Below are 72,089 nucleotides of genomic sequence, written 5' to 3'. Positions count from 1 at the left end.
AATTTTCTTCTCTCTCTTGTGTTGTCTCGCAGTGTAAAAGGTTGGTTCTAAAGTAACACTTTGGGACTCCACAGGAAATGAATAAGACTTCAATACATTCTGTGTAACAGAGTTTTTCCTTGCTGTGCTTCACCAATCATGGCAGTAACTGTAAATCCCTGGGTTTGTGGAGAGAGCACAGTCCCAATGTTACAAGGTGATGAATTGCAACTATTGTTGAACTCCTTCTCATAGTCATGGCAGAGACATTGCTGTCGTGAAATCAGAACCATTGGCATCCACAGAGGACTTTTTAAGATTATTCCCAGAATCATTCCTTCATGGACAGAAAAGAAGGTGACTAGAAAATCTAGGATAAAAAACAAAACAAAACTGTTTAGAGCAGTGTTTAACATCTTAAAAAAGTACATTAGGTGATTCCTAACAATTTTTATGGACAGAAAAACCAAAAACAACAAAATAAATATTTCTAGTATGTCATCATCATGCCAAATATGTGAGTTGGTCTTTTCTGTTAGATGAGCACCATAACTTCAACAGCCAGATTGTAAATAGTCAAGTTATCATGAAGAAAGCATGAGTTAAAGGTAACACTAGATTTCAGTCCAGGAGAGCAGTACTGCAAAACCAAGGGGCAGAGATCTGGACCAAATGTGTGTACTTCACCTACTTAAACGACCAAATTTGAAAATATAGAAAGGAATAATTGAAAAAGGATTTGGTCCTTTGTCTTTTGGGATATTTGAAGTTTAAGTTATTTGCTGACTGTAATTTTAGAAGTAATCATGGTTCTCAATGTTTTATAAGTTGTTTGTTTGTTTGTTTGTTTGTTTGTTTTTTGATCCTGCCCCCAACTTCACTTCTGGACCAGAGATGAGTATCCAGGTCCAACCCCAACCCCATCCCTGGGCACCAGCCACTCCGGGAAGACCTGCCCAACTTGGCCACAGGCTCTGGCCACCGGGCGGGTAACCTTCTAGCCCCACCGGGAGGGATCCCCTTTTCCAAGCCCCCTGGCAGCCCCTGCAATCTCCGCGCCCTGCCACCACGCCCATCTGCCCAAGACCCCAGCCACTTCCTGAGACTAAGAGACTGGCCCCCAGCTCCCATCCTGCCCCTGACTTCCCTTCTGGACCAGAGAGTTGGACAAGAGAACTCCCTTTTGGACAAGAGAGAGAGACTTCCTGAATCTGTCAGCTCTTTCTGAAACAAGTACACTGATGAAACCAAGAAGGAACCACGAGGAGATGGGCAGACGTCAAGGCAGAAGTACATACAACAAAATGAAGAGCAATACAGCATCACCAGAACCTAGCCCCCCTCCAACATCTAGACCTGAACACCAAAAATTGGAAGAAGCAGAAGAAAGTAGCCTTAGGAGTAACTTCATGAAGAAGGTAGAGGCTTGTGTAGAGGAAAAGACAAGCAAATTGGAAGAAGGCTGTAAACAACTAGAGGAAAGGGCAAACAAATTAGAAGAAAACAATAAAGCCCTCCAAGAAAACAATAAACTCCTGGAAGAAAACAATAAAGTCCTGCAAGAAAACAATAAAGCAATGAAAGAAAATCATGAAAAAGTAATGAAACAAACAAAGGAAACAGTCCAAGAACTGAAAAGGGAAATTGAAAAAATAAAGAAGACACAAACAGAGGGAATGCTGGAAATAGAAAATCTGAGTAAAAGATCGGGAACTTCAGATGCAAGCATAACCAACAGAATACAAGAGATGGAAGAGAGGATTTCTGGCATTGAAGATACAGTAGAAGAAATAGTTTCATCAGTCGAAGGAAACACTAAAGCCAAAAAAGTCATGAACCAAAATGTCCAAGAAATTTGGGACACCATGAAAAGACCAAACCTACAAATTATAGGGATAGAAGAAGGTGAAGAATACCAACTCAAAGGCACAGAAAATATATTCAACAAAATTATAGAAGAAAACTTTCCCAACTTAAAGAAGGAAATGCCTATGAAGATACAAGAAGCCTATAGAAAACCAAACAGACTAGACCCCCCAAAAAAGTCCCCTCCACACATAATAATTAAACAACTAAATGTACAGAATAAAGAAAGAATATTAAGAGCAGCCAAGGAAAAAGGCCAAGTGACCTATAAAGATAAACCCATCAGAATAACACCCGACTTCTCAATGGAGACTTTGAAAGCCAGAAGGACCTGGACAGATGTAATGCAGACACTAAAAGACCATGGATGTCAGCCCAGACTAATATACCCAGCAAAACTTTCAATCATCATAGACGGAAGGAACAAGACATTCGAAGACAAAGCCAGATTTAAACAATACCTATCCACAAACCCAGCCCTACAGAAAGCACTAGAAGGAAAATTCCAACTGAGGGAAGTCAGATACACACTTGAAAACACAGGCAATAGATAAAGCCACAACAGTAAACCCCAAAGAAGAGAAGTACACACACACTACCACCAAAAATAACAGGGATGAAGAATCACTGGTCATTAATATCCCTTAATATCAACGGACTTAATTCATCTATAAAAAGACATAGACTTACAGAATGGATACGAAAGCAGGACCCATCTTTCTGCTGCATTCAAGAAACACATCTCAAACTGAAAGAGAGACACTACCTAAGAATAAAAGGCTGGGAAAAGACTTTTCAATCAAATGGTCTTAAGAAACAAGCAGGGGTAGCCATCCTGATATCCAACAAAATAGACTTCAAACTAAAATCAATCAAAAGAGATCAAGAAGGACATTACATCCTCATCACAGGAAAGATCGACCAAGATGAAGTTTCAATTCTGAACATATATGCCCCAAACACAAGGGCACCCACACATGTAAAAGAAACATTACTAAAGCTTAAACCACATATAAAACCCCACACATTAACAGTGGGAGATCTCAACAACCCACTTTCACCACTGGACAGATCTCCCAAATCAAACTTAACAGAGAAATAAAGGACTTAACTGATGTCATGACCCATAAAGGCATTTTTTAAAAAATCAGAATTGTTGAGATGGATTATGAAAATAGATAACCAAATTTCATGTTTTATACAGGAGAAAGCAGAATCAAAAAATCAATATCGGGCTTCAGTAAAGACTTATCATTTGAGAAGTGAGACTAGAATGTAAGTGTGATAAACCATTAGAGAAAATTGTCAGTCTTCATGGTAATCCTTACTCACATGTATTCTATCACTTTAGAATAATGTGATGAGGGTTGACATCAGGTATTAAAACAAATATGTCTAGGCTCAGCTCTGTTTTAAAAGACAAATATTTACAAGTTGAATTAAAAATAATTATCTATTGATAGGTGTTTGCAGTTCCAATAAAGCAAACTTACAAGAACTACAAGTCCAAACAACAGTTATCCAGCACTTATGCCTGAAAAAGAAAGACCTAGTGTTTGGTTGGAGATCCAGCTACAGAGCTGTTGGTGGAGAACTTGTAGCTGCAGAGTGGCCTAAACGCAAAGCACAGAAACACTGAGACAGAGATGAGGCAGGCAAGTTGGAGGAGGGGCATGTATATTAGTTATTCTTGTGTAAAGCTAACCCACACTTGTACACAAAATCCTAAATGATTTTATTAAATAAAAATGCAGATTCAGATATAGGGGTGAAATCCTAAGAGGTCCAGGACATAGGTAAAGCCAGAACTAATCTGACCTCACCATTGCTAGTGTTTCTGGCATTTGGCTTCCCATTTTTCTCGGCGTGTGGGTAGCTTCATTTCCTTTATTAAATGCCAATCTACTATTGAGAATCCAGACTCTGTTAGCCTAGTTGCTCCTCCAAGAATAACTGTCCCAGCTACTGTTCCACTGCACACCAGGAATCATCGGCCCACTGCCTGCTCAGCTGCCTTTGAAAGAAGGGGCAAGGACCTTTGCCTGATTGCAAAGCCACTTCAGCAATGGGGCCATGTTGTCCTGGCCTCAGAGGATACCTGTTGCAAAGCTGCAACCACACTTGTCTTGGCAATGATTGGCAGTCCTTTGTTTTGTGTCTTGCTTATCCATTTTGGACAACATACTGTCAACAGTTTATGCAAGGGCACTTCCTTAGCCAGTGGCTAACTTTTGCCACAATGAGAGTTACGTTCATATACATTTTCATGTTGAATTCTTTCACTGACTCGAGAAAACATTCAAAATTATCTGTATATATGCCTGATGGTACATAGCCTAATGACTGCATAAAGAAAGCTCCAAGAAGATTACCCACCACACAAATTAATTTCAGCTTCTATTTTCCACTAGTGCCTATGTAAGATAGGTGTTGGGGCATTCACCAGTGCTTGTATTGTAGAGAGCAGATCCCATTCCAATGTGTAGAATGACATGAAAGGAAGGACATATGGTTAACACTATCCCTGACGGCCCTCTTCTGTATCCCAGATAAGAAGTACAATATTCTGACTTCTCTGAACTTGTGCAATACCTAGCGGCTTTGATATCAGATTATCAACTGATAACAGATAGGATAGAATAACCTGCCTAAAAGACCCAACACAGAGAGGATCTTGAAGATTCTCTAAACAGGGCTGAATGCCTAGGGACTTAACAGATTGCAGCATCCTGGTTGGGAATTTTAAGAGCATTGGCTCTAATTTTGAAATTTCTTTCACAAGTGAAATACTTTCAACTGATGTCTCATATCACAATAAAATACTTTGTAATAGAGAAAATAGTCAGTCTGAAAGATTTTTTATGAATAATCACAAAAAGGGATGGATTGGGGGAAAGGCTTGGGGTGGAGGAGAGAGGACACGGGAATCCGGTGGTGATATATAAAATTAAATTAAATATAAAATAAAATATTTATTAAAAAAGAATAACCCCATATTGGAAATGCGTTGTCAGTTTTGCTGCAACCCCTTCAAGCAATTGCAGTCTTGACAGCTGAAAGGGAAAAGCACAGCTTTACCTGTACCATATTGTCCTCCACTAAGTTACTATTATGATGCCCAACTTGAACCATGGTGCCTGTTCCTACCACATATAACACCTGAAGTGGATCCTCATGCTATCCCTATAGGATTATTTGGTCCCTGGCCTAAAGGCATGGTGGGCTTTTTATTTATTTTTTTTTATTTTTTTTTCCGTGAATGACAGCCCACAGTAATATACCCAGCAAAACTTTGAATCATCATAGATAGAATGAACAAGACATTCCAAGAAAAAGCCAGATTCAAACAATACTTATCCACAAACCCAGCCCTACAAAAAGCACTAGAAGGAAAATTCCAACCTAAGGAAGTCAGATACACACTCGAAAACACAGGCAATAAAAAAACCAACAGCAGTAAACCCCAAAGAAGACAAGTACACACACACTACCACAAAATATAATAGGGATGAACAATCACTGGTCATAAATATCCCTTAATATCAACAGACTTAATTCACCTATAAAAAGACATAGACTTACAGAATGGATACAAAAGCAGGACCCATCTTTCTGCTGCATTCAAGAAACACATCTCAAACTGAAAGAGAGACACTACCTAAGAATAAAAGGCTGGGAAAAGACTTTCCAATCAAATGATCTTAAGAAACAAGCAGGTGTGGCCATCCTGATACTCAACAAAATAGACTTAAAACTAAAATCAATCAAGAGAAGGGCATTACATCCTCATAACAGGAATGCTCCACCAACATGAAGTTTCAATTCTGAACATTTATGCCCCAAACACAACGGCATACACATATGTAAAAGTAACATTACTAAAGTTTAAACCACATATAAAACCCGACACATTAATAGTGGGAGATCTCAACAACCAACTTTCACCCCTGGACAGATCTCCCAAATTGAAACTTAACAGAGAAATAAAGGACTTAACTGATGTCATGACCCAATTGGACCTAATAGATATCTACAGAACATTCCATCCTAACAAAAAAGAATATACCTTCTTCTCAGCACCCCATGGAACTTTCTCTAAAATTGACCACATACTTGGCCACAAAGCAAATCTCAACAGATACAAAAAAACAATAGGAATAACCTCCTGTGTTCTACCAGACCACCATGGTTTAAAGTTAGATTTCAACAACAACAAAAAATCCAGAAAACCAACAATCTCATGGAAACTTAATAATGCTCAACTGAATCACCAAAGGGTTAAGGAGGAAATAAAGAAAGATATTAAAGACTTCCTAGAGATCAATGAAAATGAAGACGCCACACACTCAAACTTTTGGGACACTATGAAAGCAGTGCCAAGAGGGAAATTCATAGCACTAAATGCCCACATAAAGAATTTGGAAAAATCTCACACTAGTGACTTAACAGCACACCTGAAAGCTCTAGAACAAGAAGAAGCAAAGTCTCCCAGGAAGAATAGATGCCAGGAAATTATCAAAGTGAGAGGTGAAATTAATAAAATAGAAACTAAGAGAGTAATACGAAAAATTAATGAAACAAAGAGTTGATTCTCTGTGAAAATCAAGAAGATAGACAAGCCCTTATCCAAACTAACCAAAATACAGAGAGAGAGAATCCAAATCAACAAAATCAGAAATGAAAAGGGGGATATAACAACAGACATTGAGGAAATACAGAGAATGATCAGGTCACATTTCAAAAACCTCTACTCCACAAAACTGGAAAACCTAAAAGAAATGGACAATTTTCTGGATAGGTACCACATACCTAAGTTAAATCCAGACCCGATAAACTATTGAAATACTCCAATAACCCCTAAGGAAATAGAAACAGTCATTAAAAGTCTCCCAATCAAAAAAAGCCCAGGACCAGATGGTTTCAGTGCAGAATTCTACCAGATCTTCAAAGAAGAGTTAATACCAATACTCTCTAAATTGTTCCACATAATAGAAACAGAAGGAACATTACCAAACTCCTTCTATGAGGCTACAATAACCCTGATTCCCAAACGAACCAAGGATACAACAAAGAAAGAGAACTACAGACTGATCTCCCTCATGAACATTGATGCAAAAATACTCAAAGAAATACTGGCAAACAGACTCCAAGAACACATTAGAACAATTATCTACCATGATCAAGTAGGCTTCATCCCAGGGATGAAAGGGTGGTTCAACATACAAAAGTCCGTCAATGTAATACACCATATAAACAAATTCAAAGAAAAAAACCACATGATCATCTCACTAGATGCAGAAAAGGCATTTGACAAAATCCAATACACCTTCATGATAAAAGTCGTGGAGCAATCAGGAATACAGGGAACATACCTAAACATAATAAAGGCAATTTACAGCAAGCCAACAGCCAACATCAAATTAAATGGAGAGAAACTCAAAGCAATTCCACTAAAATCAGGAATGAGGCAAGGCTATCCACTCTCCTCATACTTATCCAATATAGTTCTTGAAGTTCTAGCCAGAGCAATAAGACAACATAAGGAGATTAAGGGGATACAAACTGGAAAGGAAGAAGTCAAGCTTTCCCTATTTGCAGATGACATTATAGTATACTTAAGTGACCCCAAAGATTCCACCCAGGAACTGATAAAGCTTATAAACACCTTCAGCAACATAGCAGGATACAAGATCTACTCAAAAAAATCAGTAGCCCTCCTCTATACAATGGACAAAGAAGCTGAGAAGGAAATCAGAGATACATCACCCTTTACAATAGCCACAAATGACTTAAATACCTTGGGGTAACACTAACCAAGCAAGTGAAGGACCTATATGACAAGAACTTTAAGTCCCTGAAAAAAGAAATTGAAGAAGATGTCAGAAAATGGAAAGATCTCCCATGCTCATGGATAGGCAGGACCAACATATTAAAATGGCAATCTTACCAAAAACAATCTACAGATTCAATGCAATCCCCATCAAAATACCAACAAAATTCTTCACAGACCTGGAAAGAATAATACTCAACTTCATATGGAAAAACAAAAAACCCAGGATAGCCAAAAGAATCCTGCACAATAAAACAACTTCTGGAGGCATCACAATCCCTGACTTCAAACTCTACTATAGAGCTACAGTAATAAAAATAGCTTGGTATTGGCATAAAAACCGACATGTGGACCAATGGAATCGAATTGAAGACCCTGACATTAACCCACACACCAATGAACATACAATTTTTGACAAAGAAGCCAAACGTGTACAATGGAAAAAAGAAAGCATCTTCAACAAATGGTGCTGGCATAATTGGATATCAACATGTAGAAGGCTGCAAATAGATCCATATCTGTCACCATGCACAAAACTTAAGTCCAAGTGGATCAAAGACCTCAACATAAATCCAGCTACTCTGAACCTGCTAGAAGAGAAAGTAGGAAGTAGTCTTGAATGCATTGGCACAGGAGATCACTTCCTAAATATAACACCAGTAGCGCAGACACTGAGACAAACAATCAATCAATGGGACCTCTTGAAACTGAGAAGCTTTTGTAGAGCAAAGGATATGGTCAACAAGGCAAAGCAACAGCCTACAGAATGGGAACAGATCTTCACCAACCCCACATCTGACAGAGGACTGATATCCAGAATATGTGAGGAACTCAAGAAATTAGACATGAAAAAGACCAAGAGTCCAATTAAGAAATGGGCTATAGAACTAAACACAGAATTCTCAACAGAGGAAACTGTAATGGCTGAAAGACATTTAAGGAATTGCTCAACATCCCTAATCATCAGGGAAATGCAAATCAAAACAACTCTGAGATACCACCTTACGCCCTCAGAATGGCTAAGATCAAAAACACTGAAGACACTTTATGCTGGAGAGGATGTGGAACTCGGGGAACTCTCCTCCACTGTTGGTGGGAATGCAAGCTTGTACAACCACTTTGGAAATCAATATGGCGCTTTCTTAGAAAATTTTGGAATCAATCTCCCCCAAGATCCAGTTATATCACTCTTGGGCATATACTCAAGAAATGCTCAATCTTCGCCGGGCGTGGTGGCGCACGCCTTTAATCCCAGCACTCGGGAGGCAGAGGCAGGCGGATCTCTGTGAGTTCGAGGCCAGCCTGGGCTACCAAGTGAGCTCCAGGAAAGGCGCAAAGCTACACAGAGAATCCCTGTCTCGAAAAAACCAAAAAAAAAAAAAAAAAAAAAAAGAAAGAAATGCTCAATCTTACCACAAGAGCACTTGCTCAGCTATGTTCATACCAGCATTGTTTGTAATAGCCAAAACCGGCAAACATCCTAGATGCCCTTCAACTGAAGAATGGATAAATAAATTGTGGCACATATACACAATGGAATACTACTCAGCAGAGAAAAACAATGACAGCATGAGCTTTGCAGGCAAATGCATGGATCGAGAAAAAAATCATCCTGAGTGAGGTAACCCAGACTCAGAAAGACAAATATGGTATATATTCACTCATAGGAGGATAGTAGATGTGCAACAAGGATGACTGGACTGCTTCTCACATCACCAGTGAGGCTACCTCTAAAACAAGACCCCAAGAAAGATACGGGGATCACCCAATTAAGGAGAAATGGATGAGATCTACATGAACAGCCTGGACATGAGTGGGAGCAATGAACGGTGAGGGTCGAAGGAAAGAGAACAGGAAATCCCACCTGGATCAAGAACAGAGAGAGAACAAGAAATAGAAGACCATGGTAAATGAAGACCACATGAGAAAAGGAAGAAACAAAGTGCTAAAGAGGCCCACAGAAATCAACAAAGATACCCCCACAAAAGACTGCTGGCAATGGCCGAGAGACAGCCGGGGCTGACCTACTCTGGTGATGGGATGGTCAAACACCCTAATAGCTGTGCCAGAAACCCCATCCAAGGACTGAGGAATCTGGATGCAGACATCTACTGCTACGCCTCAGGTGGAGCGCTGGGAGTCTAATTAGCGAGAAAGAGGAGGGTTTATATGAGCGAGAATTGTTGAAACCAAGGTTGGATAAAGCACAGGGACAAATAGCCAAACTAATGGAAATACATGAACTATGAACCAAAGGCTGATGGGCCCCCAACTGGATCAGGCCCTCTGGATAGGTGAGACAGTTGATTGGCTTGATCTGTTTGGGAGGCATCTAGGCAGTGGTACCAGTTCCTGGGCTTGCTGCATGAGATAGCTGTTTGAAACCTGTGACTTATACAGGGACGCTTGGCTCTATCTGGGAGGAGGGAACTGGACCTGCCTGGACTGTGTCTATCAGGTTGATCTCAGTCCTCGGGGGTGGCCTTGATCTGGAGGTGGTAGGAATGGGGGGTCTACTGGGGGGAAGGGGAGGCGTGCAGAAAGTGGGAGAACAAAGGATCTGTGGCTGTTATGTAGAAGTGAATAGTATTGTACAATAAAAAAAGGAAGGCCACATCTCTTAATACTTCTGTCCTTTCAAATAGTGGCAATATTTTGTGATTCAAATATTTGAGCTTCTGGGGAATCCTTATTTAAAACGTCATATGCCATCTTCTGGCCCCTCAAGTATGTTCATGTTAGTATTGACACATGTTCTGGGTTTTTCTTAGCTACCCCATTAACTGAGAAGTAGTTAACCTTTTCATTACTCATCATCCACAATCTTTTTCGATAGACTGCCCTCTGAAAATGTTGAAAATAATGATGTTCCTTCATATACTACTGATGCATTTAAAAACTTTTGAACCAGCTTTAATGTTGCAAATAAAATTGGTATCTATCATAGTCCTTGAGGATAAATAAGAATTGAATGGGTTCATGGGTTTATTAATGTTAAATTATAATATTATTTATGTCAAATAATAACATTATATAAGAAGCAAGAATATACATAGCCTCTTACTCCTTCCAACTATTTTAGTCATACTTTATTTTCTTTACATTTTTTGAGAATGGATTAATAACAACCGGCTACTGCAGAATCATTAAGTGGTAATCAGGCTTCAGAAGGAGAGGTTATGTGCAAAGTTCCTGCTACACGGAAAATGTATGGCCCTGACTCTATGTTAATGGATGGGCAAAATTATGTCTATATTTTTTCCACAGAAAGTTTACTGGACATATTAGGTCTTAAGTGGCTTGTCTGGCACTCCCAGAGCCAGAGTGGGTAACAGCTGTGGAAACTCAATGCAATTTAAAGATGCAAATTAAACATTTGAATCTGAGGAATAAGCCAGGACAACAAATGATCCTGGTTTATATGGAAATGTCAATGTCCATCTTAGGAAGAGATTATATGCCTTAACACTGAGGGAATTTATTTACTTAAGGAGATAGTATCTTACTTCTACTCATTAACTTGACTATTTAAATATTCTGACATTATTCTTTTTCTGACCTGTTGATAGTGATGGAAACTACTGGTCCTGTGCAGCAAATTCCCTTTGTCTCAAACAGTATCATGGGAGGGTCTGTCAATTAGATTACTGGCCAAAGATACAGTGTTTCTTCACCAGTCTTCTATGTCTCAGGTTTGCCTCCCATTGTTCATTTTAACTCTATGGAGTAACATGAACTATTTGTATTGTTTGTCATTGGTGGGTCAGGATGGGTGTGCCCTTCACATTCAAGTGACCTGCAAGCTTCATGACTTTAAAGTACATGAGGAAGTGAAGGTATAGTTTCTGAAACATCATCAATTCATCTATCACTTGAGTTTTCCAGTTTCTAATTACCCAAAGTTTACCCCGTTGGATAAACTTCCCAGTAAACTATGGAAATCTAGCATATTGATTTTCAAATAGAATTCACACTTGGGTGGGGTGCTCCACTGTTGTGAAGAACTCTGTGCTTCTTAATGTTGATCTGTGGTGCTGTTTTACTTATCTTGGATGTACCCACCTGGTCTGGGTCATGATAACTTCCTAGGCTCCCATAAATGGCCATGTTCACTTATCATGTCTCCAGAAAGAAAGGTTCACCCTGCCCTTTGGCTATAAGTTACAATCTTAGACAAAGTAATTGACCATGGAATTTTTTGGAGATGAATAACAGCTTTGGTGTGGACATCCTTTTATGTTTGGACTCACTGCTTGTTTTAACTGTCCATACATGTTACTGGTTGATATGTAGAATGAGTAGGAAAATTTCTTTTTTTAAATTTTTATTTTTAAGAAATTTTCCATCAATTTAACATACAAGTACACAATCACCCTCCCCTCCTTCCTCTAGCCCTCCAACCTTCCTCCCAACACAGTCCCCACTCCCACTTCCTCCTATGCAATGTCGCCCATGAGGAATCAGCAAAGCCTGGTAGGTTCAGTTGAGGCAGGCCCAAGCCCCTGCCCGCCTGTACCCAGGCTGGGCAAGGTGTTGACCATAGGCACTGGGATCCAAAAAGCCTGCTCATGCACCAGGGATGAATCCTGACCCCACTGCCTGGGGGCCCCTAACCAATTCTAGCTAAATAACTATCTTGCCAACTCAGAGAGCCTACTTGAGTCCCATGGGGTCTCCACAGCTATTTGTCCCCCAGTTAATGACCCGACTGTGGGTCTCTGCATCAACTTCTATCAGTTAGTGGATGAATGCTCTATGATGACAGAGTATTCACTAACCTGATTACTGGAACAGGCCAGTTCACACACCCTCTGGACAATTGCTAGTAGTCTAAGTTGAGATTATCTTTATGGATTCCTGGGAATTTCCCTAGCACTCTGTTTCTCCCTGTTCTCATGATGTCTTTATTTACCATGGTATCTCTTTCCTTGCTCTCCCACTCTGTCTATGATCCAGCTCAAATCTCTGATTCCCTTATCTTCTCATTTACCATCCCTTGCTCTCCATACCCCTCCTGACCCCCACTTCACTCATGTAGATCTCATCTATTTCTTCTTTGCTGGGTGATCTATGTACCCTTCTCAGGATCCTCCTTATTAGCCAGCTGCTCTGGAGATTTTGATTGCAGTCTGGCTATCCTTAGCTTTATATGTAGCATAAAGCTATGAGTGAGTACATACCATACTTGTCCTTCTGAGTCTGGGTTACCTCACTCAGGATGATCTTCTCTAGTTCCATCCATCTGCATGCAAATATCATGATATTGCTTTTTATTGCTGAGTAGTACTCCATTGTATATATGTACCACATTTTCTTTATCCATTCTTTGACTAAGGGGCTTCTAGATTATTTCCAAGTTCTGACTATTATGAATAATGCTGTTATGAACATAGTTGAGCATGTGTCCTTGTGGTATGATTGAGTATTCCTTGGATATATGCCCTAGAGTGGTATAGCTAGTCTTAAGCTAGATTGATTCCCAATTTTCTGAGAAACCACCACACCGATTTCCAAAGTGGCTGTATAAGTTTGCACTTCCCAGTAAAATTGGTGGAGGGATCCCCTTGCTCCACAGAGTCTCCAACATAAGCTGTCTTCAGTGTTTTTTAACTTAGCCATTTTGACAGGTGTAAGATGATATCCCACAGTCATTTTGATTTGCATTTCCCTGATGACTAAGAATGTTGAGCAATTCCTTTAATGTCTTTCAGGCACTTGAGATTCTTCCGTTGAGAATTCTCTGATTAGCTCTGTAACCCATTTTTTTAATTGAATTGTTTGATATTTTGATGTCTAGTTTCTTGGATTCTTTATATAGTTTGGAGATCAGTCCTCTGTCAGATGTGGAGTTGGTAATGATCTTTTCTTTTTCTGTAGGATATCCTTTTGTCTTATTGAATGCTGTCCTTTGCCCTAAAAAAGTTTCTCAGTTTCAGGAGGTCCCATTTATTAACTGATGATCTCAGTGTCTGTCCTACTGGTATTATATTTAGGAAGTGGTCTCCTGTGTCAGTGCATTCAACACTACTTCCTACTTTCTCTTCTATCAAGTTCAGTGTAACTGGACTTAAGTTGAGGTCGTAGATCTACTTGGACTTAAGTTTTGTGCATGGCAACATATATGAATGTATTTGCAATCTTCTATAAGTTGACATCCAATTAGGCCACCACCATTTGTTGAAGATGCTTTTTTTCTCCCTTGTACAGTTTTGGCTCCTTTGTCAAAAATCAGGTTTTCATAGGTGTACAGATTAATGTCAGGGTCTTCAATTGAATTTCATTGGTATATATGTTGGTTTTTATGGAAGTACCAAGCTGCTTTTATTACTATAGATCTATAGTAGAGCTTGGGGTCAGAAATTGTGATGCTTCCAGAGGTTGTTTCATTGTACAGGATTCTTTTAGCTATCCTGGGTTTTTTTTGTTATGCCATATGATGGTGAGTAATATTCTTTCCAAATCTGAAGAATTGTGTTGGGATTTTGATGGGGATTGCATTGAATCTGTAGATTGTCTTTGATAGGATTGCCATTTTTATTATGACAGTCCTACCTATCCCTGAGTATGGGAGATATTTTCATTTTCTGTTATCTTCTTCAATTTCTTTCTCCAGAGTCTTAAAGTTCTTATCATTCAGGTGGTTCACTTGCTTAGTTAAAGTCACCCCAAATTATTTTATATTACTTGTGGCTGTTGTAAAAGGTGATGTTTCTCTGATTTCTTTCTAAGCCCATTTATCATTTGTAGATAGGAGGGCTACTGATTTTTTTTAGTTATTCTTGTATCCTGCCACATTAGTGAACAAGATTATCAGCTATAGGAGTTCCCTGGTAGAATTTTGGGGGTCACTTATGTATACTATCGTATCATCTCCAAATAGTGAAAATTTGACTTATTCCTTTCCAATTTCTATCCCCTTGTTCTCATTTTAGAACTTCAAGTACAATATTGTATAAATATGGGAAGAGTGGATAGCCGTATCTTGTTCCTGATTTTAGTGGAATCACCTTGAGTTTCTCTCCATTTAATTTGATGTTAGCTGTAAGCTTGCTGTAAATTGCCTTTGTTATGTTTAGGTATGTTCCTTGTATTCTTGATTTCTCTAGGACCTTTATCATGAAGGGTGTTGGATTTTTGTCAAAGGCTTTTTCAGTATCTAATGAGATGATCATGTGGTTTTTTTCTTTCTGTTTTTTTTTTTATATTTTGTATTACATTTTTGTATGTTAAACCATCCTTGCATCCCTGAGAAGTCTACTTTGTCATGGTGGATCATTTCTTTTATGTGTTCTTGGATTAGTTTTGCCAATATTTTATTGAGTATTTTTGCATCAGTGTTCATGAGGAAGTTTGTTCTGTAATTCTCTTTCTTTGTTACATCTTTGTGTGGTTTGGATATTAGGGTAACTTTAAAATCATAAAAAGGGGTTGGTAATTTTTCTTCTGTTTCTATTGTGTGGAACAATTTGAAGAGTATTGGAATTAGCTCTTCTTTGAAAATCTGGTAAAATTCTGTGCTGAAACCACCTGGTCCTGGGCTATTATTAGTTGAGAGACTTTTAATGACTGTTTCTATTTCTTTAGGGGTTATTGGTCTATTTAAATAGTTTATCTGGTCTTGATTTAACTTTGGTATATTGTACCTATCCAGAAAATGGTTCCATTTCTTTCAGATTTTCCAATTTTGTGGAGTACAGGTTTTTGAAGTATTATCTGATGATTCTCTGGATTTTTTCATTGTCTATTGTTATGTCTCCCTTTTCATTTCTGACTGTTAATTTAGATGTGCTCTCTCTCTCTCTCTCTCTCTCTCTCTGTTTTTTGGTTAATTTGGATAAGGGCTTGTATGTTTTGTTAGTTCTCTCAAAGAACCAACTCTTTGTTTCATTAATTCATTGTATTGTTCTTTCTTTCTGGAACCCATTGGCTATGGTAGGATGCCTTGCTCTGCCTTGGTACAGTGGGGAGGGGCTTGGTAATGCCTCAGCTGAATTTAGTAGGCTTTGGTGACTTCCCATGGGAGCCCTTTCCCTTTTGGAGGAGAAGATGAAGGATGGGTTGGGAGGGAATCTGGGAGGAGAGCAAGAGGTTGTATGGGTGTGTGATCTGTGACTGATATGTAGAATGAGTAGAAAATTTTCTTAAATTAAAAAATTATAAAAAGACATCTGTTTCATTATTTGTTAGCTGGTGGTTCAAAGTAAAGTCCAAATATACCTCTCTTTCTCTCTCTGTCTCTGTCTCTGTCTCTCTTTCACCTTCTCTCTGTCCCTCACTATCTTCCCCTGTTTCTAACTATCTCTAGATTTCTTTCCCTTAGACACCCTTACACACAGATGGACATTTGAACACATGCATGGGCACACATGTATGTACCAGGATTTACTGACCATCCCCCATGGGAGCCCTTATACTATTGCAGGAATTGATGAAAGATGGATTGGGAGGGAACCTGGGGGAGAGCAAGAGGAGGGATGGCAGTGTGATCTGTGATTGATACGTAGAATGAGTGGAAACATTACTTAAATAAAAATTATTTTTTTAAAAAAGTCTGTTTCATTATTTGTTAGCTTGCCTCTCTCTCTCTCTCTCTCTCTCTCTCTCTCTCTCTCTCTCTCTTTCTGTGTATGTGTGTCTGCCTTTTTCTCTCTCCCTCTCTCCCTCTCTCCCTGTCTCACACTATCTCTAGATTTATTTCTTTCTGTAATACACACTTACACACAGATGGACAGTTGAACACACACACTGGCATACATATACATACATTTAGCAACAGACATTGTACAAGGAGATAGCTAAATATCTTGGTGCTCATGTATATAAGGGTTCTCACCCTCACCATGAGAAAGAATTTCAGTATCATTCACTATGAAAAGATGTTGAGTTGAATTAACAATTAGGTCAAACACACCTCATTTTCATAGTGAGTATTAAGATCAAGGTGCTTCTGGGCATAGGTATAAACATAATTTTTGTCTTATAAAGTAAGTGTTTTCAACATGTCTATGCTAAAATGCATATCTATGCTAAAAATAGTAAACATGTTTGCCCTATGACCATGATTCATATTCTCCTTAGTGGGAGATGGTTTTGATTGCATTAAAATATGTACTCTATCACCTACACAGAAATCATGAACAATGGAACAGTGATGAGCCACATCCAGGTTTGTCAGGCTTTGTAATCTCTAGGTCTAGCCCTCTCAAAATTCTGGGCTCAGACTGAGTAAGACTTAAAGAATATGCAGGGAAGTTGTGGCTTCTCTTCCTATCACATGCCATTTGTATTTCCCTGTCTTTCTAGCCTCAACTAATCCAATGATATAATAGCTATACAGAATAAAGGAGTCACCACTCCTGAAGCCATCTAAGCTATCTGAAATTCATGGAAGTATATGAAAGGAATATGGTTGAAAGACATTTGGAAAAAGGTGTCAATGACCCATGTGGATACCTTGGGGAGATGTGAGCTTTAGATAAGACATCACTATTGCATCATGCAAACAGCAAGAATTATGAAATTACACGTGGAGCTTGATATGTGATTCAGACTCACTTCAGCATCATGGGAAAATCTTTATTTTTATTTAAGGACTTTAATGAAGGTACTCTGAGTCTAATCTAATAAACAGAGCAGAGAGAGAGAGAACTCATAGAACATTTCCAGTCATCCTACAAATCTACTTCAGATTCTATCTTTCACTAGTGACTATGTCAGATATGCAGTTGACAATAACAGATAAGATAGATAATGTTGCCCTAAAGGTCCCAAAGCAGACAGGACCATTCAGATGTCATAAGAATGGCTAAAGGGACCACCAAGGAGTTCAAATATTTCAGAATCCTCATTGGGAGTTTTAAGAGAATGCGTTTCAGTTTTGAAATGTCTTCCAAGTATGAAATATTATGAAATCATTTCTCATACAACAGGATCTACTCTATGAAAGCAAAACTTATCCAGTAGGGGTGAACTGAATTTTTGCTTGTTTAGTAAAAATACCATAGATACTTCAAATTTGGGCAACCTCCATAATTCTTCTTTTGCAAATTATATTTCATCTGCAAATTATTCAAAATATCAGAACTATAAAAATTTGAGTTGTAAAATATTTTATAAAGATATGTACCCTTTGCATTGGCTTTAATTTTATTCTGTACTGCATATAACAGCATTATTCAAACATAATCCTTATGTAAATGGTAAACTAAAGTCCAAAGTATTGGCTTTGTGTGGTGTGGTTGTATAATTATTGCTATGACCTAGACCTGTGCTCATGATATTTTTGTTGTGTCCCAGGAATATGCCTATGGAAATTAGTTAAACAAAAAGGATTTGATGAATCTGCAAGCTGCTTAGGCATATAAGTAAAAACCTAGAAGATGGTGATAGTGATTAGCATGTGATTGAAGATTTAGCCTTATAGACTGAGCCTCAACCTGTAGGATATGAACTTATCTTCCAGTAGAAAATGACAAGGTAGAAAAGAGCTAGAGAACATTAAAATAGTGATTTCCCATGAATGGCCAACTGCTCCCTGGTGAAGAGAATCTTCATAATTCTAGTGTCAAAAGTGATTTGGGAATTGCAGAAATCATCTTGCCAGGCAGTGGTGGCACATGCCTTTAATCTCAGGAGGCACTCGGGAGGCAGAGGCAGGCAGATCTCTATGAGTTCAAGGCCAGCCTGATCTCCAAATTGAGTTCCAGAAAAGTTGCAAAGCTACACAGAGAAACCCTATCTCGAAAAACCGAAGAGAGAGAGAGAGAGAGAGAGAGAGAGAGAGAGAGAGAGAGAGAGAGAGAGAGAATACATTCAGTTTGTTCACTGCTTGACATACAAGTGTGAAGATCTACATTCACATCCTCATTACCCGTATAAATTAAGTGAAACAGTACAATCCACAGGTCAGAAGACAAGAGGATTCTTGGAGCACACGTTGACCATCCAGGCTAACTGGTCTTTTGAGAGATGATCTGTGTGTTGAGTGGGAGACTGTTTATTTCTTGCACAGGAGAACAACCAAGAAAGACACCTGATGTTTATCTCTGGCCTCTGCACAGATTATCCTCTTCTGTGTATACTTGTATTCACAACTAGTCATAGAGCAGAGAGAGAGAGAGAGAGAGAGAGAGAGAGAGAGAGAGAGAGAGAGAGAGAAATGGAGAAATATCTTATATGATGTGAGAGTCTATTAGGGGAACTGAATCTGAAATTTCCCTCTGGATTCTCAGATCATGAACAACTATTAATATATAATATGTAAATATACTATTAGCATATATATATGTATCTAACACATTTGATAAATATTAAATATGTGATAATATATAGTACATTATTTCTTTCAGTGTGTACATACATCTGTACACAAAGATGGTCCATGATGTTCCTCTTCATGTGTGAAGTCTCCTTATAATCCCCTATCAAGAACAGGAAGATTCTTCTGATTCATCATTTTCTTTAAAGAATAAACTAATAGGACTAAGGAAAAGCCTATGGTCATTGAACTCGTCTGATGGGAATGCTAGCATCTGTTTTATTGTCACTTGAAATTGATTTTAAAATGGTGCTTGTAGACCAAGACCCACAACCTAATTTATAACCCCAGACTCGAGTCTGAGGATCTAATGGCCTCAACTGGAGCTTCTTTTCCCTCATCTCAAGGACTTTTGATAAATAACTTAAATTATAAAAGAATGGCTTAGAGACTTCAAAAGTAGTAGTTCATAGAAGAGGATGGTGTCAATTCATGATAACCCTTGTTGTTCAGACTCTGAATCTTTTGAATTCTTGGCCAGTAACTCTCAGATTAGAACCTCCTGTTTTCACTTTGAATCAGGGTTTTCTACACTGTCCCCAGGAAAACTTCCTAAAGTAATTGGGAGCTAAAGTAGATTAAAGAAATGGTCTCTGCAGGCAAAGTGTGAGTGCTTCTTCCCTCTGCCCTGCAATGAAGGAAAGATAGTGAGGGAGGACTGTGAGAATGAGGATGTTAGATCAAGTCTTCCATATGGGGCACTAAAATGTTGCCTGTAACCAAAGTGGTACTGTTTCAGGAGAATTGTCCATACAGCCAATCCACCATGCCAATAAAGCAACCTTGAATCAAAGAGTCAGCAATTGGATGCCTAGGTTAGACATAAAATTCTTAAAGGATTTTGTAGGGGCTAAGACAGGACAGGAAGAGAGGAGGAAGAGGAGTTCTAGGGATTTTCTACTGTGGGGGCATTCAGGAAAAGCATGGCAAGAGGGTCAGCCAATTGCTCTGCTTTCCTTGATTTTATCAAATCATTATCTCAAATTCTGACTCCCATGTTTTTATTAAACTAGAACAAAATAGATAATCGGTGCATCTGGCAGCCTCATGGCACTGAGTTTTTGTAACTGGCAAATATGTCCTATTATGAGATGGAAGATAGTCTAGTATATTTCAGTCTTTATGTAGAAAGTCAGAACCCACTGTCTATCTGGACACTGGATATGAAGAAAAAAAATCATCCCCACCCCAGTTGCCCAAGGTGTATGGGATGGATGCTCAGGGTTCTGGGTCCTATCACCCTGTCTCAACTATACACAAGTATGTATGCACATGCACACACACACACACACACACACACACACACACACACACAAACACACTTTACTCTGCACACTGTTATCTAAAGCTCTTCACAAACATATGAGGACATTAACTGTTACGTGAGAACCAGTGTCAATTTGAGAAACACAGCATGCTCTTCAACATGTTAGCTCTCCACACTCACTTGACACTTGCATCATCTGTGATACTGATACATTTTCTGAATCATTTTCAAAGTGACCATAAATGTTCCAAGATGAGAAACAAAGTTCTTTCTTCTGATCATTCTTCAGAAAGAAGTACACATGGGTTATGGATACCATCGCTTTCTGAACCCTGTTCACTTCCACAGGCGATGCTGGATGCCTGACACACAATGTGGGTAAGTTGCTTTAGGTCCTGTCTGTTTGATCCCATTTCCCTAAAAACTATGAGAAATCATCAAGTCAAATCCAATAACAATAGACGCATTCTATTTTTATTGATCAAAACACAGGCACACCATGTGGGGCTTGCAATGGTGAAGATCAACGAATAGAGAAGAAAAGAAAAGGTGGAAAGTTCCTCAGGCATGCACAACTTGGTTGCAGTAGATGGGATTCCTGACATCTTCACAATGGAGTGAGATCCGTAGGGGCTGTTGGATCCATCTGAGTTTTGGAGTTCTTCAAGAAACGTGTATAAGAATGGTAACACAGCACACTCTTGCTCACACCCTCAGACACTTTGATAGTTGACTGTCTCCACACTCTCCCCACACAAGAATATATGTTCACCTCCTGAACATGAACCATGAACAAAAACATTCCCAGATATCATAAAAAGGTGCTTGCAATCACAATGTTAGTCTTTCAGCAGAGGTTCTTTTGTGAACTACCAGCATACCTTCTGGTCATCCGGATGTTGACTGAAGGAGCAGTTGGACAGTTCAGACAGGAACTTACTGCATGGTTTGTGGTTTTGGCTCCAAAGTCCATATATATATATATATATATATATATATATATATATATATATATATATATATATATAAATTCTAGGTTCTTTAGAAGAAGAACAGGATTCATTACTGTACTGGGACTAAGTTTCCATGTGTGCAGTAGCTTTATGTTATGGATGGTATTTATTTGCTCAGGGTTTATGCCAGAATTCCTCAGCTGCTAGAACCATTACCCACACAGCATACAAGACACATCTTCCACAGAGATGTCTGCACACCTCACTTGCAACTGGTTTTCTGTGCAACTTAGACAAGGTGTGTTGTGCGGATGAGGAAGAAGAAGCCAGGGCAGATGAGAGAAACAGCCCATTCAGTGGAATCAGAAATTGAAAGCCCAACTAGCAGTACAGGTTAAGGACACTGGAAAAAGAAGAGGTAGGCATGACTAAGTCAGGGGATGGGGGCATGACTGCAGAGCATTGGCCTTTACTGGGCTATATTCTGTGAGGGAGATCCTGAGAGCTTTTCATGCTGTGATTTAACTAATGCCTTCAACCCAGAAAGTGCCCCTACAATGGTGTCCTTTCAGTATGAAGACTTCCAAGGTAAACACACTTAGAAACTTAAGTCAGTCCTTTGTGCATATACTCCTCTTCTAATAAACAAGGACACAGAACTGCATTAGTTTGATCATATATATCTCCATGTGAAACAGTTTCCATTTATGAATCACCATTTTACTGCACATTTCCAGACTGACCCTCACAGATTCTCTCAACATATCCTATACAAACAGAAGTCCATTTGCCCTCTGAATGCTTGACTAACCCTTGGTGATTATCAAATACATACGTGAATCTGAGTAAATTTGGGTTTTAAAGGACATTCGTCTAAGACAGATTCAGCCCAGGTACATGTTGTTCGTCTTAGTTCTACTTCACCATAGGTCATATAACGTATACCCTATATGAAAAAGAATAATTTTTATGTTTAGTCTAGTGTCCAAGTTTACAAGCATGCATTGAGTTTTCTTCTGGAGGCAACACGGCTTGCCATGGGGCCATGATTGAATTTATGAACTTACAGAATTACAGTCATGGTAGGTAGGATAAACCATTCCTTAACCTACAAACATGGATTTTCCCCGAGCAGTAACAAAAACTCTGGGATTCGGTATGGGGATATTAATCCTGGTAACCACAGTACAGAAAGCAGCAATTCTTGTTTAGTCTGGGAAGGCTGACTGTGAGCTAGTTACTCACCTTCACATCACTGACAGTCCCAGCATTTAACACAGGGATTCTCTGTTTTTCTCATCATGGAGTCTCCACACTTCAATTAACAGAAGAATTTGGGACGCTTTATGCAAGGCGACATTTCAGGCTAAATGAGTAAAGCCTTTTAAAGCCTCCTTCTAAGTGGTTGCTGATGTTCCTATATCTCAACAAATGTCACTAATCTGCTTAAGAAATTAACAAAAAGAATTTGCCATTTCAATTGCAAAAGGCAACTCAGAAGAAACTTATCCGGACACTGGGGAAAACAGAGTCTGAGTTACTAGACCTCCTCTCAAGGAACCAGGTGTGATCTCATGATTCCAGTGTTGCTCCTTTTTCTGTCTGTTAAGTGAGACTCACAGACACACTGACCAATAATCAACTTTGTTCTCCCTGTTTTGCCATAGTTAACAAATATCCAGTCTAGAACAAACTGTAGCAACCAAGACAGGTTGGATATGGTGTCAAGTAAAAGCCAGATGTGCTCTGTAGCAGGAGAAATGAGCTGACAGTCACTCATCTGCATTTTCATGGGATGGCACAAAGGAGATCCACATACCAGCTGACACTTCTGTTGTGACTGTGTCCATGTGTTCTGAGTACATACTTCCATTTAGTATTAATTCCAAGTTAACTCTGGTTTTGAAATACCTTGTCATTTAAGCATTGCCAACACATCTCATGGAAACTGATCTGTTAAGAACCTATCTCAAACTTTCTAACAGAGACTGCCTACAAGGCAGATATATCCCCACAGTGAGTAACTGCTTCCCTAGAATTTGGGTACAATGTATTTATCTCAGAGTTGAGACACTAGTTCCTAATTCCTGCTACAATATCATTTACAAGACACTGTGTAGAGTAGAAGAAGGATCCACAGGATGGTTTGTAGTCCTAATTTTTAAAACCATTAAGTGGAATTGCTTAATATCCTTCACCAGTCTTTCAGATGTCTCCATTCAATCCACACAGATAATCACCCTACTGAAAAGAGCACACATGTATTCTCTGAAATGTGACTTTATGCTCTTTCAGTATAAGACAGTGTATATTTACAGACTAGAAGACTAGAGCATGACAGCCTTATCTCATTATGGGGGACAATCATTGTATATTAGGATCATGGCTGACCATAACCGGGACAAAAGGTGGTTAGCCACACTGGGATAGACCCTTCCTCAATACCTATGTTAGATAAGTACCTCAAGGTCCACATACACAAATAAGCATCAGGGACAGGGACTAAAATCTATTCTTGATATATTCATCAGTGTGCATCAGCAAACTGTATGTAAAGGTAAGTATATCAGAATCTGTACACTGATTCTTGATTTTCCTGGAATGAATACTATCATATATAGAACAACATTTTCTGCCTGAACCATATGGAGTATTGTTTTTTAAAGGAAATTCAGAAAATTAGTATAGATAAACATAGAGACCCAAATACCCATGCACTAAGCAACAGCAAGAATAATACAGCAAACATAACCACATATAACACTACAGAGAAGGGTATAATATCCACAGGTTTGCTGTGAGATACTAAACCAGTGTCACTGGAAATCTACCATCACACAATAATCAGAATTTTAAGGAAGTCTGTCAAGAGTGCTCAGTAAATACAAATGTTTGCCATCTTTACTGAAGATTGGCAAGCAGGAATCTTTGAATTTGTCCCTACAATTCACATGATAGGAGTAAACATCTAAAGACTCTAAGGTTTCTACTAACCTCCACATATTTACCTGGCTAACTGATATCCAGACATACATACACACACACACACACACACATACACATACACACACACTATAAGAAATATCCATAAATGTAAAAAAATGTATAAAAGATGTTAAAGAGTACCAAAAAGATCCTTCCTGTATGATCATTAATTTTTCTTTGTTTTTCTTTCTGTATGATCATGAATTCATTGGTATACACTGGGTGTTTATGCCAGGGAGCTAACCCAAGAAAAACATAACTGTTTCCCTGAACTATATTGTTGGTTCCTTCTGACAGTGGGCACCTGGAAATAGAAATACAGGGAGAGTAGCAATTTCTATGCAAAACTCCCTGCCTAGTATTCTTGTTGAACCAATGGTGAGCATCCTTCAGGAGATCCTTGAAGACTTAGATATAAATACAAAAAAAAAACCCATGGACAAAGTTTGACATAGAAGTATGCATTCTACAAGATATAATCTGATGAGCCCTACCTTGGGCTATTGGTATTAATGAAAGAACGTTGTACATTGTACAATTGGTATGGTTGCAGCAAGACTGAACAGGCTGAGCGTAGGAAGAAGGGCAAGATTTCATATGGATAAGTCCATACTATCTCTTATGTTAGGACAAGTACTCACCTTAAGTCTGTCGCTCATTATTTTGCTGATGTATGTGCCATTGCTGCGGAGATTGTAAATAATGTTGATGATATCCAATGCAAATTGCTTAGGAATTTCTGGTAAAACATATGTGATTACTATATCAATGTAGTTTCTCTTTGCATGACTGGAGTCCAGGAGCAGGATCAAGGTGGCCTGTAGAATCAGTGAGCTCCACAGGGTTTTGCCCATGGTCTACTCAAATATGTAGCTGGAGCTTCAACAAAGCAGAGGATTCAAGGTTTTTTGGTAGCAAGTAGAGCCACACTGTATTATATCTTGACTGCCACGGTTAGCCACACCCTCCACATACACCCCTCTTTTCCTACCTCCTTATCTCTATCTTTGCCAGATCCTCCCCCTTTGGACACTCCTCATCTCAATCCTCCCTTTTGGGATTCAACCAATTCTCCTAGCCACTCAACACAGACTGTCCCAAATATCCAGTCGTTTCTCAGCTTTCCAGTTTAGGTTCACCCTGGTTTCTGTAATGGTAATATATGTGTCTGGCTATCAGACACTTGAATCTTCATTCTTTATTTCTTTAGAAATTTCTAACATAACTCTTGCATTACCTGTGTCTTAGAATTCATTGGTGTCCTTGAGTTCCTGGTTCAAGATCTGGAATCCCTCCTAGTCTCTTACATCAGAGTTTGGAGCAATCCTCATCTTTAACTTCCTTTGATACTTCTTTTCCAAACCTACAGAGTTAACCTCTACTTTGGAAAGGATATACTGTTTGTTTTTTCAAGACTCATAAGCACCATTCAGTCAACATACTCTCAGTAGTTATTCCTGAGCCAAATCCCACAGCCTACAGATAGATCACCTGTTACTGAACCTTGGGAAGGTCTGCAGAAATATTATATGAGACATTATACAACTAATACTTACCAGTAGACACCGCGTGTTCCAAAACACTGAACATTTTTATACTGCCCTTTTTGTATTAATGCTAATAATAATGTAATGTTAATATTTAATATCAACAGTGCCAAAACATTAGAGTTAGACTTGGATACAGTTCAATGCCTGTCCTAAAGGTCCAGGTACACCAAGTAATTTCCTTTTAATTATTTATTTATTTAATTTGAAAATCTTAATTTACTATAACCATAGTACTCCAAAATGTGCTTACCCAATGTTTTAGACCCTTGTCATACATAAAGTCACAGGGTCAAGAAGTCCTGGAATGAGTGCCTAAACCATAAGAGAAGATTTAAAAGTTACCTCTCTTAAATTTTTCTTTATTTTTTTTGTGAAAGAAACAAAAACCTGCCCAATGCATGAAGTAATATTATGTGAATTACACAAACAGAAGTATAAATTATAAAAGGAATTATGCAAAACAAATAACTTATAAAACATGGATAGCCATCATTTCTTCTTAAATTACATTCAGCCAATACCTTAAACTTCAAATATCACAAATGACAAAGGACCAAATCCTTTTGCAAATATTCCTTTCCACAGTTTCAAATTTGGTCTTTTAAGTTGGTGAAGGATCATATATTTGGTCCAGATCTCTGCCCCTTGTTTTTGTAGTACTGCTCTCCTGGATTCAAAGCCTCATGTTATCTTTAACTCATACTTCTTCATGAGAATTTGACTATTTTCCACCTGACTGGTGAAGTTATGATACTCATCTAACAGAAGAAGAGTGACTCACACATTTGGCATGATGATGACATACTGGAAATTTTTATTTTGTTGTTTCTGGGTTTTCTGTCCATAAAATTTGTTAGGAAGTACCTAATGTACATTCTTTAAGATGTTAAACACTGTTCTAAACTGTTTTATTTTGGTTTTTACTCTATATTTTCTAGTGACCCTCTTTTCTGTCCACGGAGGAATTTTTTTGGGAATAATCTTGAGAAGGCCTCTGTGGATGCCAATGGTTCTGAATTCAAGACAATAGTGTCTCTGTCATGACTATGAGAAGGAGTTCAACAACACTTGCAACCCATCACCTTGTAACACTGGGACTGTGCTCTCTCCACCAACCAGGGATTTGCAGTTACTGCCTTTATTGGTAAAGCACAGCAAGGGAAAACACTGTAACACAGAAGGTATTGAAGTCTTATCTATTTCCTGTGGAGTCTCAACATGTTACTTTACAAACAATCTTCTAGAATATGAGACAACCCAAGAGAGAGAAGGGAATTAAAATGGAAAGGAGCCAGGAACCAGAAGACTGCAATGTCTACCCTATCCACTAACAACAGAAACACACTTCCATTCAAGGAGTGAGTGAGAGCTGTTACAAAAGGTATTGTTTATGTGTCAAGTGTCTTGTAGAGTCAAAGTTGCAGCTCTGATGTCATCAGGAAACCAAGACAAATAATTTTCTTACACTACCCTTTTCTGAAACACATATACAGGATAAATGGTCAAGGTTTGTTCACTAGTTACCATACACAGTGAACTCTCATTCTTCATCTTCTCTTCAATTTCCCATTCCTGTCACCTTCCTGTCTAGTAGCTGGAGAGTTTTCTCTCCAGCTCCCACCAACCTCGCCAGTCCTGGAGCACACTTATAAAATAAATACACAGACACTTATATTATTTAAACTGATTGGCCTAATGGCTCAGGCTTCGAGGTATCTAGTTCTTCTATCTTAAATTAACCCATTTTTATTAATCTTTGCCACGTGTCTCATGGCTTACCGGTACCTCACATCTTGCTCATCATGGAGGCAGCTCACAGGTCTCACTCCCCCAGCCTTCCACTCCCCTGAATTCTCCTCTCTCCTTGTCCCACCTATACTTCCTGCCTTGCCACTGGCCAATCAGTGTTTATTTATACAGAGTGATATCCACAGCACTGTCCTAACTACATTTTCCTTTTAACAGTCATGGTGATTTGTATTATTTTTTTGGCCACTCATTTTACCTGGATTTTGTTTTTGTTACCACATTTTTAAATGTATCCACTGGATCCTAGTGGAGCTGAATGTTGGGTATACAATGGAAAACAATGCATATCCCTTTCTCAGAATCTACCAGAAGTCCTCAGTTCAGTGGGGAGGTGTAATGGCCCTCAAGCCTATCACTGATCCATGATTTCTGTTGACAAATGTCTTGTGTGGGCCTTGTACAGGCCATATCAGTTGCCTTGAGAACAATTTTGCAAAGCCCAAGTGATACCTGAAGGATAAAATGTAGCAGCTGTTTTTTTTTTTTTTTCATTTTTATGCCTTTCTGCTATTTCTCCTCCCATTTTCTGGTGTTCCCTGAGCCTTTTGTTTGGGTTAAAAACCATTTTGTTTATGGAATAACATTCATCTGTAATTTCTTTTAAATTCCTTGACTAGTCATTGGTTCATTGCCCTTCAGTTCTGTAACCCCTCCAGCACCCAAGAGAGGTTCATGTAATGGAACCACAACATTTCCTTTCAGAGAATCCTAACCTGACCTGAATTGCACTTACTCAAGGGATTTCTGAAACTGGAAAATCACACTCTCTAGTATCTGCTACGCTTTGTCTTTCAGACTTGAGATCAAGTACCACATCATATCATGATTATCCATTCTGTTGCAATCTCTGTATGGAGACTTGATTCTTTGGCCAAAGCAGCAGTATTATTTTTTCCATTGGTTATGATTTATTGGAAATATTCCCTGCATATTTGTTTTGAAAGAAACTCATATAGCAGAATTCTCAGTGTAGGCACTTACCTTTCAAAGAAGTACAAATTTCCCACACTGTAGTCCTAGCTGGTTACAGCCTTGTACTGTGAGTAGCTTTCTTAGTATTCCACTCAGCACAGAGCATGAGGTTTCTTTGAAACAGTCACAGCCCCTTCTCCAGAACATTCCTTTCTTAGACTTTACACTTATTCATGTTGTTTTCCTCAACAAACATTTCTTTTCCTATTTTAGTATGCACTATCTTGGTGGTTTTTTTTTAATTCTGGACCTCAAAAAGTGTGGCAGCTTGCAATAAATATTTAAAGAGCTAGTTCTTTCCAATGGGGGAAATTTCCATTCCCCAACCCATTATTATTACATGTAAAGTCAACCTCCATGAAGTCCTCAGCACAGAATCAAATGCTTATAAATTGTTTGCCAGATTACTACTGCAGTAACCTCTTGCCCATTTCCCCATAATGGCATTTTTCTGATCTTCACATGAGTCAGACTTCCTACTGTACATAATTCTCTGAGCAGTTTATTTTTCCAAACTCTATCAAGAAGAGCCCCTAAACTCTTCTTACAGCATCTGAGCGATTTCCTATCCTATAGTTGAAAACTCTTTCTCATTTGTCCCACAGACAACTTTTAAAGAATTACAAATCATATGGACCTGTTTGTCAGATCAATGGTCCTATTTTTCAATCCCCATTTTCTAACTTAATTACTTTCCCACTGCTGTTATAAAATCAGTGTAAGCATTCATTGCCTTAGTCTTATATTCAGGTCCATGTTTTTCTTATAAAGAGAGAAAAATCATATGAATTTCACTGTGTATCTCACCACTTTTACTCTAAGTATGATTGAGTTCATAGAGTTTTCCTGATTAAAAAAATACATGATATCAATCCACAGAAGTCTAAAATTGATTCATGGGTCAGTAATTTCAGAATCTCTTTTTATTTTTATGATACAGAATGCTTTCTATACACTCTGTAAACAAAATATTTTTACAAGATATCTTTAGTTTTCTCTGAAAACCTATGTGCACACATAAACATAAAAATCCCTTTCAATTTATGTACTCAGTTCTTCGGAAGGGACAACATTATCAAACAAGTGTTTAAAAAGTAATTATTTTGATGATGGTTAATGTTTTGGTTAGTCATGTTATCTGAGGATTAAACAGCTAAGGTAAAGTGTGAGGACTAAAAGGCAAATGGGTGAAAAGAGATTACTTAGCTTACACATCCTTATTTTAGTACAACATTGAAAGAAGACAGAAAATGAAATAAATGGGAGGAATTGGAAACAAGAGGTGAATCATAGGCAATGGAGGGGTCCTGCTTACTGATTTGCCTCACATGGTCTGCTTCTCCTGCTTTCTCATATAATTAATGGCCACCAGCCAATGTATTTTGAAACGTGGAAGTGACTGGTTCTCTCTCATCAATACCTAATTAATAAAATGCCCTGCAGGCTTCCAAGCATCTTGATTTTATAAATGCATTTTCTGAAGAGTATTTTCCTTCTCTCTAGTGATTGTAGCTTTTGTAAAGTTAAAATAAATATAGCCAGCCTACTTGTTGCCTTCTAAAGGAACTTACTTGAACTTTTTTCCCCACATAAACATTCTTGTATATGTTTGGTGTGTTTTTCTGTGTTCTCTTAATTCTCCCATGAGTTTCCTACAGACTCTTTACCCATCAAGGAGTGTACTTTCTATAATTTGATGCTGGTTATTCTATTGTAGTCATGGGACTTTGTTCGCGGCATTGTTGAACTGTCTATTTATTCTCCATTGATCCTGGTTATATTGTCATACTGAATTCTGTTTTTGTCTCATCCTTACATTTCTGTCTTTTCAATACACCAATTCTTTCAATTTCAAGATTTTCCACATTTAAGCAAAAAATGACAGAATTCTCCCTGCCATTGTTTTCCACACAAGTTTATGTTTCAGGTTACCTTCTTTAGAATGTATCAAAAACTTTCCACTCCTCTGTATTAAAGGTTAGGTTGATGAATATCCTCTATCACATCTGATTTTTCTCTGTCTTCACTTTACTTTTCTCATGGGTTCCAAGTTATTGAATTGCAGCAGGGGCTCTTTACTACAGATCTAATTGGGCTCTCTAAGTGTTAGCCTATAGTTCATAGCAGATGGCAAGCCAGTGCTGCCATCTCATCTTTTCTTTCATTCAATTTAACTGCACATCAGAGGCTAATATAAAAGATCCTGGCTGTTTGTCCTGTTCCCACGGTGGTTACTTCTGTACACAAGAAAGCTTCTCTGCATCAGCTTACTTATTAGCTCATAGTAGACTTACTCAGGCCTCTTGTGAGGAGCATCTTTGTCAAGTCTCCTATGTGATTCTCTAATCTAAAAAAGACAAAGTATTCTCTTTATAGCACTCATGAGTACCATTCTACCCATTTGTTCAATATGCTAGCCCATGTTGAAATTTTGTTTTTCAAACACATTCCTTCATTACACCAAATTCAGACTCATTCAGGTTCTCAGGGCAAAGGCTAAATATTCCAGATTCATTGCCAGAATATAACTGTAATGGTCTCTAACCTATTACCCAATGTTAGCATTGTCATTCTCTGACATCCTATAGCTAGATTTCCACTGTTCATAATTCCCTAAGAATTCTGGTTTCCCAAACTCCTTCCAGCATGGACTATTATGTACTCCTTAGAGCATCTGAAGCCTTTTCTATTTCATATCTGGAAATTTTTCCCTTTCCTCCACAGACAACTTTTAAGTGACTAAGAATCATATGGTCATGTGCATCATAGCCATGGCTGTACTTCTAATTTTCCTTTTTCTACATTAGTTTCTTTCCCAATTTCAATGATAAAAATATCAAGAAAAAATCAATGCATGTAAGCAATGGCTTTTTATGACTTGGGTTTCAGCAATTATGTTCTACTATGCCAGATCAGGCATGATGCACGAAGGTGAGTCTGGATGGCCACATTGCATCTGCAGTAAAGTAGCTTAGCGGGGAGTGTGTGGGAAATGGAAGAAGTCTTGAGGGAATATGTAAAGAATTGATGAAGTGCTGGGTTAATGTTTGTTGTTAACTTGGACAGAGGTTTTCCAGGTTTCTAATCCCTCAGACTCGGGTGACCTAGGAAATCCTTTTTCTGGTGGAGGCTCAAGTATGGTACAAGTATGAGCGTTTGAATTTAATAACCAGAGTATACAAAAATTAGCAACCTCAGTATCTATTTCCCATATTAGTAAAACATGAAATTGCTTGTGTAGATACCTCCTTCAAAAACTATTTACTTCCTCCTTCTTGTGCTGCAAATGAGCCCAAGGAAATTTAGGGTTGTTAAGTACATGTTCTCCTCTATCAAACTAAGCATATCCCACTTGATCCCAGCTTTTGGTACTTGTTTCTATGTGTCTGTACTTTCTCCAGTTTTCACCAGCACAGCCAGATATGCAGAAACAAGCTGTGCAGGACTAGATGGGGGTTGGTTAATAAACTTGAATTCCACTAAAATGATAAACATTCTTCAGTAAGACTCCACATCCTAAAGGTTTCACAACTATCCTGGATAGCTTTTCTTAGATAGTAATTCAGACTAGAGAAAGTTACAGCAAGATTAATGTGTGTAAGAACACAGTGTGAGAGGAAGACTGGAAGCAAAACTGTACCAGGTCTTCATGCAAAGGTCGGTATATCCAGTCACCTGGTAAGTTGTGATTTTTTTGTGCAAGACACCTCCCTTCATGGGGCACTTATATGTCCACTGAGTCCCTAATACAATCTTTCCTTATGAGGCACAAAATTCTGGGACTGAATAACTTCTTAACTTAGAGGTACAACTTTGCACTAATTATTTTCCCTGTGATATAATGGGTTTCTTTATCTGTGACTTCCATGGCCAGCATAAAAAAACATAACATTTTTCTTCATATCTCCTCAGACCTGGCAGCTATGGGAATTCTCCTTTGCCTATACTGTTTTTTTTTCTGTCAACTTATATGAAAAAAAGACCTTCTAATTTCTTCAGTGTGTATTTTACATTTTTTTAATTAATACAATTAAGAACTCCAAAGGGTCACTTCAGTGTAACCTTTAACAATCTACTAGAAACCAAATGTTTAAATACATGAGCCTAAAGGGGCATAGCATCTTGAACAACAACAAACAGTTGTGGAATCACATCTTGAGTGTAGTTAGACTGTAAGCAAGTATTGTTTATGAACATGCTCTCTTGACTTGCTTGAGTACACTGAGGCCTAGTGCTTTTGTGTTTTGCCTTTATCGGTAGGGTGGCAGAAGTTACTCTGCTGCTACAATTCCTACCCTGACATATCTGTAGCTTTGATTTCCACCAAAAACTCAGTCTTTCTGCCTCCACCATGTAAGTGCTGGGTCATTATAGTTTTTGTGTTAGTCATTGTAAGTTTGCTTTGCTGAAGAATGTAAACACCTATCAACATGTACACTGTGTTGATATTATTCGTAACTTGTTTTGTAGTTGATCTGAGCTTAGTCATATTCATGGTAAATCCTGCAACTTTTCTCTAATTCCAAAAAGAAAGTATATGGGCAAGGAATGTTAGAAACACCACATTTAGAAATTTTCTATAATGACTTATCATAGTTACATTCTAGTTTACTTTTTTGAATGACAAATCCACACAGAAATTACTAGATTATGCTCTCTCCTTTATAAAACATATAATTTGTTCATATTTTTCATTATATAGCACTACACTCTTGATGTTTTAGAGTTAACTGGGTCTTGTCCTTTCTACTGTAATCAACTGAGTATCATCTCTGTAGTGCTGATTCTAGAACTTTTTTAACCTTTAGACTTATGTTGAAGAAATAATTGGGAAACTTCCCTCCTACAAAAGATCTAGAGTTAAGGTTTTAAATCTGTTAGTCTCATGTTCCCCTTGTAGTCATCAGAAAGCTCTTCGGTTTCAAACAAAGCTAACTTTTATTTACATAGAAATGGACATCGTGTGTGTGTGTGTGTGTGTGTGTGTGTGTGTGTGTGTGTGTATGTGTGTATACATATATGTATATATATGTGTGTTTTATATATATATATGTATATATATATATGTGTGTGTTTTATATATATGCATGTGATATATATATATATATATATATATATATATATCACACAGGTTATCTGATCATGTCATCTTTGAATATAAAGGATGCTTTGAATCAAATTTCATGTAACATGTAAATACTGTTAAATCATATCAGTGAGGTCTCAAATTGATTGCTGGGTTGATAATTCCATCTTATCTTGTGATGTCCATTGCACAGAGTGATTTCCATACATTGGAAAGAACATATTTTTCCAAGATAACCATAAGTTATTCTTAAACACTTGTATACGGCAACAATAAAAAAATCTAGTTTATATACTTGTGTATGAAGAAATTGTTCAAATCAACTGATCCAAGAAATTATTCTTAGAATATTGTTGAATATTCCATTAAATTCAAATTGACCTCTCAAGGGATCTATTTGAATTATATTTTTGCCAACTGCCAATTATCCATCTGTAAGTTCCCTTCTGTAGTTCCTTGATTGTTCTGTACCAAGGCAATAGTCCTTTGTTCCCAGGGTTAACATATTTGATATTTTAATCTGTGTTGGACTTTGGTTATTACACCTAACTGATTGCACATTTCCACTCATCCTTCTCCTCTTCTCTTTCCACCACACCTGAGTCTTTGCAACTCATCTTTTTATTTTGTTGATTAGCATGTAGGAGACAAAGTCTGCTCACATGTTGCTTTTGGCGATTCTAGGTTACTTTCCAAACTCTAGTCTCTCTTCTAACACTAGATATCTTGTGTCTGATTACCTGTGTTTGGATTTGTGGTGAGTTTGTTGTTGGCAAGAAGGCAGCGTGGCAAGAACACTTTCTATTCTATGTTTTCTCATCTTTTAGCAACATATTTTTGCTCTTTGCATTTCTCTGCTCTGTGGAAAACATAATATAGGGATTAGCTTTAGACCTGTAGTTTGCAAATAGTCATGGAATTTTGATTTTTGAAACCATGATGATCTGCTATCTCTGTCATGCTTCATAATCTCAGATCAAAGACAAGCAGGTAATCTTGACTATGTAAATGCCCCTCCAAAAGTACTGTCTTTTTCTACCCTGTTCGTGACTGAAATATGGACTTATACTATCACCTTCAAGTTGTCTTTGCCTATGCCCTTCATTTGTTTGGGGAGTTCATTGTGTGAGAATCACTTACGGTCAACATGGCCTGTGGAAACTGAGTTCTTTGTACTTCAAGCCCATAAAGCTTCCCATGGGAAGTCATCAAAGCCTGGTACACTCAGTTGAGGCAGGTCCAAGCCCCTCTCCCTGCATCAAGGATGTTCAAGGTGTCCCACCACAGGTAATGTGCACCAAAAAGTCAGCTCATGCACCAGTGATTGAACCTGATCACACTGCCAGGGGCCACTTAAGCAGACCCAGCTACACAACTGTCTCAGTTGTGCAGAGGGCCTAGTCCAGTCCCATGGAGGTTCCATAGCTGCTGGTCTAAAGTTTGTGAGTTCCTACTAGTTTGATTTAGTTTTCTCTGTTTGTTTCCCCATAATGATCTTGATGCTGCTTGCTCATAGAATATCTATTTCCTCTCTTGGACTGGACTCCTGGAGCTTGGCCTGGTTGATAGAGGGAGACATCATGGGGAAAGAGAGAACTCTGGTACTAGGGAAGTTTCCAGGAATCCCAAAGGATGACCATAGCTTAGAATACTCACAATAGTGGAGAAGGTGCCTGAGCTTGCTTACCCTGGTAATCAGATTGGTGAATACCCTAAGTGTCATCATAGAGCCCTCTTCTAGTAACTTATAGAAGAAGATGGATTCATTCTTAAGCTTTATTCAATTATGAAAGAAATTAAAATAATTTTATTCAATGTCAAAGAACCTCTTTCTATTGCCTTTGTATTTCTTTTTAACAAGTATTTTTTTTTTTGTTTTTTCAAGATAGAGTTTCTCCATGTAGTTTTTGTGCCTATCCTGGATCTTATTCTATAGACCAGGCTGGCCTTGAACTCACAGATATCCACCTGGTTCTGCCTCCTAAGTGCTGGGATTAAAGGTGTGTGCCACTGCTGCCATGCTAGAAGGATTATTTTTAATTATTGGAATTATGTATAGGTGTGTGTATGTGTACACATTTTTATATGTGTATGTGTGTGTATGTTTGCATCTAGGTATACTCAGATGTATGCAATGCCACTGAAGTCCTGACTATTGGATCAACACAACAAGTTAAGAAAGGTTGTCAGCTGCCTGACTTTCATATTTAGAAACTGAATCAATTCTATTAAAGAGTAAATATCAAGTGTCTGGTCTGAAGAACAGAGCAATCACTTAAGGCTTGTTGCTTATTTACTTATAGCTACTTCATTTCAGATAAAAATATAAATCCAAAATAGTGAGATGTATCTATTCCTTCTATTTTATAACTTCCCTATCATCTTTGGCTGTGTATCATAAACACCTTACATGCTACCTGTCACACAGGAAACAATTCTGTCCAGTGTTCTGAATGATAATGAATATAAATGGTGATCATTAGAGTAAAAACTGAAGAAATGCAATGATGAAGTTTCAGGATCTATAAGGTAGTAAGGATGGGTAAAATTTCATTTTGAATTCCTTCTAGCATGTCACATATTAAAGTGCTATCAACTCCTATTTTTTCCCTATAGCTTAGACTGCTTCATGCAGTGTATATATATTTCTAAGACTACAATACAGTCTATCAGGAACAAAAAAATGTAATAACATTAAAAACAAGCAACAAATAATGAAAGGCACAGAAAGAGACCAGCTTCAACTCTCCCAACCACTCTATGTAGGACACCTCAGAGAAAGCCTTCATTGTCTTCAACAGCCTCTGGCAGTTGGATTGGACACCTTGTATGAAATGGCAGTTCTGAATGTCACTGAGCAGGCCAAGTATTACTCAGAGTCTAGATGCAATATTCTAACATCATTTGACAAAGCTGTTTCTTGCATTCCTCTGATGTCAGCTTTCCTAGAACTCTACTCCCATGACAGAAAACAAACATTTAAATTGGGATTCAAAGAACCTTCTTCTGAGTTCTCTGAGTCTACGAAAATGATAGAGAGTTCATTCCTAAGCCAAGAACCAAGATTCTATGGAGAGAAACCCTTCATTGGTTTGCAGAGATTGGAAGCTTACTTTCATGCATACAGTTGATCTCTAGGAACAGAATGATATTTCGGATATATCTGTGGAAGTATAAGTAAGATATTTTTAAACCAATGATGTATAAAGACAGATAAAGAAATACATATTAAGCATTTTCTGTGAATACAAACATATATTCAACACATTGATAATATATAAAAAAGCATAGAGAGGATATACTAAGAAGTATCTTTTTCAGCATGCAATATGTACATGTGCATAACCTTGTATATCTTTGTTTTAAAATAATTTTTGAAATAATTGTGTATTGAATTTATATCATTACCCATCACCTGCCTCTACACACTTCAGGGATTTCTTCCCACTCCCTCTACAATTAATGTCCTTTAATTTTCTTTAATTATATGCATATATGTGTGTATATTGCATGAACATATTTGTATATAAACATGAAAAAATATATGTTTACATATATTCATAAATAAATACATAATTATATCGCATTGAGTCCATTTAGTGTTTCCTATAGGTATATGTTTTCACAGCTATAGTGGACAACTCTTAGGAGCCTCATCCCTTCGGATTGCAATTTCACCCATTTTTACTAGTTAGTAATCGCTTGTATGTACTACATTTTCTTTCCATTCTTCAGTTGAGGGACATCTAGGTTGTTTCCAGGTTCTGACTATTTAAAATAACACTGCTATGAACATAGTTGAGCATGTGTCTTTGTGGTATGATTGAGAATTCCTTGGTTATATGCCCAAAAGTGGTATACCTAAGTCATGAGGAAGATTGATTCTGAGAAACCATCATACTGATTTCCAAAGTGGCTGTATAAGTTTGCATTCCCACCAAAAGTGTAGGAGTGTTCCCCATGCTCAACATACTCTCCTACATAAGTTGTCTTCAATGCTTTTGATCTTAGCCTTTCTGACAGGTGTAAGATGGTATCTCAGAGTCATTCTGATGACCAAGGAGGTTGAGCAATTACTTTCATACACAGTGGAATACTGCTCAGCAGAGAAAAACAATGACATCATGAAATTTTCAGCCAAATGGAGGGAACTAGAAAATATCATCCTTAGTAAAGTAACCCAGACTCAGAAGAACAAACATGGTATGTGCTCACTCAAAAGTGGATACCAGATGTAAAGCAAAGGATAACTGGACTGCAAGTGACAGATCCAGGGAGGCTAGCTAGTAAGTAGAACCCTAGGAAGGATGCATGGTTCACCCAGCAAAGGAGAAATAGATGAGATCTACATGAGCAAACTGGGAGTGAGTGGGGTAATGGAGGACAAGGGATAGGGGATGAGAACATAGGGGAATGGGAGGTTTGAGCTAGAACAGGGACAGAGTGGTAGAGCAAGTAAAAAGATACCATGATAAATGAAGACATCCTAGCAATAGGGAGAAACAGAGTCTGCTGAAGTATGGTCCCCACTAGTAAGTCAATCATGTCACTAAGTAATCCATTTTAAGATGGGGGTAGCATCATAACCTGTAATTCAATTTCAGACTGCTCACAGAGAAGAGATACCAAAGTGAAAGATCAGGATCACTGTCTGGTTTCCTGCTTTAATCCCCTGGCATGAGATGTCTGATGTTAGTGAATGTGCCTAAATTAATAAGCAGAGAGAAAGACAAACAGACACTGTAATTGTCATCCTGACACAGAAAATTACCAGGAAACTCCACTGTCCAACGAACACTCAATGTATGATGACACAAACTGTAGTACAGGAGAGAAGTCACACTCAGTCTAGTAGCTTAAACATGTGCTGCCTGAACTGTGACAATATAGTTCCCACCCTTGACCATGAGCAGGTTTGGAGCCATTCTCAGTGAATGGTTATCTCAGTGGGTATGTAACCATTCAGCACATTCTGAAAGCAGAAGCTGACAAGGTGGCACATATTCAGAATTGACGCATCATGCCAAATTCTGGTAAAATCCTAAGATAATGCTCTGTCTCTCTGTCTCTGTCTCTCTCTGTCTCTCTGTCTCTCCGTCTCTCTGTCTCTCTCTCTCTGTCTGTCTCTCTCTCTCTCTCTCTCTCTCTCTCTCTCTCTCTCTCTCTCTCTCTCTCTCTCTCTCTCTCTGAATCCACTAGTTGATATATTTTCATTAGGGAATAGAAGTAATGCTCCCTGATCCATGATTGACTGTTGAAAGTAAACCTTTGGTAGGCCCAGTACAGACAATGCTAGCCTCCTTGAGATCATCCTTGCAAATCAAATTTATGCCTGGAAGATCAAATTTGGCAGTTGTTTTCATTATCTTCAGGAGTCTACATTTTCTTCTTTCACTTCCCTGATATTCCATGAGTAATTTTTATGTGGAATAAACTTTCTGTTTAAGAATTAATTTCACATACCATTTGTTTTCAATGGCTTGACAGCCATATATTCACAGCCATTTGCTTCTGCCACGCCATCAACACTCAGTTCATTGCTCTTTATGCTTCATCTATACAGGCTTATATAACAGACCATCAATGCTTTCTTTCCTGTACCTCAATACTTCCCCTTCTTAATAGCTCTCTGGGTCCATAGAACAACATCCCATATCATTGTAAATTGTGTATTTCCTATAACTAAAAATCCAATATCACAAGAACCATGATTCGAGTTTGCAATTTCTGGATGGATCCTTGACTTCTGGGCTTAAGATCCAATATCTGCATTCTTTGGATGTTGAATTAGTGGACATGCTTCCCTAGGTAGTAGGTTGAAAAATGAAGTCCTGTGGCTGCATTATCCATTTGGAAACATTCTTTTCAAACAAATCCACAGTTTATATTTTGAAGTCTTGCCTTCAAAGGAAGACCCTTGTCCTCACAATAGGCTCACTGATGTCCTAGTATAAAACCTGATGTTTCTTTGAGGCAACCACAGCCTCTTTTCCAAAAAATTCCTTTTTACCACTTTATGCTTGCTCACACGCTTTGCTTCAACAAACTGCATATTTCTTTTCATATTTTAGTACCAAACTTCTTGCTGTTTTTTAGTGTAGATCTGGAAAAGAGCTGTGAGCAATAACCATACGACAGAATTAGTGATATCTACATTAAATTCTTTGTCATTTGAGGGCTTGCCTATCATACAGTTCAAAACACTGCCCCATTCCTCCTACAGGCAACTTTTAAAGGACTAAGAAGGAAACCTTCATATTTAACACAGCAGTGGTCCTATATTTCTCACTCAAGTCTGTTAGTTTTTATTTACTGTTGTCATATGAAAACTTATTAATGCAAGAATGTAATGGCTTATTCTGATTTTCTGTTCCCAAAATATATATTCCTCTCTGACAGTTGGCAGGAAGGGAGTCAGGATTTTCAAATTTTACCTGTGCTCAAGAATCAGAAAGTAAAATTAAATGAGTGTATATGGGAACCTGTAGACTCCTTGATTGAATATATAAGGAGCTGATTAAATTTTGGAGGAAAATGCATTGTTAATTTGGGCACAGACATGACAAGAATACCAATACCTCAGACACAGTCAAATTGTGCACATCTGCATGCTCTTTTGGCATATCACATGCTATTGTATTGTTTATAAAAACATTTTTTAGGAGTTCATGATGCACCTCTTGTCATGTATAGAAGACATATTTTGAAGCAAATTTTCTGGTACTGCTGTGGGATATCTTTCTTTATGCTGTGAATATATATTGCTCTGATTGGTTGATAAATAAAGCTGCATTGCCCTATGCCAAGGCATCTAAGAGACAGGCAGAAATCCAAGCATATTGACAGGAAGAAAAAGAGGAGGCAGAGAGAAGCCAACCTGCTGCCCAAGGAACAACATGTCTGCAGCCCAGTAAGCCACAGAACATGTGGCAAAACATAGACAAATAGAAATCATTTAATTTAATATATAAGAGCTAGGTAGTGAGAAGACTGCCATATGCTACGCAATTGGTAAATAATACTAAGCCTCTGACTGATTATTTTGTAAGCAGATGTGGGACATGAGTTGGAGAGATTTGTTTTTTGGCAGTATGAGCAGTACCAGAGAAATCTTCTGACTACATTTGGTGCTCATTATTGGGCATTGATCCACATAGACCTAAGAAAGCTTAAAGATTCTAAATGCACAGAAACAGAGCCACACTAGACTTCCTAGTCTTACAGTCTTATGCCAGAAGCAGCACATACTCAATTTCCAACAATTGCCTGCAAGGTGGAGCTGGCCACCAGCCATCATGTGATAAGCTGCATATCTGTAGATTTCCACCACAGTACACAGTGGCATCTCTGTCTCCAGGCTGCACTTTGTGGTTGTGGTAGAAACAGCTTTTGCTAATACAGACAAAAAGAGAAAGAAAGAAAATTTTTCTGGGCTACAGGCTGATGGATGGATGCATAAACCCACTGCCTCCCTGAGTCATCAGAGAGCATGGCTCCCTGAGCTGGTAGTGAACTACCTCAACCTTATTGGGAAACTGAGGTGGGAGGAGTCAACAGCCAAGGCTGTAGTTTAAAGCAATAGATTCACAGTAAGCCAGATGGAATGAGACTTTAAATAGTTTACAGTTGTGTAAAAATGTATGTAGGCTTGGAAGAGATAAGAAAATGAATATAGACATTTATATAAAGAAATATTTTTAAAAAATAAAGTCTTCAGCTATTAGTTCATAGTTCATGTGTTTCCAATAGTTTGGCTATTTGTCCCTGTGCTTCTTCCATTCATGGCCTCAATATCTCTTGCTCATATAATCTCTCCTCAATCAGTCTCGGTGAAGGGAGGAGGGAACTGAGCCTGCCTCAACTGAATCTACCTGGCTGAGCTGAATCCCCATGGAAGTCCTTGTCTTGGAGGAGTTGGGAAAGGGGGGGTGGATTAGAGGGGGAGGGAGGACAGGGGAATCCATGGCTTTTATATAACATTAAATTAATCATAAAATTAAAAAAATAAAGTCTTTAAAGAGACAGTAAAAATAATATAAAAATAAGCCATGCAAAGGGGGAAATCACACAAAGAGTCTAGATTATATTGTCTTTGGGATTTTTAAGTGCAGAAAGGCATTTGATTGTAAAGGCTGCTGAGTTAAATCTCTCTCTCTCTCATCTATATATTATGAAACATCAGGATCGGCTGAGGAGTTGGCAAGTAATTTGAGTTACAATATGTTTTTAGGAAATACAATATAAGTTCTGAAATTGACAAGTGATGGCAATTGTAAGGATTCATTGTCACATATGGAAGAAATGTCAATGTCCACACTTATATAGTCAACTGAAAATTCAGCAAAAGCTACTACATTGAGTTTTCACTTAACCTTTCAGATTGTAAACATAGTGATATCACCAGGCGGCGATTTTATAGAAAAGCAATAAGTGAGAAAAACAAGTTAGTTTGTATTTAGTTGCTTTAATTAAATTTCTATCAATGGCTTATAACAGTTATACTCTGAATTTTTTTATGTTTATACTATGGTTGGGCATCCTTGGCTAGTGTGGAACTTGCTATATAGGTCAGGCTAGTGTTGCATCAAATTAACTCAATCTTCCTCCTTCTGTCTCAGGTAGTGAGATTACAGGCATCCCATTTTTTTAAGTCTGATTTGGGCCAGAATGTTGATATTCAGGAAGAAACCAAGGGAGGGGACATGCAATGGTTAGACATAAAAGATGGAGAATTTCTTTTGACAAGAAGCCTGAAAATACATTCTCAATTCAGACCCTCTCTTTTCAAATTAATCCACATTTTTCTCTTGATTGGTCTTGTTCACAGAGTTGTTTTTCTAATGTCCAAGTAGAGAGCCTGAGGTTTCTTTGAAGCAATCACAGATTCTTTGGCTGAACATTCAATGGTGTGACTTTATACATGCTCATGTTGTTTACCTTAACAAACTGCATGTTTATTTTGGTATTTTACTATCGAACTTCTTGTTCTTTCCAGGGTAGATATAAAATGAGTGTCATAACGATGACATTGATTTAGTGCTAAACAATGTTGAAATTTCCTCTGCCTAACACATTAATTCATTACTTGAAATTCAGCCTCATTGGAGTTGTCAGAGCACACATTGAATACACCAGATTCTCTGTACTATTATAACTTCCATGGCTACATCATATTCTAAATGTTGGTGTTATTCTTCACTTATATCCTATAAGGCAAGCTTCCACTGTTCATAACTCCCTGAACACTCCAGTTTTTCAAACTCCTTCTACCATGGACTATTAAGATCTTCTTAGAGTGTTTGAAGGCTTTTCTATCCCACTCTTGAAAACCCTTTCCCATTTCTCCACAGAAAACTTTTAAAGGACTAAGAACTTGATGACCATATTTAGGAAAGCAATGTCTCTACTTCTCAGAACTCATTTTCAACCATGTTTTTTATAGCTGTGATAAATTGTATAATAATAATGTACCTAAGTAATGTCTTATACTGAATTTGGAGTTTTGGAACTATATTTCAGCCTGACAGAAAATTTGTGGGCTCATTCCCCAGCAAAATTTCCATTCCTGGGAACACTTTTCTTTAGTCATTTTGCTAACAGTTTTCTAAAGCAATCTTTCCTGTGAACATAAAATCCTGGGATTGAATGCCCTCTGAACCTAGAGCTGCTGCTTTGTACTGAACATGATTTCACATAAATCTTTGAGCTTCCTCTCTATGCCTCTGACCTCTAGGGCTAGTGTAAAAGGCATATTTTTTTTCATATTTATTTCTTCTTAGTGGCCTATGGGGAATTCTCCCTAGCTTTCCTGTTGTTTCTCTATCAATTTTGAAGCCTGCATACATGGCTTAGTGGTTAAGAGCACTGATTGTTCTAGATGATCCAAGTTCAATTCCAGACACTCACATGGTTATTTCCAACTATCTGATATTTTAGCTGGAGGGGATCCAAGGACATTGATCCATGAGGGAAATCAGTCTTTAAAAACATACATATGCAAGTAACATCATATAGACTGGAAGATCACATATTATATTAATACACATACACACATAACAACAATGAAAAAATCGCCATTAATATGAAAGAGAGTAAGGATATATGAGGGTTTAAAGGGAAGAACATAAAAGGGAAAAATCATATGATTATATTATAATCTCAAATAAACATTATTAAAACATTTTCTGTCCTAGTTCTTATGCTTCTAATACATATATTTACATCATCTTTCATAATTTATCCTGTATTTCTCCTATTCCCATTTCCTACTTGTTTATCTATGTAAGTATATCCTTCACTCTATAAAGCTATAAACTGTTTTTTTCAAATCAGTAGCACAATCTCTGAGCTTTACATAATGCAAATTAACACCAGAAATGATGGCAAATCATTCACTACAGCTGTTACTGTAGGTGGCTTCCCTTATAGCAGTGGAGAACATAGTATCAAAACCAGTCACCTAGAAACAGATATAAAATAAAACAAAAAAAGCAAAGGTAAAAATAAAATCTGGGGAATATATATATATATATATATATATATATATATATATATATATATATATTATATATATATTATATATTATATATATATATAATCAACAGATGGACAAACTACAATAAAAAACAAACACAAACAAACAGGTCCAGTCCCCCCCTCCCAGACCGAGCCAAGCGTCCCTGCATAGGTCCCAGGATTCAAACAGCCAACTCATGCAACTAGCCCAGGACCCGGCAACAACACACAGCTGCCTCCCAAACAGATCAAGCCAAATGACTGTCTCACCCGTTCAGGGGGCCTGATCCAGTTGGGGGCCCCTCAGCCTTTGGTTCATAGATCCTGTGCTTCCATTCATTTGGTTATTTGTCCCTGTGCTTTATCCAACCTTGGCTTCAACAATTCTCGCTCATATAAACGCTCTTCTTTCTCGGTCGATCCCGGTCCTCGGGGGAGACCTTGATCTGGAGGAGGTGGGAATGGGGGGTGGGGGAGGGGGAGGGGGAGGGGGGCGAGAGTGGGAGAACAGGGGAATCTGTGGCTATTATGTTGAACTAAATGATGTTGTAAAATAAATTTACTTAAAAAAAACAAACAAACAAAAAATGTCTACTGGTGACAAAATATTTGAACATATGAGTCTACTAGGAATATAGCATATTAGAACGACAAAACTGTAGTGTCACATTATGAGTTTGGTTTGACTGTTGCCAAAGATAACTAATACATATGACCCCTGACCTACCTGATTGTTCTCATGTTCAGTGTCCTTGTGCTGTGCCTTTACCTGGAGGGTGTGGAGGCCACTCTGCTGCTGCTGGAAACCCTCTCCTGATACCTCTGTAGCTTAAATCCCCACCAAACTCTCAGTCTTTCTTTTTCAGCCATAGAGTGTGGCATCAATTAGTTTGGATTTGTAGTTATTGTAAGTTTGCTTCATAGAAACTGCAAACCTCTATCAGTAAATATTAATGTTTAATGCAACTTGTAAACATTTACATTTTAACTTTAGCTGAGCCTAGTCATATTTATTGTAATCCCTAAAATATGTTTTTCATCTTCTGAGTTGATATAATAAATGTGAGTGTTGACCACCATGAAATTATTTAGAAAGTTTCTCTAGTAATTTATTAAACCTACATTCTATTCTCATTTATCAAATGATAAATATTTGCTCAAGACAAACATGAGTTTTTGAATTCAGCACTCTTGCTGACCAAAACATCAAATTTTCCCATATTTTCTCTTAATCTTACTCTACAAATGTAATGCTTTAGAGTAAATGATACTCTTCACTGTGATCATCTGCGCATTCTCTTTGTAGTGTCGGTGTTAGAACTTTTCTAATCTTGTACATTTGTATGTGAGACAATAATTGGACAGCTTTGCTTCTTCAGTAGCATTAGAGTCCATGGCTATACAGTCCAGTACTTCCATATGTTCCGCTCCATTTCATCACTAACTCATCAGTTTCAGACTCTGTTGACTTTTAATTACAAAGAGATGGACATTAGATAATGTCACTGGCTATCTGATCATTTGATCTCTGAGAATGAATCACACTTAGCATGAAATTTGCCATGAAAAACATAAATATTAAAACATAGCAGTGTTTCTTCAAATTGATTCATGGGGTGGTAATTCCATCTTCTCTTATGATGATCTTTTCACAGAGGAGAGTCATCTACAATCTGTAATGAAAATGTACTTACAGGATGCTTAGAAGTTACATTTGACAGCCTTTTGTACACCACCACCAACAAAATCAGCAACAAAAAAATCCTTTTAGATTATATTGTTTAGTTGTAGGTATACAAAACTTTCTCAAATAAACTGGTTCAAGAAATAATTTTTGTGATGATGGATAAAGTACTAGTAACCCATGATGTGTTCGCAAGAAATCTATTTGAAGAGTATTTTTCCCAACAGTGACTTATCCATAAGGGAAGGTACTTTCTGCACTTCTGTGCATGTACTCTATCAACGCAATGGTTATTTGTTCAGAGGATTAATTGATTATTTCTTTTAATATTTATTTATTCTGGTTATTTCACTTCAATGAACTTTCATTTCCTTTCATCCTTATCCCCCTCTGTTCTTACATCACCTGCTCTCTTTTGTTCTCACCTTTGTCCTTGGCTTCTGTTTAGTGTGTGTGAAGCCAAGTCTGCTGACATGTTGCTGCTGAGAATGACAGCTTTAATCCTAGACTCTAGTCTGTCTTCTAACTCTGAATGTCTGCTGTGTCATACCTTGTCCCTAGATTTGAGGTGGGTTTTTTTTTTTGTGGTAAGAATAGGCAGCGAAAACAACTTTTCATTTTCTTTTTATATTTGCTCATCTTTCAGCACTATAATTTGTTCTTAGCATTTTTCCACATTCTGGACTTTGGGACACATTGTTTGCCAATGCTTTTGGGCCTCTGTGTTCTAGTATCATGATGATATGGCATCTGTAACATGCTTCAAAATCTCAGGTCAAAGTAGTGGAGGCAAACTTGACTAAGTAGCTACCAATCCAAAAGTCATGAATTTTCTACCCTAATAATGAGTGACTTGCAGACACACACATTCACCTTATGGTTTCCCCTTGCCCATACCCTTCTCTTTTTTTGGGGAGCTCATGGTATCTGGGTGGCACTCACACTGTAAAAACGGCTTAGTTCTGCTGAATTAGAGTCCCATCAACGAATGATATGAAGCAGAAAGTTTCTTTTTTATCAACTTAGCAAGAAATGCACCTAATAAACTCTCAAAAGGTGACTAATATTGTGTGCAGTGGCCCCAGTGTCTAGAGGCACTGAATACACTTACTGCAGTTACAGAGGGTTGTCAGCTGCTTGACTTGCATGCTGGGAAACAAGCTCAGTTTTTTTCCTTTGGAATAACACCAGGTATTCTTAACCACAGAGACATCATTTAAGTCTTCATGAGATTTTTTTTTATCTCTGCTTCATTTCAGATAAAACATACATGTAGCCTAGGTCATTAATACATTTCTGCTATTTCATTACTTCTTTATCATCTTTGGTTGTGGTGCATAAAACACATTACAACTTACCTGTCACAGTGAAAAACACATTTCTGCCTAGTTTTCTTAAGGCTAAATTCTGTAAATGGTCACCCTCAAGAGTCAAAATTGGAGCAACACAAGGATGAAGTCGCAGGACTCTCATATGGGATTAAGACTAAGTAGAACTTGCAATTCCAAGTGTTATCTACTCCTAATATTTCCCACCAGCCTGGACTGCTTGATGTTGTGAATACATATTTCTAAGAATGCAATAGTGTCCAGCAGGAACAAATAATCTGAGAAGGGATAAAAATATTAACAATTAATGATTCAAGAAAACTAGAGCTACCCCATCTCTGAAGCACTCTATGAAGGACACATCCGAGAAATGCTTCAGTATCTACCCTACCCTCTGTCAACTAGACTTGTGACCTTGTATGAAACATGAGGCCTAAGTATCACTGAGCAGATCATATTTTAGCCAAGTCCCGTATTCAAGATTCACACATTATTTGACAAAGCTGTTTCTTGTTCCCCTCAGACCTCAGCTTTCCTGAAACTCTATTCCCATGAGATAAACAATTATTTCACCTGGAATCATATTTCAGAGGGCATCTTCTGAGCTGTCAAATCCAGGAAAATGATTGCAAATTCCTAAAGGCAGGAACCAGGATCCTCTGCAGTAGTTTGAGAGTTCAGGTTATATACACAAACATATACCTTTACATGTACATACGTGAAACTCGCACAGTGCTACTTTTTCATGTGGCCTTTACTGGTAGAAATTCCTCCCTTTTCCTGTCTTGCTCTCTTTGCCAACCCCTCATCCCCCATTTAACCCTTCCTTGTTCACTGTTCCCCTTTCTTCTTCATCCAACCTCTCTTCTACTATTGTTCTTCCTTGAAGTCTCCCCATCCTAAAGCCCATTTCTAGTAAAGAAATTCTCTTTTCATCCTATTTAAGCACCATGTATAAAAATATTGCTTCCCTTGGTCTCAGGTCACAGAGATGCTACTCTGACTCTAGAAGACACACTAACAACATTCACTCTAAAAGCTCTTACTTCATGGATGGAAGTATGTTTATGGCTGTTTGTGAATAGGGTAGACTTGATAGTGTCCAGGCTCCTGGTTCCTCTCCATATGAGCTTCCTCTATTCTCTTGTGTTCTACCACAGCTTAGTCATTTTGTTCTAAAGGAACTTGTCAAACTAAACAGGAAATTCATAAAACATGATATTTCAGATATTGATGGTACAGTTATCAGGTCATTTGAAGTGGCTCCTAACCATTTAACTGAACCAAGACCACATACTCCTTCATTATAGAGAGTTAATAGAGTCCCCATTAAAGCATTCTGACCTTCATTTGTGGACACCAGGTGAGACAGAGCTTCATGTTAATGTGTTTTGTGTAGAAAAGCATGCTTGTTTTGGGATTGTCTCTATTTCAACACGAGATTCTGAAGGCAAAAGAGAAAGTACAGGATATGTCAGATTTTCACTGCTTCCCTATCACTTTGCAGGAGTGAGGAAATTGTGTTCATCAACCTCTTCATTTAAAACAGGAAAATAATTCACACAATTGTTTTCAGAGTTAAAGATACAAAGAATCTTTTGCTATATCTCTGGTAAACTGTCCTGTCTTACAACAGAGGTGCTTCCTTTTACCACTTGACAGAATCTGGCACCTGCTTGTTAAGTTGGAGTACTTATTTGCTATGAAAAAGTGAATTTGTAGAGTATCATGTAACCTGCTAAGAAAACTTTAGGTAATGGTCAGTTTGTATCCATTAGTGTCTAGGCACTTTGTGGAGAAGGAAGTTTCACTGATACTATCAATTGAATTACCCTCTTGGTGTCTCTATTCAACTTAATGCCATTGCTCAACAATATTTGCAGAGACTGCCACCTACAGGCCAGGACCCTGAAGAAGTTTGAAAAGCTTTTCATGACCAAATGTGCAATATCAAGTCTTTGTCTCTACCCTTTGCTAGACAGTTATTTGCCCTTTGAAATCAAGAACTTTACTTGTGGGACAACCGAATTATGAAAATGCCAACACTGCATACCCAGTTGCTACATGGCGTTTCAAAAGAAAGAAAATCCTTCTGATTGTGTTTATTTCTGTGCATGTTCAGGCCCTCCTATTTGCAAGGAGTAGTTATTCCCAGGCCCTTAAGGGACTGTCAAGAAAAAAATATTTCTGCAGTATAAGGTGTGTGTGTGTGTGTGTGTGTGTGTGTGTGTGTGTGTGTGTGTGGTGGGAGGCCTCTGGAAGGTGTGGCTATTTTAAACATGCTCAGCTCGGGCATTTGGTAGAGTACACCTCTCTAAACATACCTACTTGAAGGTAAAGAGGGAGCTCTCACATAGTCCACTGTGTAGTCAGGGTGTTTCTGTCACTGCCTGAAATATAAGGCCTGGGATTTTAGTGTCAATCTCAAACTGAAAGTATTTTTTCCTATAGCCCCTAGTTGGAAATTCAGCATCAGGCTTGCTGCAGTCCCTTGTAGATGTAACCAATCGTATTATTAAAATAAGAAACACAGAGCCAAGGTAAAAGAGAAAAGCCGAGAGGTCAGAGCTCAGAGATAAAATCTTACCTCCTGCAGTGCTCCTAGCTTCCCCGAGAGAGGGAGGTACTTCCTGTGTCCCTGTTTAAAAATCTTTCTGTTCTGCCTTCTCATTGGTTGTAAACCCAACCACATGACTGCCTCATCACTGCCTGTAAGTACCGCCCTCCAGGTCTTAAAGGCGTATGTCTCCAATACTGACTGTATCCCTGAACACACAGAAATCTACCTAGCTCTTCTAACCACCACGCTCTCACTATGGCTCTAATAGCTCTGACCCCAGGGCAACTTTATTTATTAACATAAAATTAAAATAACATTTCAGTACAAATAAAATATCACCACATTTCCCCTTTTCTATTTTAATAAAAAGAAAAAAGGCAAAAGGTTATAACTAACAAAAGAAAAACTATATACAAAAGTACAATAACTATATACAATATATACAAGTAACAAATACCTAAACGATGTCTAGTCCATTTGTATTTGACAAATCAGAGAAAATAATTCCCTTATCTATCCTATTTTAGTAAGTACAAAATGTATCTAATTCACTTTCTATCCTAATTAATCTTCAACTATAACTAACTAATCTTCAACTCCCTCAGAGACCCAAGAAGGAAATAATATTAGCTAACAAAAATAAAAACAGGAAGTGCACAAAAGCAACTTCCAAAAATTTTGTGAGTTGACAGAAACAGCCAGCTGCCTGGACAGTCACCTGAGGTTTCTCCACAGTGTTGGGGCATCATCTTCAGCCTATAGGCTTATGGTATCTGACAGACTCATTTGTGAAGTAGGTTGTACACAAGGTCAACAGTTCAACCTCCATTTGGGTGAGAGCAGTCCATGTACCAGAAACACCTGAATTCCACTAGTGTCATGTCATGATTCAGGATTTTAAATTCTGGAAATTGTTGATGGTTTTTGAATTCAGCTGTCCATTCTTCTTGGCTGTGTATATATGGCTTCATCTAAGCATGCCCTTCTCCACATCCCTCTATTAAATGCCAGTCTACTATTGAGAGGCGTGAGCTTTCAGTTGCTGTTCCATTGCACAACAGAAGCCATCGGCCCACTGCCTGTTCAGCTGCCTTCAAAGAAAAGGGCACTGTACCTTTTCCAGATTGTGAAGGCCACTTCAGGGATGGTGCCATATTGTCCTGGCCTCAGAAGATGCCTTCTGATAAAGCCATAACCATACTTGTTTTGGCAGGAATCGGTAGTCCTTTGTTTCGTGTTCTGTCTGTCCATTTTGTCCTGTTGATTTGAGGATACTTTGTTGTCCAGTGGCTAACTTTTGCCACAATGAAAATTAACTCCATATGCAGTTTCTTCAATGCCCATATTTTCTCTGAAGTAGATTGGTACTGCCAGGAGCTGACATGTCTCAAAAAAGAAAAATTTCTAAGTTATTAAAATATTTTAAATGCCATATTCGTTAGATCTCTGAAGGGTTTGAAGATGACCTGTCTAAAATATATCTGCTCAATTTTTAAAACATATCTAATATGACTACAATTTCTATTGTAATGTCTAACTACTAACTTTCATTTCTTTATATCCTAATAGTTGGTAATAATGTAAAGTATTTAAAACTAGTAATTGTCTTTTTCTTTTCTTTTCTTTTCTTTCTTTCTTTCTTTCTTTTTTTTTTTTTAAAAACAAGAACCTTAAATCTAATCTCCTTTGCTTAGCCTTTTTCCTAACCCTTGACAACTTGTAACCTACCCCCCTAAATAATGAAAATTATCCCAGACCCAAAACCCATTAAAAGAACCAAAAAAAACCACCCGCCCCACACCACCTCTTTGGGAATGTGGGCGTCATTCTTAAAATTGCTTCCTGCTGGGTATGGGCGAAGTTATCTTTATCCTGAAAGAAAAATTTAGGTTAATTGTCAAATTCTAGGAAAGATAACTATATCCTTCCTTATTATCCAGTCTATGTATAAAGCCAAAGTTCAGGGTTTATCTCAAGTCCTTATTCAAGTAGTCTTTGAGACTGGATCATCTCAGCTAGTCATCTCAAAATTGCTCTGAGCACCTTGTAGTTCAAAGCTGATCAGTAGATGATGTTTGTCAGTTCAGTGATATTATTATTGTCCACGTGGAATTGTTGTTGTTGTTGTTGTGGGGCCCCATCTTCTTTCCGGAGACTTCAGTTGATGTTAGGCCTGGCCGTGATTTCCTGCAGAAAACTGATAAGAGACTCGAACACAAAGACATATATATGCAGCTAACTGAAGCCTTTTTTCTAGAATTAGTTAGTACTCTATATGACCATTCATATCTTAACAAAGTTTAAAATGTATATATATATATATATCAATCTTGTAAATTTTGATATAAAATTTATACTTTAAGAAAAGTTTAAAGAATCAGAATAGAATCAAAGAGTTGAGATTAGTAATAGAATAGTCCCTTAATTAATTTGGCTTTTGTCCTGTCCCATAGCAGAAAATGGCTCTTTTATTCTGTCATGATACAGGGAGTTTGTATTTTCATTTTAACAACATGCTTGAGTTTAAAGAAGGAGAGAGCCATTCTCCAACTCCAAAGTCAGCTTTAAATTTTAATTGAACTGGGACTATTAGAAAACCAATAGTGTTAAATCTTTAGAGAAAAGCAGAAACAAACATTTAAGAAGACATAAAATTTTTTAGATAATATATACCCATATGCCATATACTCCAATATACTCTGTTTCCTGAGATAGATGATTTGTCCCTTTTCTTCAGTTGTCTCATTTGTCTTGTGTCCTTCAGATTCCTTAACCTTCATTCTCCTAAAAGACAAAAACAAAAACCTTCCCCCAAGACTAATTTTGGGGATGTTCCTTTTTGGCAAGTTATTATCTGATTAAATGAAAAGACATGTGTTACAGGTACAAGTTAGTTTAAATTGGATGTTCATGCTGATTGATGAACTATCACCTCCTCTAATTAAGAGGTTTTTCTTGTTCAAATCGAACCTTTATCAATTTTGATGGTACCCACAGCTTATCTTCTCCTGTAGAAACAAAAGCAAAACCTCGTCCCCAACGTAATACATACCCTGGCTTCCATTCTGAGGTCAGCACATCCTTAAAGTATATAGGCTGATTTAATTCTGTAGTTTTTTCTATTACCCAATGTCTCTCTGCAGCTGTTGTTCCTTTCTCATTGGCATTCAGAAAATTCAAAGTTAATAGAGCATTATGCAGTCTATTTCTGGGGGTTTTTGTTACTCCTTTCTGTTTATTTAGCATATCCTTTAGAGTTCTGTTTGACCTTTCTATAACTGCTTGACCTGTAGGATTATGTGGTATACCTGTAATATGCTTTATATTGTAATAAGCAAAAAACTGTTTCATTTTAACAGAGACATATGATGGAGCATTGTCAGTTTTGATTTGTGCAGGTATACCCATAATGGCCATAACTTCTAGCAAATGAGTGATTACAGAATCAGCTTTTTCAGAACTCAAAGCAGTTGCCCATTGAAATCCTGAATAAGTATCAATGGTGTGGTGTACATATTTCAGTTTTCCAAATTCTGCAAAGTGAAACACGTCCATCTGCCAGATTTCATTCCTCTGAGTACCCTTTGGGTTACATCCTGCTGGTAATGGTGTTTGATTATAGAAGGAACAAGTAGGACATTTCTTTACTATTTCTTTGGCTTGTTGCCAGGTTATGGGAAAATCCTTTTTTAAACCTTTACTATTGACATGATGTTTTTTATGAAATTCTGAGGCCTCCAGCACATTTCCTATCAATAATTTATCAATCTCATCATTGCCTTGTGCTAGAGGGCCTGGTAGACCAGTATGAGATCGGATGTGAGTTATATATAAAGGATGACTCCTTTTCCTGATTGTATCTTGTAATTGAATAAATAGTGAAGTTAATTCTGAAGCATCAGGGATAAATTCTGCAGTCTCAATATGTAACACCACTCTTTCAGCATACTGAGAGTCAGTTACTATGTTGAGAGGTTCTGAAAAATCCATTAATACCAACAGAATAGCATACAATTCTGATTTTTGCACTGAATTATAAGGACTTTGTACCACTTTACTTAAATTTTCTGATTTGTAACCTGCCTTTCCTTGTTTGTTGGCATCTGTATAAAATGTACGAACTCCAGATATGGGTTTTTGCCGTACAATTCGAGGCAAGATCCAATCAGCTCTCTTTATAAAATCAATTCTGTTGCTTTTGGGATATTTGCTGTTAATTTCTCCCAAAAAATTACTGCAAGCTCTTTGCCAAGGTTCACTTTCTGTCCATAATTTTTCAATGTCCTCCTTAGTTAAAGGTACGACAATTTCTGCTGGGTCTATTCCTGCTAATTGACGAAGTCTCAATTTTCCTTTCCAAATCAAGTCAGAGATTTTTTCCCCATAAGTTTTTAATTTTTTATTTGGTTTATTTGGTAAAAATATCCATTCCAATATAATATCTTCCCTCTGCATTAATATTCCAGTAGGGGAATGCCTAGAGGGTAAAATAACCAAAATGCAATCCAGCTTTGGATCAATACGATCCACATGCCCTTCATGTACTTTCTTTTCTACCAAGGCCAATTCTTTCTCAGCTTCAGGTGATAATTCTCTTGGACTATTTAAGTCCTTGTCACCTTCTAAGGTTTTGAACAAATTAGTCAGTTCATCATTTTTTACCCCAACAATAGTTCGTAGATGAGAAATATCTCCAAATAATCTTTGAAAGTCATTAAGAGTCTGTAGTCTATCTCTCCTAATTTGCACCTTTTGGGGTCTAATTTTTTGTAGCTCTATTTTATATCCTAAATAATTAATAGAATCTCCTCTTTGTATTTTTTCAGGAGCAATTTGTAATCCCCAGCAAGGCAAAATTTTCTTTACTTCTTCAAACATTCTTTCTAAAGTATCTGCATTTGAGTCAGCTAGTAAAATATCATCCATATAATGATAAATTATAGATTTAGGAAATTTTTTACGTATCACTTCCAATGGCTGTTGTACAAAATATTGACACAGAGTTGGGCTATTTAACATTCCCTGTGGGAGGACCCTCCATTGAAATCTTTTAACCGGTTGAGAATTATTATAAGTAGGCACTGTGAAAGCAAATCTTTCTTTGTCCTTTTCTTGTAAGGGTATTGAAAAGAAACAGTCTTTTAAATCAATAACTATGAGAGGCCATCCTTTTGGTAACAGAGTAGGCAAAGGAATTCCAGATTGTAGAGAGCCCATCGGCTGAATTACTTTGTTAATTGCTCTAAGGTCTGTTACCATTCTCCATTTACCAGATTTCTTTTTAATAACAAATACAGGAGAATTCCAAGGGCTGGTTGACTGTTCAATATGCTGGGCATTTAACTGTTCTTCTACCAGCTCTTCTAAAGCCTGGAGTTTCTCTGTTGTTAAAGGCCATTGCTGAACCCATACAGGCTTGTCTGTTAACCATTTTAAAGGTAGAGCTGTTGGTATTTTTGGAAGATTATCAGTTGTTGTGCCCTGTTCCTGTATAATATGGATGGCTGGTGACCACTCAAAATAATGCCTTCTAATATTTCTCTCAGAAACATGTGCTAGTTTATGATTTGTTTCTGAGATTGGAGGGATTTTAATCTGAGTATTCCATTGTTGCAACAAGTCTTGACCCCACAGGTTCATAGCTATGTTAGCGACATATGGTTTTAATTTTCCTCTCTGTCCTTCTGGACCTATACATTCCAGCCATCTTGCACTCTGTTTCACTCCAGATAATGTCCCAATTCCTAACAGTTGAACGTTTACCTCCTGAAGAGGCCAAGCTGGATGCCAAAATTCTGGTGCAATTATGGTAATGTCCGCACCTGTGTCTACCAGACCAGACAACAAAACACCATTTATTTTTATCGTTAATTTTGGTCTCTGTTCATTAATAGAAGTTTGCCAAAAAATTTTCTTTATGTTTTCTCCTGAATTTTCTATTCTCTCTTTTTCATCATCCTGACCAGCCTGATTTATTCCAATAGTCATTTGGTTATTTAATCGCTCAGAGCAGGGATTTCCTCTACAGCTGCAGGAAAGGTTTGAACTGGTTTTGCTATGGGGGCCTGCATGAGGCCCCTCCGGGAGTTTCCCGAAAACTGAGGCAAAGGATTACCCTGTCTGTCCTTTGTTGATCTACATTCGTTGGTCCAGTGTTTTCCCTTACCACACCTTCTGCATACTCCAGAAGGAAGGGGCCTTCTGTTGCCATTGTTCCTTGAAGAAACATTGCTTCTAGGAATGACCTGTTTACAGTCCCTTTTAAAATGTCCTTGCTGTCCACACCCAAAACATCTAACACTCCTCAAACCTTTTGAAATTACTTCTCCTACCCACGTATCATGCTCATCAACCTCAACATTAATTGTTTCTCTAATCCAATCTTCCAAAGGTGCAGATCTTGCCCTTAATGGCCTGATTATTCTTTTGCATGCTGCATTCGCATTCTCAAATGCCAAAGCTTCAATTATTGCCTTACTAGCTTCTGATCCTGAGACCATTCTGTTTACTGCTGAAGCCAGTCTTTCTAAAAAATCTGTGAAAGATTCTTTAGGGCCTTGCATAACCTTTGTGAATGACTCATGTTTTTTTCCTGGTTCATCAACTCTGTCCCATGCATTCAAGGCTGCCATTCGACATAAAATTACGGTTTGAACATCATATAAACATTGTGTTTGTATTGAAGCATATTGGCCTTCTCCAATAAGCTGATCCTGACAAACTTGTATTCCTTTATCCCTCCATTGTGTTTCTACGTTTCTAGCTTCCTCCTTAAACCAAGTCAGAAATTGAATTCTCTGGCTGGGTTCCAGAACAGCTTGTGCAAGGTCCCGCCAGTCCTGTGGTATAATCCTATTATATGTTGACCAAGAGTTTAACATTTGCTTTACATATGGGGAATGCATGCCATAAGATACTATTGCCTCCTTAAACCTTTTAAAATCCATCAGTTCAATTGGAGCCTAGATATTTTGTGTAGCCATTTGATCAGGCATCTGCTGTACGGTTACAGGATAAATTAAGGATGATTGTGTGAAAACAGGCTTTCTTTCTGTAACCTTATGATCCAAACTTGAACCAACTTCACTGTTAAAATTAACAGGTTTTTCTAAAGCTGTTATCCTGGCACTTAAATCGACTATCTTTTTAAATAGTAAAATGAGAATAAGCATGGTGATTAACTGCATAATTCCCATAATACTAATCTTTTCATATAGTTGTTCCATTGTCAGACTGCCTAAAATTTCAAACAAAACCCAATTTTCTTCCAATGTACACAGGAAACCCATTTTTTTAAATGTGGAAAAAATTTGTCTTTTAAATAGTTTCCTTTATGACTTACCAAATCTGCGTAGAACAGTAGAAATCCGAGCGAATTTCAAAACAGCCACCTAGAGTCCTAGGTGTAAATCCAGAGAGAGAGAGAGAGAGAGAGAGAGAGAGAGAGAGAGAGAGACAGAGAGAGAGAGAAACAGAGAGACAGAGAGAAAGCAAAAGCGAAAGTGAAAGTGAAAGTGAAAGTGAAAGCGAAGGGGTAGCCGGCTAAAGCTTAAAGCCAGCCACTTGTTCCCTCTGAGCCGAGTCAAGGCTTGGCTTTACAGCCAGGGGCCCTGTTTAGCAGGGCAGGCCTGAGCAGTTTTTAATGGATTCTTGTCACGTTGGGCGCCAGATGTAGATGTAACCAATCGTATTATTAAAATAAGAAACACAGAGCCAAGGTAAAAGAGAAAAGCCGAGAGGTCAGAGCTCAGAGATAAAATCTTACCTCCTGCAGTGCTCCTAGCTTCCCCGAGAGAGGGAGGTACTTCCTGTGTCCCTGTTTAAAAATCTTTCTGTTCTGCCTTCTCATTGGTTGTAAACCCAACCACATGACTGCCTCATCACTGCCTGTAAGTACCGCCCTCCAGGTCTTAAAGGCGTATGTCTCCAATACTGACTGTATCCCTGAACACACAGAAATCTACCTAGCTCTTCTAACCACCACGCTCTCACTATGGCTCTAATAGCTCTGACCCCAGGGCAACTTTATTTATTAACATAAAATTAAAATAACATTTCAGTACAAATAAAATATCACCACAGTCCCTTCAAATAATAGCAGCCTTGACTTACACTCCCTGCGAAGGGAACAGCCAATTGTGAAGCACTGAATAGTTTCCCTCTCCTAGGCTAATTCTGGGACACCTGTCTTGGATCACTCTATGTCCTTCCATCATATACTAACACCTTAAATGGTGCCTCAGGATATTCCTCAAGTGAATTGGTTCCCCACATCAATGCATGTTACATCTTTCATTAGTTAAATTTCGCTTGACTGTGTGGGGAATTTGTGATTTGGTTGGCATCTCTAAGGCCAATTACACAAAATAAATTTAAGTTATGACTCATTCTTCTCAAGGAATATCCAAAGTATTCTCAAGCAAGTCTCTAGCCTATTTAGAATATTCTCAATATCCAAAGGAAATAATCACATTCTTACTGGTTTTGATTCATCTGGTGCAGTCATTTGGATACATTGTTTGAACCTCACTGGATGGGACAACAACTTTCTTATGGAGAAAACTAATTGAAAACTGGTTTCAGAGTCTGGTGGATACTGATCTGATGTATCTGTGGTAGGTTTGAATATTAAGCCTCTGAAACAGCCCTGAAGTAGGCTGTCACAGAGCAACTACAGGGTATTTCAAAAGTGCAGAGCAGTCAGAGTGCTTTCTTTCTGATGTGGGTCAAGGACAATTTTGACCATATGTCCCTTCTGTCTTATAATTTTATTTGTGGGGAAAGAATGTGTTCTCTATAATGGGAGCAATGGTGTATGTCCCCACACCTCTTGTTGCTCATCAATTGTTTCAACAATGACATCACTCCCAAGGATGTTAAGGCAGAGATAGTCAAGGAATGGTATCTCTTATCATACTGTTGGCAAATCCTGATGGCACAGTCATGCAACCTATGAGGAATTAATATCTTGTCTCTTCTTTCTTTCCTGTACCTTTTGCTTGACATCTTATGATGCTAGATTTGAAGGACACATTCTTCACTATTCACACTTCATCCTCAGGTTAATCTTCATTTTGCTGTAAACCTCCCTTCCCTTAATTCTATAGAAACTTTGAAGACATTTCAGTGCAAGGTATTGCCATAGTGTTTGGCCAATAGCTTTACCTTGTCTCAAAATTTATTGCTGAAATTTTATTTCCTTTAAGAAATATGTATCCTTCTCTCATGATTATTCATTATATGAATGATTTGCTTTTAATAGGCCTTACTGGATAGTGACTGATTCTGTTGTTTCCTACTGCCCAGTTTCCTCTGTGAATGGATAGGCTGGAGATGCCCCCAGAAAAATTTACAGATGAAATTCAATTTTTGTTTTTCAGGAAATATTATAGAGGAAAGTGCCACTTGCCCACAGAATGTACAATACATGTGGATCAACCACAACCAAGGATTAACTAACAAAAGATGTCAGGAGATATTAGTTGCCTTGACCTTCCTTAAAATTTATCACAAAATATTTTTCTAATTTATTTTTTTAAAGAGGGGGTAATGACCACTCTTCTCTTATACAACACAGAGCTGAATACAAAAAGGGCCTTTTAAATAAAAATCGAAGCCATTACTCCAGGGCATTTAAATTAAACTTCCACTATCTTACATTGTTACATAGTCCTACACATCATTCTGCTGTACTGTTGCAGATGAGACAGCCCAAGAGTGTATCATTCTCCTCACTAATCTTGGATGTGCTGAGACCACTTACTATGAGAATCTTCCTAGTCTCATAAAGCTGTGTCATTTTGAACTTAATGAGCTTATTGCATGAGACCTTGACATCACCCAAACTCCTCTTCCATCTCTTCTACTCAACTCACTTTGGGCCTCCTCTTACTTTTGGCAAATAAACTCCTGCTGATGTTTTGGATCAACTTTCTACTTCATATTCTGCAGATTCTGTAATTCATTTTTCTAGACACAACTCTCTATTGTCCTCAACTCTGTGCATGAAATTGCCAGCACCAGTATATCCTGAAAGAGTTCTTGATCCTTTGCTAGTGTTGAGGTAATGGTATGTTTGTGGTTTTTCCACAGGAAGATTACAGGTCACTTTAAGTCTCTGAGTGCCTTGTCTGAAACTCACAGAGCATCAAGGAAGCCATCAGTGGAGGCCTATACAGAAGTTGAAGAAGCAAATGAAAAATCTAAAACTGGGTATAATATAGTGCAAGAGGTGATCCTAGTCAATGAAGAAAAGACAATGCCCAACATGGGAAGAAATTAAGTGCCTACCTGAGAGAATTTGTTTGATTAAGGATACTGGGCATCCAGTTATTCTTACTCATGGTTTTATTTTTATTCTTTTCTAGTCTGGCATTAGTCTCTATCCAGAAGACATATTGCTGGGATCAATTGGGTGTATGTATTGACCCGCATTTGTATCACACAGTGACTTGGAAAGATCTGCCTATTAGAGTATTGACTAATGATATGCTTTCCTGACAATTCTGTTACTTCTCATGTGGTGCTTTCCACTTATGTTTTTAACCATTCTTGGATATCATCAACTATTCCTATTGTTTGACATTGATGGATCAATGACATTTATCTGATGCCCATGTCTTTGTTAATAAAAGTTAGCCAAGTTTGAAACTGGAGATTTGAGGATTTCAAAAAGTGGCAGTACTAGATTATAAAACCACAAACGCTAGAGATATTGATGAAAAGAATCTGTACAATTATTTTGTAGCCCATGAATATCTAAAAGATTGTAACAATTCTAACACTGACACTACAAAGATAATGCACAATTGATCACAAGAGAAAGTAAAGACCTAGTTTGCTTAAAAAAAATCAGAATTGTTGAGCTGGATCATGAGAATAGATAAACAAATTTCATGTTTTATACAGGAGAAAGCAGAATAAAAAAATCAATATCTGGCTTCAATAACAACTTATTATTTGAAAAGTGAGACTAGAATATAAGAGTGTAAACCATTATAGGACATTGTGAGTAAGTCTTCATGGAATCCTTACTCACATATATTCTATCACATGAGAATAATGTGATAAGGGTTGACATCTGGTATTAAAACAAATATGAACTGGCTCAGCCCAATTTACAAAGACAAATGTTTACAAGTTGAATTTAAAATAATTATCTATTGATAGGTGTTTTCATTTCCAATAGAGCAAACTTACAAGAACTACAAATCCAAATTGCAATGATCCATCACTAATGCCCGAAAAAGGGAGATGGAGTGTTTGGTTGGAGATCCAGCTACAGAGCTTTTGGTGGAGGACTTGCAGCTGCAGAGTGGCCTAAAGGCAAAGCACAGGAACACTGAGACAGAGAAGAGGCAGGCAAGTTGGGAGAGGGGCATATATGTTAGTTATCCTTGTCTACATCCAAACCACACATGCACACAAAATTCTAAATGGTCTTATTAAATAGAAACACAGATTCAGATATAAGGGTGAAAACATGAGAGATCAGGGAAATAGGTAAATCCACAGCTAATCTCACCTCACCAACTCCACAACTTCCAAAGAGACCTACTCCTTTGTACCCATGCTTATATGATTTTCTGTTCTGTTCTCTCATTCATTTTCTCAGTCCAGCTATATCACTTTCTCTTCCTGCCCAGTTCTGTCTCTTCCTGTCTGTCTGTACAGACCTCTAGACATCAATGATTGGTACTGGGAATAAAGGCATGCGTTCCCATGCCTGGCTCTGTTCCCCAGTGTGGCCTTGAACTCACAGAGATCCAGACAGATTGCTGCATGCCAAGTGATAGGATTAAAGGTGTGTGCTACCATTTCCTGACTTCTGTTTAATATGAAAGCTGGTATTTTTCTCTATTCTCCAGGCAAGCTTTATTTATCAGAACACAAATAAAATATCACCACATATTCCTTTTTTGTCTAAAATAAAAAATAAAAATGTTATATGTAGATGTAACCAACCGTCTTATTAAATAAGAAACACAGAAACAATGTAGAAGAGAAAGCCGAGAAGTCAGAGCTCAGAGCTAAAATCTCACCCTTCCTCCTGCTGTCCCAGCTTCGCGAAAAGAGAGCTACTTCCTGTCGGTTTGTTTTTTTTAAAGTATGTTGTTCTGCCTTCTCATTGGTTGTAAACCCAAACACATAACTGCCTCGTCACTGTCTGAATGTACAGCCCCCTAGGTCTTAAAGGCATATGTCTCCAATGCTGACTGTATCCCTGAACACACAGAGATCTTATGGGATCAAAGGCGTGTGCCACCACCGCCACACTCTTGCTATGGCTCTAATAGCTCTGACCCTGAACACACAGATATCTATGGGATTAAAGGCGTGTGCCACCACCGCCACACTCTTGCTATGGCTCTAATAGCTCTGACTCCCAGACAACTTTATTTATTAACATACAATCAAAATAATAATTCAGTACAATTAGATTATCACCACATTTCTCCTTTTCTATTTTAATAAAAAGAAAAAGAAAGCAAAAGGTTATAACTAACAAAAGAAAAACTATATACAAAAGTACAATAACTATATACAATATATACAAGTAATAAATACCTAAACAGGTATTTGACAAATCAGAGAAAACAATTCCATTATCTATCCTATTTTGGTAAATCCAAGATGTATCTAATGCACTTTCTATCCTAATTAATTTTCAACTATAACTAACTAATCTTCAACCATAACTAACTAATCTTCAACTCCCTCAGAGACCCAAGAAGGGAATAATATTAGCTAACAAAAATAAAAACAGGAAGTGCATGCAAGCAACTTCCAAAAAATTTTGTGAGTTGACAGAAACAGCCAGCTGCCTGGGCAGTCACCTGAGGTTTCTCCGCAGTGTTGGGGCATCATCGTCAGCCTATAGGCTTAGTGTATCTGACAGACTCATTTGTGAAGTAGGATGTACACAAGGTCAACAGTTCAACCTCACATTGGGTGAGAGCAGTCCACGTACCAGAAACACCTGAATTCCACTAGTGTCCTGTCATGATTCAGGATTTTAAATTCTGGAAATTGTTGATAGTTTTTTAATTCAGCTGTCCATTCTTCTTGGCTGTGCATATATGGCTTCATCTCAGCATCCCCTTCTTCTCCACATCCCTCTATTAAATGCCAGTCTACTTTTGAGAGGCATGAGCTTTCAGCTGCTGTTCCATTGTACAACAGAATCCATCGGCCCTCTGCCTGTTAAGCTGCCTTCGAAGAAAAGGGCACCGTACCTTTTCCGGATGCGAAGGCCACTTCAGGGATGGGGCCATATTGTCCTGGCCTCAGAAGATGCCTTTTGATAAAGCCATAACCACACTTGTTTTGGCAAGAATCAGTAGTCCCTTGTTTCGTGATCTGTCTGTCCATTTTGTCCTGTTGATTCGAGGATACTTTGTTGTCCAGTGGCTAACTTTTGCCAGAATGAAAGTTGACTCCATATGCAGTTTCTTCAATGCCCATATTTTCTCTAAAGTAGATTGGTACTGCCAGGAGCCGACATGTCTCAAAAAAGAAAAATTTTCTAAGTTATTAAAACATTTTAAATGCCATATTCTGTAGATCTCTGAAGGGTTTGAAGATGACCTGTCTAAAACATCTCTGCTCAATTTTTAAAACATATCTAATATGACTACAAGTTCTATGATAATGTCTAACTACTAGCTTTCATTTCTTTATATCCTAATAGTTGATAATAATAACATTCAAGGATCAGAAATTTGCATTACATTGTTAAATGGATGGAATAAATACAATTATAAATATACATATAGCATTTTCTAACAATATCAGTTGCAAATTTGTGTACAATATAAAACAATTCAATCCAATGTAAAGTATTTAAAATTAGTAATTGTCTTTTTCTTTTCTTTCTTTCTTTTTCTTTTTCTTTTTTCTTTTTTTTTTAAACAAGAACCTTAAATCTAATCTCCTTTGCTTAGCCTTTTTCCTAACCCTTGACAATAACTTGTAACCAACCCCCCTAAATACTGAAAATTATCCCAGACCCAAAACCCATTAAAAAGACCAAAAAAACCACCCGCCCCACACCACCTCTTTGGGAATGTGGGCGTCGTATTCTTAAAATTGCTTCCTGCTGGGTATGGGCGAAGTTTTCTTTATCCTGAAAGAAAAATTTTAGGTTAATTGTCAAATTCTAGGAGAGGTAACTATATCCTTCATTATCCAGTCTGTGTATAATGCCAAAGTTCAGGGTTTATCTCAAGTCCTTATTCAAGTAGTCTTTGAGACTGGATCATCTCAGCTAGTCATCTCAAATTTGCTCTGAGCACCTTGTAGTTCAAAGCTGATCTGTGGATGATATTTGTCAGCTTAATGATATTATTATTGTCCACGTGGAATTGTTGTTGTTGTGGGGCCCCATCTTCTTTCTGGAGACTTCAGTTGATGTTAGGCCTGGCCATGATTTCCTGCAGAAAACTGATAAGAGACTTGAACACAAAAACATATATATGCAGCTAGCCTTTTTTCTCGAATTAGTTAGTACTCTATATGACCATTCATATCTTAACAAAGTTTAAAATGTATATATATATATATATACTAATCTTGTAAATTTTGATATAAAATTTATACTTTGAGAAAAGTTTAAAGAATCAGAATAGAATCAAAGAGTTGAGATTAGTAATAGAATAGTCCCTTAATTAATTTTGCTTTTGTCCTGTACCATAGCAGAAGATGGCTCTTATTCTGGCATGACACAGGGAGTTTGCATTTTCCTTTTAACAACATGCTTGATTTTAAAGAAGGAGAGAGCCATTCTCCAACTCCAAAGTCAGCTTTAAAGTTTAATTGAACTGGGACTATTAGAAAACCAAGAGTGTTAAATCTTTAGAGAAAAGCAGAAACAAACATTTAGGAAGACATAAAATTTTTTTAGATAATATATACCCATACACCGTTTCACTCTGTTTCTTGGGATAGATGATTTGTCCCTTTTCTTCAGTTGTCTCATTTGTCCAGTGTTCTTCAGATTCCTTAACCTTCATTCTCCTAAAAGACAAAAACAAAAACCTTTCCCCAAGACTAATTTTGGGGATGTTCCTTTTTGGCAAGTTATTATCTGATGAAATGAAAAGGCATGTTTTATTGATACAAGTTAGTTTAAATTGGATGTTCATGCTGGTTGATGAACTATCACCTCCTCTAATTAAGAGGTCTCTCTTGTTCAAATCGAACCTTTATCAATTTTGATGGTACCCACAGCTTATCTTCTCCTGTAGAAACAAAAGCAAAACCTCGTCCCCAATGTAATACATACCCTGGTTTCCATTCTGAGGTCAGCACATCCTTAAAGTATATAGGCTGATTTAATTCTGTAGTTTTTTCTATTATCCAATGTCTCTCTGCAGCTGTTGTTCCTTTCTCATTGGCATTCAGAAAATTGAAAGTTAGAAGAGCATTATGCAGTCTATTTCTGGGAGTTTTTGTTACCCATTTCTGTTTATTTAGCATATCCTTTAGAGTTCTGTTTGATCTTTCTATAACTGCTTGACCTGTAGGATTATGTGGTATGCCTGTAATATGCTTTATATTGTAATAAGCAAAAAACTGTTTCATTTTAACAGAGACATATGATGGAGCATTGTCAGTTTTGATTTGTGCAGGTATACCCATGATGGCCATAACTTCTAGCAAATGAGTGAGTACAGATTCAGCTTTTTCAGAACTCAAAGCAGTTGCCCATTGAAATCCTGAATAAGTATCAATAGTGTGGTGTACATATTTCAATTTTCCAAATTCTGCAAAGTGAAACACGTCCATCTGCCAGATTTCATTTCTCTGAGTACCCTTTGGGTTACATCCTGCTGGTAATGGCGTCTGATTGTAGAAGGAACAAGTAGGACATTTCTTTACTATTTCTTTGGCTTGTTGCCAGGTTATGGAAAAATCCTTTTTTAAACCTTTACTATTGACGTGATGTTTTTTATGAAATTCTGAGGCCTCCAGCACATTTCCTATCAATAATTTATCAATCTCATCATTGCCTTGTGCTAGAGGGCCTGGCAGACCAGTATGGGATCGAATGTGAGTTATATATAAAGGATGATTCCTTTTCCTGATTGTATCTTGTAATTGAATAAATAGTGAAGTTAATTCTGAAGCATCAGGGATAAATTCTGCAGTCTCAATATGTAACACCACTCTTTCAGCATACTGAGAGTCAGTTACTATGTTGAGAGGTTCTGAAAAATCCATTAATACCAACAGAATAGCATACAATTCTGATTTTTGAACTGAATTATAAGGACTTTGAACCACTTTACTTAAATTTTCTGATTTGTAACCTGCCTTTCCTTCTTTGTTGGCATCTGTATAAAATGTACGAACTCCAGATATGGGTTTTTGCCATACAATTCGAGGCAAGATCCAATCAGCTCTCTTTATAAGATCAATTCTATTGCTTTTGGGATATTTGCTGTTAATTTCTCCCAAAAAATTACTGCAAGCTCTTTGCCAAGGTTCACTTTCTGTCCATAATTTTTCAATGTCCTCCTTAGTTAATGGTACGACAATTTCTGCTGGGTCTATGCCTGCTAATTGACGAAGTCTCATTTTTCCTTTGTAAATCAAGTCAGAGATTTTTTCCACATAAGTTTTTAATTTTTTATTTGGTTTATTTGGTAAAAATATCCATTCCAATATAATATCTTCCCTCTGCATTAATATTCCAGTAGGAGAACGCCTAGAAGGTAAGATAACCAAAATGCAATCCAGCTTTGGATCAATACGATTCACGTGTCCTTCATGCACTTTCTTTTCTACCAAGGCTAATTCTTTCTCAGCTTCAGGTGATAATTCTCTTGGACTATTTAAGTCCTTGTCACCTTCTAAGGTTTTGAACAAATTAGTCAGTTCATCATTTTTTACCCCAACAATAGTTCGTAGATGAGAAATATCTCCAAATAATCTTTGAAAGTCATTAAGAGTCTGTAGTCTATCTCTCTGAATTTGCACCTTTTGGGGTCTAATTTTTTGTAGCTCTATTTTATATCCTAAATAATTAATAGAATCTCCTCTTTGTATCTTTTCAGGAGCAATTTGTAATCCCCAGCGAGGCAAAATTTTCTTTACTTCTTCAAACATTATTTCTAAAGTATCTGCATTTGAGTCAGCTAGTAAAATATCATCCATATAATGATACATTATAGATTTAGGAAATTTTTTACGTATCACTTCCAATGGTTGTTGTACAAAATATTGGCACAGAGTTGGGCTATTCAACATTCCCTGTGGGAGGACCCTCCATTGAAATCTTTTAACCGGTTGAGAATTATTATAAGTAGGCACTGTAAAAGCAAATCTTTCTCTGTCTTTTTCTTGTAAGGGTATTGAAAAGAAACAGTCTTTTAAATCAATAACTATGAGAGGCCATCCTTTTGGTAACAGAGTAGGCAAAGGCATCCCAGATTGTAGAGAACCCATTGGCTGAATTACTTTGTTAATTGCCCTAAGGTCTGTTACCATTCTCCATTTACCAGATTTCTTTTTAATAACAAATACAGGAGAATTCCAAGGGCTGGTTGATTCTTCAATATGCTGAGCATTTAACTGTTCTTCTACCAGCTCTTCTAAAGCCTGGAGTTTCTCTGTTGTTAAAGGCCATTGCTGGACCCATACAGGCTTGTCTGTTAACCATTTTAAAGGTAGAGCTGTTGGTGTCTTTGGAAGATCATCAGTTATTGTGCCCTGTTCTTGTATAATATGGATGGCTGGTGACCACTCATTAGAACAATATCTTCTAATATTTCTCTCAGTAACATGTGCTAGTTTATGATTTGTTTCTGAGATTGGAGGGATGTTAATCTGAGTATTCCATTGTTGCAACAAGTCTCGACCCCACAGGTTCATAGTTATGTTAGCCACATATGGTTTTAATTTTCCTCTCTGTCCTTCTGGACCTATACATTCGAGCCATCTTGCACTCTGTTTCACCTGAGATAATGTCCCAATTCCTAACAGTTGAACGTTTACCTCCTGAAGAGGCCAAGTTGGATGCCAAAATTCTGGTGCAATTATGGTAACGTCCGCACCTGTGTCTACCAGACTAGACAACAAAACACCATTTATTTTTATTGTTAATTTTGGTCTTTGTTCATTAATAGAAGTTTGCCAAAAAATTTTCTTTATGTTTTCTCCTGAATTTTCTATTCTCTCTGTTTCATCATCCTGACCAGCATGATTTATTCCAATAGGCATTTGGTTATTTAATCGCTCTCCAGAGCAGGCATTTCCTCTATGGCTGCAGGAAAGGTTTGAACTGGATTTGCACTGGGGGCCTGCCTGAGGCCCCTCTGGGAGTTTCCCGAAGACTGAGGCAAAGGATTACCCTGTCTGTCCTTTGTTGATCTACATTCGTTGGTCCAGTGTTTTCCCTTACCACACCTTCTGCATACTCCAGAAGGAAGGGGCATTCTGTTGCCATTGTTCCTTGAAGAAACATTGTTTCTGGAAATGACCTGTCTACAGTCCCTTTTCAAATGTCCTTGCTGTCCACACCCAAAACATCTAACACTCCTCAAACCTTTTGAAATTACTTCTCCTACCCATGTATCATCATGCTCATCAGCTTCAACATTAATTGTTTCTCTAATCCAATCTTCCATAGGTGCAGATCTTGCCCTTAATGGCCTGATTATTCTTTTGCATGCTGCATTTGCATTCTCAAAGGCCAAAGATTCAATTATTGCCTTACCAGCTTCTGAATCCGAGACTGTTCTCTTTACTGCTGAAGCCAGTCTTTCTAAAAAATCTGTAAAAGACTCTTTTGGGCCTTGCTTCACCTTTGTAAATGACTCAGATTTTTTTCCTGGTTCCTCAACTTTGTCCCATGCATTCAAGGCTGCCGTTCAACATAAAATTAGGGTTTGGACATCATATAAACATTGTGCTTGTGCTGAAGCATATTGGCCTTCGCCCATAAGCTGATCCTGGCAAACTTGTACTCCTTTATCCCTCCATTGTTTTTCTATGTTTTTAGCCTCCTCCTTAAACCAAGTCAGAAATTGAAGTCTCTGGCTGGGTTCCAGAACACCTTGTGCGAGGTCCCGCCAGTCCTGTGGTACTATCCTATTATATGTTGACCAAGTGTTTAACATTTGCTTTACATATGGGGAATGCATGCCATAAGATACTATTGCCTCCTTAAACCTTTTTAAATCCAACATTTCAATTGGAGCCCAAGTATTTTGTGTAGCCATTTGATCAGGCATCTGCTGTACGGTTACAGGATAAATTAAGGGTGACTGTGTGAAAACAGGCTTTCTTTCTGCAACCTTATGATCCCGACTTGAAACAACTTCACTGTTAATTTCTTCTGTCTGAATTTTTACAGGTTTAACAAGTTCTTCTAAAGCTGTTATCCTGGCACTTAAATTGACTATCTTTTTAAATATTAAAATGTGGATTATTATAGTGATAAGGTGCATAATTCCACCAATACTAATATTATATAGTTGTTCCATTGCCAGACTGCCTAAAATTTCGAACAAAAACCAATTTTCTTCCAATGCACACATAAAACCCATTTGTTTTTTAATGTGGAAAAAATTCTCTTTTAGATAGTTTCCTTTAAAATATCTGATATATTATGACTTACCAAATCTGCGTAGAACAGTAGAAATCCGAGGGGATTTTCAAAGCAGCCACCTAGTGTCCCAGGTGTAAATCCAGAGAGAGAGAGAGAGAGAGAGAGAGAGAGAGAGAGAGAGAGAGAGAGAGAGAAAAGAGAGAACGCACAAGAAAGCGTAGCCGGCTAAAGCTTAAATGCAGCCACGTGTTCCCTCTTGTGCCGAGTCAAGGCTTGGGTCTGGCTTCCTTAAGCTCCGACCACGTGCGTTGGCTTTACAGGCAGGGCCCTGTTCGGCAGGGCAGGTCTGAGTTGTTTGTAGCACCGGCTTTAGGCAAGCTGCTCACATACCTAGGCCCGGGCTAGAAGTTTCTACCTGGACTAGGAAGCCGGCAGCTCGGACTAGGACGCCGGCAGCTCGGACTAAGACGCCGGCCGCTTCCTGCCACTTCCTCCGCTGCCTGCCACCGCCTGCCGCCCTTGCGGGAAAGTGGACCTGCCGTCAAGCCAAGCGGTTTTTAATGGATTCTTGTCACGTTGGGCGCCAGATGTAGATGTAACCAACCGTCTTATTAAATAAGAAACACAGAAACAATGTAGAAGAGAAAGCCGAGAAGTCAGAGCTCAGAGCTAAAATCTCACCCTTCCTCCTGCTGTCCCAGCTTCGCGAAAAGAGAGCTACTTCCTGTCGGTTTGTTTTTTTTAAAGTATGTTGTTCTGCCTTCTCATTGGTTGTAAACCCAAACACATAACTGCCTCGTCACTGTCTGAATGTACAGCCCCCTAGGTCTTAAAGGCATATGTCTCCAATGCTGACTGTATCCCTGAACACACAGAGATCTTATGGGATTAAAGGCGTGTGCCACCACCGCCACACTCTTGCTATGGCTCTAATAGCTCTGACCCTGAACACACAGATATCTATGGGATTAAAGGCGTGTGCCACCACCGCCACACTCTTGCTATGGCTCTAATAGCTCTGACTCCCAGACAACTTTATTTATTAACATACAATCAAAATAATAATTCAGTACAATTAGATTATCACCACAGTTATAACTAATATAAGAAAAACTATATACAATAATTAAAACTCTATACAATAGATACAAGCAATAAATATATCAACAATGTCTAGTCAGTTTGAATTTCAAATTCAGAGAAGATACTTCATTATCTATCCTATTTTGGTAAGTCAAAAATGTACCTAATTCAATTTCTATCCTTATATTACTAACAGAAAACTACCTTATGACATCTATCAAATTTGTACACTTGACACCTCTTAGTGAGTTTCTTTTCTGAAATTTCTTAACAAGGAAAACTGTAACTACAACTATATAATCTTCACCTCCCTCAGAGACCCAAGAAGGAAATAATATTACCTTGCAAAATAGGAAGTGAAAACTAGTGGCTTCCAAATAATGTGAGTTATGACAGAAACAGCCAGCTGCCTGGACAGTCACCTGCGGTTTCTGTGTAATATTGAGGCATCTTTTTCAGCTGAAAGGCTTAGTATATCTGACAGACTCATTTGTGAAGCAGGATATATGCAAGGCCTACAGCTTGACCCCACATTCAGTGCAAACAATCCATATATGAGATAAACTTGAATTCTGCCAGTGTCATTCAGGATTTTAAATTGTGGAAATTGCTGGTGTTTCTGGAATTTGGCTTCCCATTCTTCCCCATTTGTAGGTGGCTTCATCTCCTTCATTAAATGCCAGTCTACTATTGAGAGTCCAGACTTTGTCAGCCTAGTTATTCCTTCAAGAATAACTGTTCCAGCTATGTTCCACTGCACACCAGGAGCCATCAGCCCACTGCCTGCTCTGATGCCTTTGAAGGAAGGGGCACTGGACCTTTGCCTGAGTGCAAAGCCACTTCAGCCATGGTGCCATGTTGTCTTGGCCTCAGAGGGTGCCTGTTGCCAAAGCTACACTTGCTTTGGCAAGGATTGGCAATCTTCTGTTTTGTGTCCTGCTTGTCCATTTTAGATAGTATACTGTCAGTAGTCTATGCAAGGGCACTTTCTTGGCCAGTGGCTAACTTTTGCCACAGTGAAAGTTACCTACATATGCAGTTTCTTCAATTCTCATATCTTTTCTGAAGTAGAGTGGTGCTGCCAGGATCAAACATGTTTCATAGTCATAAAAAAGGAAAAAAAAATCTTTGTCATTAAAACATTTTAAATGCCACATTGGGTAGATTTCTAAAGAGTTTGAAGATGACCTGTCTATCTAAATTATACTTGTGCTTGATCTTGAAAATATACCTAATATAACTACAAGTTCGATTGTAATGACTAACTACAAACTTTCATTTCTTTATGTCCTAATTAGATGGTAATAACTTTCAAGGATAGCAATTTGCATTGCATTCGTTTTTCTTTTTCTTTTTCTTTCTTTCTTTTTTTTTTGGTTTTTTTTTTTTTTTGGTTTTTCGAGACAGGGTTTCTCTGTGTAACTTTGTGCCTTTCCTAGAACTCACTTGGTAGCCCAGGCTAGCCTTGAACTCACAGAGTTCTGCCTGGCTCTGCCTCCCGAGTATCTTGAACAAGATTAGAAATATATGTACAGCATTTTTCAACAAAATCCATCTCAAATTTGTGTCAATATACATGATTTGTATACAACATAAAAATCCACTCCAATGTAAAATACTTAAAACTATTATTGCTTTCTAAAAAAATACTCAATAATCTACCTTTTATCTTTTCATATCTACATACATCAATGTCAAATTTGTAGCAATATACAAAATAATAAAATCCAATCTAATATAAAATATATAAAAA

At 37.8% G+C, this 72,089-nt stretch overlaps 1 protein-coding gene and 1 long non-coding RNA gene across 2 annotated transcripts; both read right to left on the bottom strand.

Moving 5' to 3' along the window:
- Positions 1-20,866: 20,866 nt before the first annotated feature.
- Positions 20,867-25,745, bottom strand: LOC143272655 (uncharacterized). The gene is made up of 5 exons (XM_076568427.1): positions 25,435-25,745; positions 24,839-25,076; positions 22,048-22,158; positions 21,200-21,298; positions 20,867-21,034 (listed from the first exon to the last, which is right to left on the bottom strand). The coding sequence occupies exons 2-5, from the start codon at positions 25,049-25,051 to the stop codon at positions 20,867-20,869; spliced, it is 591 nt and encodes a 196-aa protein (XP_076424542.1). The 5' UTR covers positions 25,052-25,076; positions 25,435-25,745.
- A 16,368-nt stretch (positions 25,746-42,113) lies between these two features.
- LOC121828890 (uncharacterized) lies at positions 42,114-49,628 on the bottom strand. The gene is made up of 3 exons (XR_013050848.1): positions 47,715-49,628; positions 44,400-45,802; positions 42,114-44,073 (listed from the first exon to the last, which is right to left on the bottom strand). It is a non-coding gene; the product is annotated as an uncharacterized LOC121828890 (long non-coding RNA).
- Positions 49,629-72,089: the final 22,461 nt, after the last annotated feature.

Source organism: Peromyscus maniculatus, chromosome 4 (assembly GCF_049852395.1).
Source record: "Peromyscus maniculatus bairdii isolate BWxNUB_F1_BW_parent chromosome 4, HU_Pman_BW_mat_3.1, whole genome shotgun sequence".
Classification (NCBI taxonomy): Eukaryota; Metazoa; Chordata; class Mammalia; order Rodentia; family Cricetidae; genus Peromyscus; species Peromyscus maniculatus.
The sequence above is the reverse complement of the archived record's forward strand: the minus strand, read 5'-3'. Positions and strand labels throughout refer to the sequence as shown.

Coding starts and splice junctions, on each gene's coding strand:
- LOC143272655 (XM_076568427.1), bottom strand. CDS start 25,051: ATGGGCAAAACCCTGTGGAGCTCACTGATTCTACAGGCCACCTTGATC. Junction 21,299..22,047: donor CCAAATTTACTCAGATTCAC/GTATGTATTTGA, acceptor CTTCTTCTAAAG/AACCTAGAATTTATATATAT. Junction 21,035..21,199: donor CCAAAACCACAAACCATGCA/GTAAGTTCCTGT, acceptor GTTCATGTTCAG/GAGGTGAACATATATTCTTG.